Source organism: Meles meles, chromosome 21 (genome assembly GCF_922984935.1).
Source record: "Meles meles chromosome 21, mMelMel3.1 paternal haplotype, whole genome shotgun sequence".
NCBI classification, from domain to species: Eukaryota; Metazoa; Chordata; class Mammalia; order Carnivora; family Mustelidae; genus Meles; species Meles meles.
In genome coordinates, this window is record NC_060086.1 from 435,060 (window position 1) to 505,045 (window position 69,986).

Consider the following 69,986-nt stretch of genomic DNA (forward strand, 5'->3'; position numbering starts at 1 on the left):
AGCTGGGGCCGGGCCAGCCCCGAAAGCCGGGCCCGGGCCCGGGCCTGCTTGCTCAGCCTTCCGTTGCCAGGGGCCTGAGCCTGGGGGCCTCCCCATGGGGAACCCTGAGTCCCGCGCCACGAGTCCCCCGAACGTCCCGGCGACAACGGCACCTTTCGCGGCTTCGTCCTAGCCGCGGAGTCAGAGACCAGTCCGTTTCCCCACAGAGGCCAGCCCCCTCCTGGGGCGCCCCGGCCGCCCGCCACGGCGGAGGCGGACGCCCGGCCACGGCGCCTGCATGCACTCTGCTGGGGAAAACTCCCCGGCGCCGCGGCTGCCGGCCGCGCCCCATCGTCGCGGCTCGTTTTCCGGGTGGCCGCGGCCTGCCCCGAGCGAGAAAGGGCCCTGCTCCACGCGGAACTGGGCACTGACCAGGGCTGCCCAACGCCGGCTAATTCTCACGAGCGTTCTGCCCAAATCGATCCCGATTTGGGCAGAACGCTCGTGAGAATTGGCCGGAAAACGCCCGGCGAACACACTTCGGGCACCACAGGGCCGCAGGGCGGCCCCCCCGGGGCCCTGTCCGGGATCGCGGGTCGTCGCGTTCCGGCACCGCCGGGAGGAGCTCCGGGAGGCGGGACACGGGGCGGCCGACGCCTCCCACTCCTCAGCCTCCGGGGGTCCCCTCCCTGGCGCCGGCAGCTGGGGCCGGGCCAGCCCCGAAAGCCGGGCCCGGGCCCGGGCCTGCTTGCTCAGCCTTCCGTTGCCAGGGGCCTGAGCCTGGGGGCCTCCCCATGGGGAACCCTGAGTCCCGCGCCACGAGTCCCCCGACCGTCCCGGCGACAACGGCACCTTTCGCGGCTTCGTCCTAGCCGCGGAGTCAGAGACCAGTCCGTTTCCCCACAGAGGCCAGCCCCCGCCAGGGGCGCCCCGGCCGCCCGCCACGGCGGAGGCGGACGCCCGGCCACGGCGCCTCCATTCACTCTGCTCGGGGAAAACTCCCCGGCGCCGCGGCTGCCGGCCGCGCCCCATCGTCGCGGCTCGTTTTCCCGGTGGCCGCGACATGCCCCGAGCGAGAAAGGACCCTGCTCCACGAGGAACTGGGCGCTGACCAGGGCTGCCCAACGCCGGCCAATTCTCACGAGCGTTCTGCCCAAATCGATCCCGATTTGGGCAGAACGCTCGTGAGAATTGGCCGGAAAACGGCCGGCGAACACACTTCGGGCACCACAGGGCCGCAGGGCGGCCCCCCCGGGGCCCTGTCCGGGATCGCGGGTCGTCGCGTTCCGGCACCGCCGGGAGGAGCTCCGGGAGGCGGGCCCCGGGGCGGCCGACGCCTCCCGCTCCTCAGCCTCCGGGGGTCCCCTCCCTGGCGCCGGCAGCTGGGGCCGGGCCAGCCCCGAAAGCCGTGCCCGGGCCCGTGCCTGCTTGCTCAGCCTTCCGTTGCCACGGGCCTGAGCCTGGGGGCCTCCCCATGGGGAACCCTGAGTCCCGCGCCACGAGTCCCCCGACCGTCCCGGCGACAACGGCACCTTTCGCGGCTTCGTCCTAGCCGCGGAGTCAGAGACCAGTCCGTTTCCCCACAGAGGCCAGCCCCCGCCAGGGGCGCCCCGGCCGCCCGACACGGCGGAGGAGGACGCCCGGCCACGGCGCCTCCATGCACTCTGCTCGGGGAAAACTCCCCGGCGCCGCGGCTGCCGGCCGCGCCCCAACGTCGCGGCTCGTTTTCCGGGTGGCCGCGGCATGCCCCGAGCGAGAAAGGGCCCTGCTCCACGCGGAACTGGGCGCTGACCAGGGCTGCCCAACGCCGGCCAATTCTCACGAGCGTTCTGCCCAAATCGATCCCGATTTGGGCAGAACGCTCGTGAGAATTGGCCGGAAAACGCCCGGCGAACACACTTCGGGCACCACAGGGCCGCAGGGCGGCCCCCACGGGGCCCTGTCCGGGATCGCGGGTCGTCGCGTTCCGGCACCGCCGGGAGGAGCTCCGGGAGGCGGGACCCGGGGCGTCCGACGCCTCCCACTCCTCAGCCTCCGGGGGTCCCCTCTCTAGCGCCGGCAGCTGTGGCCGGGCCAGCCCCGAAACCCGGGCCCGGGCCCGGGCCTGCTTGCTCAGCCTTCCGTTGCCAGGGGCCTGAGCCTCGGGGCCTCCCCATGGGGAACCCTGAGTCCCGCGCCAAGAGTCCCCCGACCGTCCCGGCGACAACGGCACCTTTCGCGGCTTCGTCCTAGCCGCGGTGTCAGAGACCAGTCCGTTTCCCCACAGAGGCCAGCCCCCTCCAGGGGCGCCCCGGCCGCCCGCCACGGCGGAGGGGTACGCCCGGCCACGGCGCCTCCATGCACTCTGCTCGGGGAAAACTCCCCGGCGCCGCGGCTGCCGGCCGCGCCCCATCGTCGCGGCTCGTTTTCCGGGTGGCCGCGACATGCCCCGAGCGAGAAAGGGCCCTGCTCCACGCGGAACTGGGCGCTGACCAGGGCTGCCCAACGCCGGCCAATTCTCACGAGCGTTCTGCCCAAATCGATCCCGATTTGGGCAGAACGCTCGTGAGAATTGGCCGGAAAACGCCCGGCGAACACACTTCGGGCACCACAGGGCCGCAGGGCGGCCCCCCCGGGGCCCTGTCCGGGATCGCGGGTCGTCGCGTTCCGGCACCGCCGGGAGGAGATCCGGGAGGCGGGCCCCGGGGCGGCCGACGCCTCCCACTCCTCAGGCTCCGGGGGTCCCCTCCCTGGCGCCGGCAGCTGGGGCCGGGCCAGCCCTGAAAGCCGGGCCCGGGCCCGGGCCTGCTTGCTCAGCCTTCCGTTGCAAGGGGCCTGAGCCTGGGGGCCTCCCCATGGGGAACCCTGAGTCCCGCGCCACGAGTCCCCAGACCGTCCCGGCGACAACGGCACCTTTCGCGGCTTCGTCCTAGCCGCGGAGTCAGAGACCAGTCCGTTTCCCCACAGAGGCCAGCCCCCTCCAGGGGCGCCCCGGCCGCCCGCTACGGCGGAGGCGAACGCCCGGCCACGGCGCCTTCATGAACTCTGCTCGCGGAATACTCCCCGGCGCTGTGGCTGCCGGCCGCGCCCCATCGTCGCGGCTCGTTTTCCGGGTGGCCGCGTCATGCCCCGAGCGAGAAAGGGCCCTGCTCCACGCGGAACTGGGCGCTGACCAGGGCTGCCCAACGCCGGCCAATTCTCACGAGCGTTCTGCCCAAATCGATCCCGATTTGGGCAGAAAGCTCGTGAGAATTGGCCGGAAAACGCCTGGCGAACACACTTCGGGCACCACAGGGCCGCAGGGCGGCCCCCCCGGGGCCCTGTCCGGGATCGCGGGTCGTCGCGTTCCGGCACCGCCGGGAGGAGATCCGGGAGGCGGGACCCGGGGCGGCCGACGCCTCCCGCTCCTCAGCCTCCGGGGGTCCCCTCCCTGGCGCCGGCAGCTGGGGCCGGGCCAGCCCCGAAAGCCGGGCCCGGGCCCGGGCCTGCTTGCTCAGCCTTCCGTTGCCAGGGGCCTGAGCCTGGGGGCCTCCCCATGGGGAACCCTGAGTCCCACGCCACGAGTCCCCCGACCGTCCCGGCGACAACGGCACCTTTCGCGGCTTCGTTCTAGCCGCGGAGTGAGAGACCAGTCCGTTTCCCCACAGAGGCCAGCCCCCTCCAGGGGCGCCACGGGCGCCCGCCACGGCGGAGGCGGACGCCCGGCCACGGCGCCTCCATCCACTCTGCTCGGGGAAAACTCCCCGGCGCCGCGTTTGCCGGCCGCGCCCAACCGTCGCGGCTCGTTTTCCAGGTGGCCGCGACATGCCCCGAGCGAGAAAGGGCCCTGCTCCACGAGGAACTGGGCGCTGACCAGGGCTGCCCAACGCCGGCCAATTCTCACGAGCGTTCTGCCCAAATCGATCCCGATTTGGGCAGAACGCTCGTGAGAATTGGCCGGAAAACGCCCGGCGAACACACTTCGGGCACCACAGGGCCGCAGGGCGGCCCCCCCGGGGCCCTGTCCGGGATCGCGGGTCGTCGCGTTCCTGCACCGCCGGGAGGAGCTCCGGGAGGCGGGACCCGGGGCGGCCGACGCCTCCCACTCCTCAGCCTCCGGGGGTCCCCTCCCTGGCGCCGGCAGCAGGGGCCGGGCCAGCCCCGAAAGCCGGGCCCGGGCCCGGGCCTGCTTGCTCAGCCTTCAGTTGCCAGGGGCCTGAGCCTGGGGGCCTCCCCATGGGGAACCCTGAGTCCCGCGCCACGAGTCCCCCGACCGTCCCGGCGACAACGGCACCTTTCGCGGCTTCGTCCTAGCCGCGGAGTCAGAGACCAGTCCGTTTCCCCACAGAGGCCAGCCCCCTCCAGGGGCGCCCCGGCCGCCCGCCACGGCGGAGGGGGACGCCCGGCCACGGCGCCTCCATGCACTCTGCTCGGGGAAAACTCCCCGGCGCCGCGGCTGCCGGCCGCGCCCCATCGTCGCGGCTCGTTTCACGGGTTGCCGCGACATGCCCCGAGCGAGAAAGGGCCCTGCTCCACGCGGAACTGGGCGCTGACCAGGGCTGCCCAACGCCGGCCAATTCTCACGAGCGTTCTGCCCAAATCGATCCCGATTTGGGCAGAACGCTCGTGAGAATTGGCCGGAAAACGCCCGGCGAACACACTTCGGGCACCACAGGGCCGCAGGGCGGCCCCCCCGGGGCCCTGTCCGGGATCGCGGGTCGTCGCGTTCCGGCACCGCCGGGAGGAGATCCGGGAGGCGGGCCCCGGGGCGGCCGACGCCTCCCGCTCCTCAGCCTCCGGGGGTCCCCTCCCTGGCGCCGGCAGCTGGGGCCGGGCCAGCCCCGAAAGCCGGGCCCGGGCCCGGGCCTGCTTGCTCAGCCTTCCGTTGCCAGGGGCCTGAGCCTGGGGGCCTCCCCATGGGGAACCCTGAGTCCCGCGCCACGAGTCCCCCGACCGTCCCGGCGACAACGGCACCTTTCGCGGCTTCGTCCTAGCCGCGGAGTCAGAGACCAGTCCGTTTCCCCACAGAGGCCAGCCCCCTCCAGGGGCGCCCCGGCCGCCCGCCACGGCGGAGGCGGACGCCCGGCCACGGCGCCTGCATGCACTCTGCTCGGGGTAAACTCCCCGGCGCCGCGGCTTCCGGCCGCGCCCCATCGTAGCGACTCGTTTTCCGGGTGGCCGCGGCCTGCCCCGAGCGAGAAAGGGCCCTGCTCCACGCGGAACTGGGCGCTGACCAGGGCTGCCCAACGCCGGCCAATTCTCACGAGCGTTCTGCCCAAATCGATCCCGATTTGGGCAGAACGCTCATGAGAATTGGCCGGAAAACGCCCGGCGAACACACTTCGGGCACCACAGGGCCGCAGGGCGGCCCCCCCGGGGCCCTGTCCGGGATCGCGGGTCGTCGCGTTCCGGCACCGCCGGGAGGAGCTCCGGGAGGCGGGACCCGGGGCGGCCGACGCCTCCCACTCCTCAGACTCCGGGGGTCCCCTCCCTGGCGCCGGCAGCTGGGGCCGGGCCAGCCCCGAAAGCCGGGCCCGGGCCCGGGCCTGCTTGCTCAGCCTTCCGTTGCCAGGGGCCTGAGCCTGGGGGCCTCCCCATGGGGAACCCTGAGTCCCGCGCCACGAGTCCCCCGACCGTCCCGGCGACAACGGCACCTTTCGCGGCTTCGTCCTAGCCGCGGAGTCAGAGACCAGTCCGTTTCCCCACAGAGGCCAGCCCCCTCCAGGGGTGCCCCGGCCGCCCGCCACGGCGGAGGGGGACGCCCGGCCACGGCGCCTCCATGCACTCTGCTCGGGGAAAACTCCCCGGCGCCGCGGCTGCCGGCCGAGCCCCATCGTCGCGGCTCGTTTTACGTGTGGCCGCGACATGCCCCGAGCGAGAAAGGGCCCTGCTCCACGCGGAACTGGGCGCTGACCAGGGCTGCCCAACACCGGCCAATTCTCACGAGCGTTCTGCCCAAATCGATCCCGATTTGGGCAGAACGCTCGTGAGAATTGGCCGGAAAACGCCCGGCGAACACACTTCGGGCACCACAGGGCCGCAGGGCGGCCCCCCCGGGGCCCTGTCGGGGATCGCGGGTCGTCGCGTTCCGGCACCGCCGGGAGGAGATCCGGGAGGCGGGCCCCGGGGCGGCCGACGCCTCCCGCTCCTCAGCCTCCGGGGGTCCCCTCCCTGGCGCCGGCAGCTGGGGCCGGGCCAGCCCCGAAAGCCGGGCCCGGGCCCGGGCCTGCTTGCTCAGCCTTCCGTTGCCAGGGGCCTGAGCCTGGGGGCCTCCCCATGGGGAACCCTGAGTCCCGCGCCACGAGTCCCCCGACCGTCCCGGCGACAACGGCACATTTCGCGGCTTCGTCCTAGCCGCGGAGTCAGAGACCAGTCCGTTTCCCCACAGAGGCCAGCCCCCTCCAGGGGCGCCCCGGCCGCCCGCCACGGCGGAGGGGGACGCCCGGCCACGGCGCCTCCATGCACTCTGCTCGGGGAAAACTCCCCGGCGCCGCGGCTGCCGGCCGCGCCCCATCGTCGCGGCTCGTTTTCCGGGTGGCCGCGACATGCCCCGAGCGAGAAAGGGCCCTGCTCCACGCGGAACTGGGCGCTGACCAGGGCTGCCCAACGCCGGCCAATTCTCACGAGCGTTCTGCCCAAATCGATCCCGATTTGGGCAGAACGCTCGTGAGAATTGGCCGGAAAACGCCCGGCGAACACACTTCGGGCACCACAGGGCCGCAGGGCGGCCCCCCCGGGGCCCTGTCCGGGATCGCGGGTCGTCGCGTTCCGGCACCGCCGGGAGGAGCTCCGGGAGGCGGGCCCCGGGGCGGCCGAAGTCTCCCGCTCCTCAGCCTCCGGGGGTCCCCTCCCTGGCGCCGGCAGCTGGGGCCGGGCCAGCCCCGAAAGCCGGGCCCGGGCCCGGGCCTGCTTGCTCAGCCTTCCGTTGCCAGGGGCCTGAGCCTGGGGGCCTCCTCATGGGGAACCCTGAGTCCCGCGCCACGAGTCCCCCGACCGTCCCGGCGACAACGGCACCTTTCGCGGCTTCGTCCTAGCCGCGGAGTCAGAGACCAGTCCGTTTCCCCACAGAGGCCAGCCCCCTCCAGGGGCGCCCCGGCCGCCCGCCACGGCGGAGGCGGACGCCCGGCCACGGCGCCTCCATGCACTCTGCTCGGGGAAAACTCCCCGGCGCCGCGGCTCGTTTTTGGGTGGCCGCGACATGCCCCGAGCGAGAAAGGGCCCTGCTCCACGCGGCACTGGGCGCTGACCAGGGCTGCCCAACGTCGGCCAATTCTCACGAGCGTTCTGCCCAAATCGGGATCGATTTGGGCAGAACGCTCGTGAGAATTGGCCGGAAAACGCCCGGCGAACACACTTCGGGCACCACAGGGCCGCAGGGCCGCCCCCCCCGGGGCCCTGTCCGGGACCGCGTGTCGTCGCGTTCCGGCACCGCCAGGAGGAGCTCCGGGAGGCGTGCCGCGGGAAGGCCGACGCCTCCCGCTCCTCAGCCTCCGGGGGTCCCCTCCCTGGCGCCGGCAGCTGGGGCCGGGCCAGCCCCGAAAGCCGGGCCCGGGCCCGGGCCTGCTTGCTCAGCCTTCCGTTGCCAGGGGCCTGAGCCTGGGGGCCTCCCCATGGGGAACCCTGAGTCCCGCGCCACTAGTCCCCCGACCGTCCCGGCGAAAACGGCACCTTTCGCGGCTTCGTCCTAGCCGCGGAGTGAGAGACCAGTCCGTTTCCCCACAGAGGACAGCCCCCTCCAGGGGCGCCCCGGCCGCCCGCCACGGCGGAGGCGGACGCGCGGCCACGGCGCCTCCATCCACTCTGCTCGGGGAAATCTCCCCGGCGCCGCGGCTGCCGATCCCGCACCATCGTCACGGCTCGTTTTCCGGGTGGCCGTGACATGCCCCGCGCGAGAAAGGGCCCTGCTCCACGCAGAACTGGGCGCTGACCAGGGCTGCCCAACGCCGGCCAATTCTCACGAGCGTTCTGCCTAAATCGATCGCAGAACGCTCGTGAGAATTGGCCGGAAAACGCCCGGCGAACACACTTCGGGCAACACAGGGCCGCAGGGCGGCCCCCCCCGGGGCCCTGTCCGGGATCGCGTGTCGTCGCGTTCCAGCACCGCCAGGAGGAGCTCCGGGAAGCGTGCCGCGGGGAGGCGGAAGCCTCCCGCTCCTCAGCCTCCGGGGGTCCCCTCCCTGGCGCCGGCAGCTGGGGCCGGGCCAGCCCCGAAAGCCGGGCCCGGGCCCGGGCCTGCTTGCTCAGCCTTCCGTTGCCAGGGGCCTGAGCCTGGCGGCCTCCCCATGGGGAACGCTGAGTCCCCCGCCACGAGTCCCCTGACCGTCCCGGCGACAAGGGCACCTTTCGCGGCTTCGTCCTAGCCGCGGAGTGAGAGACCAGTCCGTTTCCCCACAGAGGCCAGCCCCCTCCAGGGGCGCCCCTGCCGCCCACCACGGCGGAGGCGGACGCCCGGCCACGGCGCCTCCATCCACTCTGCTCGGGGAAAACTCCCCGGTGCCGCGGCTGCCGGCCGCGCCCCATCGTCGCGGCTCGTTTTCCGGGTGGCCGCGACATGCCCCGAGCGAGAAAGGGCCCTGCTCCACGCGGAACTGGGCGCTGACCAGGGCTGCCCAACGCCGGCCAATTCTCACGAGCGTTCTGCCCAAATCGATCCCGATTTGGGCAGAACGCTCGTGAGAATTGGCCGGAAAACGCCCGGCGAACACACTTCGGGCACCACAGGGCCGCAGGCCGCCCCCCCCGGGGCCCTGTCCGGGACCGCGTGTCGTCGCGTTCCGGCACCGCCAGGAGGAGCTCCGGGAGGCGTGCCCCGGGGAGGCGGACGCCTCCCGCTCCTCAGCCTCCGGGGGTTCCCTCCCTGGCGCCGGCAATTGGGGCCGGGCCAGCCCCGAAACCCGGGCCCGGGCCCGGGACTGCTTGCTCAGCCTTCCGTTGCCAGGGGCCTGAGCCTGGGGGCCTCCCCATGGGGAACCCTGAGTCCCGCGCCACGAGTCCCCCGACCGTCCCGGCGACAACGGCACCTTTCGCGGCTTCGTCCTAGCCGCGGAGTGAGAGTCCAGTCCGTTTCCCCATAGAGGCCAGCCCCCTCCAGGGGCGCCCCGGCCGCCCGCCACGGCGGAGGCGGACGCCCGGCCACGGCGCCTCCATCCACTCTGCTCGGGGAAAACTCCCCGGCGCCACAGCTGCCGGCCGCGTCCCAACGTCGCGGCTCATTTTCCGGGTGGCCGCGACACGCCCCGAGCGAGAAAGGGCCCTGCTCCACGCGGAACTGGGCGCTGACCAGGGCTGCCCAACGCCGGCCAATTCTCACGAGCGTTCTGCCCAAATCGATCCCAATTTGGGCAGAACGCTCGTGAGAATTGGCCGGAAAACGCCTGGCGAACCCACTTCGGCACCACAGGGCAGCAGGGCGGCCCCCCCCGGGGCCATGTCCGGGATCGCGTGTCGTCGCGTTCCGGCACCGCTAGGAGGAGCTCCGGGAGTCGTGCCGCGGGGAGGCCGACGCCTCCCGCTCCTCAGCCTCCGGGGTTCCCCGCCCTGGCGCCGGCAGCTGGGGCCGGGCCAGCCCCGAAAGCCGGGCCCGGGCCCGGTCCTGCTTGCTCAGCCTTCCGTTGCCAGGGGCCTGATCCTGGGGGCCTCCCCATGAGGAACCCTGAGTCCCGCGCCACGAGTCCCCCGACCGTCCCGGCGACAACGGCACCTTTCGCGGCTTCGTCCTAGCCGCGGAGTCAGAGACCAGTCCGTTTCCCCACAGAGGCCAGCCCCTCCAGGTGCGCCCCGGCCGCCCGCCACGGCGGAGGCGGACGCCCGGCCACGGCGACTCCATCCACCTTGCTCGAGGAAAACTCCCCGGGACCGCGGCTGCCGGCCGCGCCCCATCGTCGAGGCTCGTTTTCGGGGTGGCCGCGACATGCGCCAAGCGAGAAAGGGCCCTGCTCCACGCGGAACTGGGCGCTGACCAGGGCTGCCCAACACCGGCCAATTCTCACGAGCGTTCTGCCAAAATCGATCCCGATTTGGGCAGAACGCTCGTGAGAATTGGCCAGAAAACGCCCGGCGAACACACTTCGGGCACCACAGGGCCGCAGGGCGGCCCCCCCCCGGGACCCTGTCCGGGATCGCGTGTCGTCGCGTTCCGGCACCGCTAGGAGGAGCTCCGGGAGTCGTGCCGCGGGGAGGCTGTCGCCTCCCGCTCCTCAGCCTCCGGGGTTCCCCGCCCTGCGCCGGCAGCTGGGGCCGGGCCAGCCCCTAAAGCCGGGCCCGGCCCGGGCCTGCTTGCTCAGCCTTCCGTTGCCAGGGGCCTGAGCCTGGGGGCCTCCCCATGGGGAACCCTGAGTCCCGCGCCACTAGTCCCCCGACCGTCCCGGCGACAACGGCACCTTTCGCGGCTTCGTCCTAGCCGCGGTGTGAGAGACCAGTCCATTTCCCCACAGAGGACAGCCCCCTCCAGGGGCGCCCCGGCCGCCCGCCACGGCGGAGGCGGACGCGCGGCCACGGCGCCTCCATCCACTCTGCTCGGGGAAAACTCCCCGGCGCCGCGGCTGCCGATCGCGCCCCATCGTCACGGCTCGTTTTCCGGGTGGCCGTGACATGCCCCGTGCGAGAAAGGGCCCTGCTCCACGCAGAACTGGGCGCTGACCAGGGCTGCCCAACCCCGGCCAATTCTCACGAGCGTTCTGCCCAAATCGATCGCAGAACGCTCGTGAGAATTGGCCGGAAAAGGCCCGGCGAACACACTTCGGGCACCACAGGGCCGCAGGGCCGCCCCCCCCGGGGCCCTGTCCGGGATCGCGTGTCGTCGAGTTCCGGCAGCGCCAGGAGGAGCTCCGGGAGGCGTGTCGCGGGGAGGCCGACGCCTCCCGCTCCTCAGCCTCCGGGGGTCCCCTCCCTGGCGCCGGCAGCTGGGGCCGGGCCAGCCCCGAAAGCCGGGCCCGGGCCCGGGCCTGCTTGCTCAGCCTTCCGTTGCCAGGGGCCTGAGCCTGGGGGCCTCCTCATGGGGAACCCTGAGTCCCCCGCCACGAGTCCCCCGACCGTCCCGGCGACAACGGCACCTTTCGCGGCTTCGTCCTAGCCGCGGAGTGAGAGACCATTCCGTTTCCCCACAGAGGCCAGCCCCCTCCAGGGGCGCCCCGGCCGCCTGCCACGGCGGAGGCGGACGCCCGGCCACGGCGCCTCCATCCACTCTGCTCGGGGAAAACTCCCCGGCGCCGCGGCTGCCGGCCGCGCCCCATCGTCGCGGCTCGTTTTCCGGGTGGCCGCGACATGCCCCGAGCGAGAAAGGGCCCTGCTCCACGCGGAACTGGGCGCTGACCAGGGCTGCCCAACGCCGGCCAATTCTCACGAGCGTTCTGCCCAAATCGATCCCGATTTGGGCAGAACGCTCGTGAGAATTGGCCGGAAAACGCCCGGCGAACACACTTCCGGCACCACAGGGCCGCAGGGACGCCCCCCCCCGGGGCCCTGTCCGGGACCGCGTGTCGTCGCGTTCCGGCACCGCCAGGAGGAGCTCCGGGAGGCATGCCGCGGGGAGGCCGACGCCTCCTGCTCCTCAGCCTCCGGGGGTTCCTTCCCTGGCGCCGGCAGCTGGGGCCGGGCCAGCCCCGAAAGCCGGGCCCGGGCCCGGGCCTGCTTGCTCAGGTTTCCGTTGCCAGGGGCCTGAGCCTGGGGCCTCCCCACGGGGAACCCTGAGTCCCGCGCCATGAGTCCCCCGACCGTCCCGGCCACAACGGCACCTTTCGCGGCTTCGTCCTAGCCGCGGAGTGAGAGACCAGTCCGTTTCCCCACAGAGGCCAGCCCCCTCCAGGGGCGCCCCGGCCGCCCGCCACGGCGGAGGCGGACTCCCGGCCACGGCGCCTCTATCCACTCTGCTCGGGGAAAACTCCCCGGCGCCGCGGCTGCCGGCCGCGCCCCATCGTCGCGGCTACTTTTCCGGGTGGCCGCGACATGCCCCGAGCGAGAAAGGGCCCTGCTCCACGCGAAACTGGGCGCTGACCAGGGCTGCCCAACGCCGGCCAATTCTCACGAGCGTTCTGCCCAAATCGATCCCGATTTGGGCAGAACGCTCGTGAGAGTTGGCCGGAAAACGCCCGGCGAACACACTTCGGGCACCACAGGGCCGCAGGGCCGCCCCCCCCGGGACCCTGTCCGGGACCGCGTGTCGTCGCGTTCCGGCACCGCCAGGAGGAGCACCGGGAGGCGTGCCGCGGGGAGGCCGACGCCTCCCGCTCCTCAGCCTCCGGGGGTTCCCTCCCTGGCGCCGGCAGCTGGGGCCGGGCCAGCCCCGAAAGCCGGGCCCGGGCCCGGGACTGCTTGCTCAGCCTTCCGTTGCCAGGGGCCTGAGCCTGGGGGCCTCCCCATGGGGAACCCTGAGTCCCGCGCCACGAGTCCCCCGACCGACCCGGCGACAACGGCACCATTCGCGGCTTCGTCCTAGCCGCGGAGTCAGAGACCAGTCCGTTTCCCCATAGAGGCCAGCCCCCTCCAGGGGCGCCCCGGCTGCCCGCCACGGCGGAGGCGGACGCCCGGCCACGGCGCCTCCATCCACTCTGCTCGGGGAAAACTCCCCGGCGCCGCGGCTCGTTTTCCGGGTGGCCGCGACATGCCCCGAGCGAGAAAGGGCCCTGCTCCACGCGGAACTGGGCGCTGACCAGGGCTGCCCAACGCCGGCCAATTCTCACGAGCATTCTGCCCAAATCGATCCCGATTTGGGCAGAACGCTCGTGAGAATTGGCCGGAAAAGGCCCGGCGAACACACTTCGGGCACCACAGGGCCGCAGGGCCGCCCCCCCCGGGGCCCTGTCCGGGATCGCGTGTCGTCGCGTTCCAGCAGCGCCAGGAGGAGCTCCGGGAGGCGTGCCGCGGGGAGGCCGACGCCTCCCGCTCCTCAGCTTCCGGGGGTTCCCTCCCTGGCGCCGGCAGCTGGGGCCGGGCCAGCCCCGAAAGCCGGGCCCGGGCCCGGTCCTGCTTGCTCAGCCTTCCGTTGCCAGGGGCCTGAGCCTGGGGGCCTCCCCATGGGGAACCCTGAGTCCCGCGCCACGAGTCCCCCGACCGTCCCGGCGACAACGGCACCTTTCGCGGCTTCGTCCTAGCCGCGGAGTGAGAGACCAGTCCGTTTCCCCATAGAGGCCAGCCCCCTCCAGGGGCGCCCCGGCCGCCCGCCACGGCGGAGGCGGACGCCCGGCCACGGCGCCTCCATTCACTCTGCTGGGGGAAAACTCCCCGGTGCCGCGGCTCGTTTTCCGGGTGGCCGCGACATGCCCCGAGCGAGAAAGGGCCCTGCTCCACGCGGCACTGGGCGCTGACCAGGGCTGCCCAACGTCGGCCAATTCTCACGAGCGTTCTGCCCAAATCGGGATCGATTTGGGCAGAACGCTCGTGAGAATTGGCCGGAAAACGCCCGGCGAACACACTTCGGGCACCACAGGGCCGCAGGGCCGCCCCCCCCGGGGCCCTGTCCGGGACCGCGTGTCGTCGCGTTCCGGCACCGCCAGGAGGAGCTCCGGGAGGCGTGCCGCGGGAAGGCCGACGCCTCCCGCTCCTCAGCCTCCGGGGGTCCCCTCCCTGGCGCCGGCAGCTGGGGCCGGGCCAGCCCCGAAAGCCGGGCCCGGGCCCGGGCCTGCTTGCTCAGCCTTCCGTTGCCAGGGGCCTGAGCCTCGGGGCCTCCCCATGGGGAACCCTGAGTCCCGCGCCACTAGTCCCCCGACCGTCCCGGCGACAACGGCACCTTTCGCGGCTTCGTCCTAGCCGTGGAGTGAGAGACCAATCCGTTTCCCCACAGAGGACAGCCCCCTCCAGGGGCGCCCCGGCCGCCCGCCACGGCGGAGGCGGACGCCCGGCCACGGCGCCTCCATCCACTCTGCTCGGGGAAAACTCCCCGGCGACGCGGCTCGTTTTCCGGGTGGCCGCGACATGCCCCGAGCGAGAAAGGGCCCTGCTCCACGTGGAACTGGGCGCTGACCAGGGCTGCCCAACGCCGGCCAATTCTCACGAGCGTTCTGCCCAAATCGATCCCGATTTGGGCAGAACGCTCGTGAGATTTGGCCGGAAAACGCCCGGCGAACACACTTCGGGCACCACAGGGCCGCAGGGCGGCCCCCCCCGGGGCCCTGTCCGGGACCGCGTGTCGTCGCGTTCCGGCAGCGCCAGGAGGAGCTCCGGGAGGCGTGCCGCGGGGAGGCCGACGCCACCCGCTCCTCAGCCTCCGGGGGTTCCCTCCCTGGCGCCGGCAGCTGGGGCCGGGCCAGCCCCGAAAGCCGGGCCCGGGCCCGGGACTGCTTGCTCAGCCTTCCGTTGCCAGGGGCCTGAGCCTCGGGGCCTCCCCATGGGGAACCCTGAGTCCCGCGCCACGAGTCCCCCGACCGTCCCGGCGACAACGGCACCTTTCGCGGCTTCGTCCTAGCCGCGGAGTGAGAGACCAGTCCGTTTCCCCATAGAGGCCAGCCCCCTCCAGGGGCGCCCCGGCCGCCCGCCACGGCGGAGGCGGACGCCCGGCCACGGCACCTCCATCCACTCTGCTCGGGGAAAACTCCCCGGCCCCGCGGCTGCCGGCCGCGCCCCATCGTCGCGGCTCGTTTTCCGGGTGGCTGCGACATGCCCCGAGCGAGAAAGGGCCCTGTTCCACGCGGCACTGGGCGCTGACCAGGGCTGCCCAACGTCAGCCAATTCTCACGAGCGTTCTGCCCAAATCGATCCCGATTTGGGCAGAACGCTCGTGAGAATTGGCCGTAAAAAGCCCGGCGAACACACTTCGGGCACCACAGGGCCGCAGGGCCGCCCCCACCGGGGCCCTCTCCGGGATCGCGTGTCGTCGCGTTCCCGCACCGCCAGGAGGAGCTCCGGGAGGCGTGCCGCGGGGAGGCAGACGCCTCCCGCTCCTCAGCCTCCGGGGGTCCCCTCCCTGGCGCCGGCAGCTGGGGCCGGGCCAGCCCCGAAAGCCGGGCCCGGGCCCGGGCCTGCTTGCTCAGCCTTCCGTTGCCAGGGGCCTGAGCCTGGGGGCCTCCCCATGGGGAACCCTGAGTCCCGCGCCACGAGTCCCCCGACCGTCCCGGCGACAACGGCACCTTTCGCGGCTTCGTTCTAGCCGCGGAGTGAAAGACCAGTCCGTTTCCCCACAGAGGCCAGCCCCCTCCAGGGGCGCCCCGGGAGCCCGCCACGGCGGAGGCGGACACCCGGCCACGGCGCCTCCATCCACTCTGCTCGGGGAAAACTCCCCGGCGCCGCGGCTGCCGGCCGCGCCCCAAAGTCGCGGCTCGTTTTCCGGGTGGCCGCGACATGCCCCGAGCGAGAAAGGGCCCTGCTCCACGCGGAACTGGGCGCTGACCAGGGCTGCCCAATGCCGGCCAATTCTCACGAGCTTTCTGCCCAAATCGATCCCGATTTGGGCAGAACGCTCGTGAGAATTGGCCGGAAAAGGCCCGGCGAACACACTTCGGGCACCACAGGGCCGCAGGGCCGCCCCCCCCGGGGCCCTATCCGGGATCGCGTGTCGTCGCGTTCCGGCACCGCCAGGAGGAGCCCCGGGAGGCGTGCCGCGGGGAGGCCGACGCCTCCCGCTCCTCAGCCTCCGGGGGTCCCATCCCTGGCGCCGGCAGCTGGGGCCGGGCCAGCCCCGAAATCCGGGCCCGGGCCCGGGCCTGCTTGCTCAGCCTTCCATTGCCACGGCCTGAGCCTGGGGGCCACCACATGGGGAACCCTGAGTCCCGCGCCACGAGTCCCCCTACCGTCCCGGCGACAACGGCACCTTTCGCGGCTTCGTCCTAGCCGCGGAGTGAGAGACCAGTCCGTTTCCCCACAGAGGCCAGCCCCCTCCAGGGGCGCCCCGGCCGCCCGCCACGGCGGAGGCGGACGCGCGGCCACGGCGCCTCCATCCACTCTGCTCGGGGAAAACTCCCCGGCGCCGCGGCTGCCGATCGCGCCCCATCGTCACGGCTCGTTTTCCGGGTGGCCGTGACATGCCCCGCGCGAGAAAGGGCCCTGCTCCACGCAGAACTGGGCGCTGACCAGGGCTGCCCAACCCCGGCCAATTCTCACGAGCGTTCTGCCCAAATCGATCGCAGAACGCTCGTGAGAATTGGCCGGAAAAGGCCCGGCGAACACACTTCGGGCACCACAGGGCCGCAGGGCCGCCCCCCCCGGGGCCCTGTCCGGGACCGCGTGTCGTCGCGTTCCGGCAGCGCCAGGAGGAGCTCCGGGAGGCGTGCCGCGGGGAGGCCGACGCCTCCCGCTCCTCAGCCTCCGGGGGTCCCCTCCCTGGCGCCGGCAGCTGGGGCCGGGCAGGCCCCGAAAGCCGGGCCCGGGCCCGGGCCTGCTTGCTCAGCCTTCCGTTGCCAGGGGCCTGAGCCTGGGGGCCTCCCCATGGGGAACCCTGAGTCCCCCGCCACGAGTCCCCCGACCGTCCCGGCGACAACAGCACCTTTCGCGGCTTCGTCCTAGCCGCGGAGTGAGAGACCAGTCCGATTCCCACAGAGGCCAGCCCCCTCCAGGGGCGCCCCGGCCGCCCGCCACGGCGGAGGCGGACGCCCGGCCACGGCGCCTCCATCCACTCTGCTCGGGGAAAACTCCCCGGCGCCGCGGCTGCCGGCCGCGCCCCATCGTCGCGGCTCGTTTTCCGGGTGGCCGCGACATGCCCCGAGCGAGAAAGGGCCCTGCTCCACGCGGAACTGGGCGCTGACCAGGGCTGCCCAACGCCGGCCAATTCTCACGAGCGTTCTGCCCAAATCGATCCCGATTTGGGCAGAACGCTCGTGAGATTTGGCCGGAAAACGCCCGGCCAACACACTTCGGGCACCACAGGGCCGCAGGGACGCCCCCCCCGGGGCCCTGTCCGGGACCGCGTGTCGTCGCGTTCCGGCACCGCCAGGAGGAGCTCCGGGAGGCGTGCCGCGGGGAGGCCGACGCCTCCCGCTCCTCAGCCTCCGGGGGTTCCCTCCCTGGCGCCGGCAGCTGGGGCCGGGCCAGCCCCGAAAGCCGGGCCCGGGCCCGGGCCTGCTTGCTCAGGTTTCCGTTGCCAGGGGCCTGAGCCTGGGGCCTCCCCACGGGGAACCCTGAGTCCCGCGCCATGAGTCCCCCGACCGTCCCCGCCACAACGGCACCTTTCGCGGCTTCGTCCTAGCTGCGGAGTGAGAGACCAGTCCGTTTCCCCACAGAGGCCAGCCCCCTCCAGGGGCGCCCCGGCCGCCCGCCACGGCGCAGGCGGACTCCCGGCCACGGCGCCTCTATCCACTCTGCTCGGGGAAAACTCCCCGGCGCCGTGGCTGCCGGCCGCGCCCCATCGTCGCGGCTACTTTTCCGGGTGGCCGCGACATGCCCCGAGCGAGAAAGGGCCCTGCTCCACGCGAAACTGGGCGCTGACCAGGGCTGCCCAACGCCGGCCAATTCTCACGAGCGTTCTGCCCAAATCGATCCCGATTTGGGCAGAACGCTCGTGAGAGTTGGCCGGAAAACGCCCGGCGAACACACTTCGGGCACCACAGGGCCGCAGGGCCGCCCCCCCCGGGGCCCTGTCCGGGACCGCGTGTCGTCGCGTTCCGGCACCGCCAGGAGGAGCTCCGGGAGGCGTGCCGCGGGGAGGCCGACGCCTCCCACTCCTCAGCCTCCGGGGGTCCCCTCCCTGGCGCCGGCAGCTGGGGCCGGGCCAGCCCCGAAAGCCGGGCCCGGGCCCGGGACTGCTTGCTCAGCCTTCCGTTGCCAGGGGCCTGAGCCTGGGGGCCTCCCCATGGGGAACCCTGAGTCCCGCGCCACTAGTCCCCCGACCGACCCGGCGACAACGGCACCATTCGCGGCTTCGTCCTAGCCGCGGAGTCAGAGACCAGTCCGTTTCCCCATAGAGGCCAGCCCCCTCCAGGGGCGCCCCGGCCGCCCGCCACGGCGGAGGCGGACGCCCGGCCACGGCGCCTCCATCCACTCTGCTCGGGGGAAAACTCCCCGGCGCCGCGGCTCGTTTTCCGGGTGGCCGCGACATGCCCCGAGCGAGAAAGGGCCCTGCTCCACGCGGAACTGGGCGCTGACCAGGGCTGCCCAACGCCGGCCAATTCTCACGAGCATTCTGCCCAAATCGATCCCGATTTGGGCAGAACGCTCGTGAGAATTGGCCGGAAAACGCCCGGCGAACACACTTCGGGCACCACAGGGCCGCAGGGCCGCCCCCCCCCGGGGCCCTGTCCGGGATCGCGTGTCGTCGCGTTCCAGCAGCGCCAGGAGGAGCCCCGGGAGGCGTGCCGCGGGGAGGCCGACGCCTCCCGCTCCTCAGCCTCCGGGGGTTCCCTCCCTGGCGCCGGCAGCTGGGGCCGGGCCAGCCCCGAAAGCCGGGCCCGGGCCCGGGCCTGCTTGCTCAGCCTTCCGTTGCCAGGGGCCTGAGCCTGGGGGCCTCCCCATGGGGAACCCTGAGTCCCGCGCCACGAGTCCCCCGACCGTCCCGGCGACAACGGCACCTTTCGCGGCTTCGTCCTAGCCGCGGAGTGAGAGACCAGTCCGTTTCCCACAGAGGCCAGCCCCCTCCAGGGGCGCCCCGGCCGCCCGCCACGGCGGAGACGGACGCCCGGCCACGGCGCCTCCATCCACTCTGCTCGGGGAAAACTCCCCGGCGCCGCGGCTGCCGGCCGCGCCCCATCGTCGCGGCTCGTTTTCCGGGTGGCCGCGACATGCCCCGAGCGAGAAAGGGCCCTGCTCCACGCGGAACTGGGCGCTGACCAGGGCTGCCCAACGCCGGCCAATTCTCACGAGCATTCTGCCCAAATCGATCCCGATTTGGGCAGAACGCTCGTGAGAATTGGCCGGAAAAAGCCCGGCGAACACACTTCGGGCACCACAGGGCCGCAGGGCCGCCCCCCCCGGGGCCCTGTCCGGGATCGCGTGTCGTCGCGTTCCGGCACCGCCAGGAGGAGCCCCGGGAGGCGTGCCGCGGGGAGGCCGACGCCTCCCGCTCCTCAGCCTCCGGGGGTCCCCTCCCTGGCGCCGGCAGCTGGGGCCGGGCAGGCCCCGAAAGCCGGGCCCGGGCCCGGGCCTGCTTGCTCAGCCTTCCGTTGCCAGGGGCCTGAGCCTGGGGGCCTCCCCATGGGGAACCCTGAGTCCCCCGCCACGAGTCCCCCGACCGTCCCGGCGACAACAGCACCTTTCGCGGCTTCGTCCTAGCCGCGGAGTGAGAGACCAGTCCGTTTCCCACAGAGGCCAGCCCCCTCCAGGGGCGCCCCGGCCGCCCGCCACGGCGGAGACGGACGCCCGGCCACGGCGCCTCCATCCACTCTGCTCGGGGAAAACTCCCCGGCGCCGCGGCTGCCGGCCGCGCCCCATCGTCGCGGCTCGTTTTCCGGGTGGCCGCGACATGCCCCGAGCGAGAAAGGGCCCTGCTCCACGCGGAACTGGGCGCTGACCAGGGCTGCCCAACGCCGGCCAATTCTCACGAGCATTCTGCCCAAATCGATCCCGATTTGGGCAGAACGCTCGTGAGAATTGGCCGGAAAAAGCCCGGCGAACACACTTCGGGCACCACAGGGCCGCAGGGCCGCCCCCCCCGGGGCCCTGTCCGGGATCGCTTGTCGTCGCGTTCCGGCACCGCCAGGAGGAGCTCCGGGAGGCGTGCCGCGGGGAGGCAGACGCCTCCCGCTCCTCAGCCTCCGGGGGTCCCCTCCCTGGCGCCGGCAGCTGGGGCCGGGCCAGCCCCGAAAGCCGGGCCCGGGCCCGGGCCTGCTTGCTCAGCCTTCCGTTGCCAGGGGCCTGAGCCTGGGGGCCTCCCCATGGGGAACCCTGAGTCCCGTGCCACGAGTCCCCCCGACCGTCCCGGCGACAACGGCACCTTTCGCGGCTTCGTTCTAGCCGCGGAGTGAAAGACCAGTCCGTTTCCCCACAGAGGCCAGCCCCCTCCAGGGGCGCCCCGGGCGCCCGCCACGGCGGAGGCGGACACCCGGCCACGGCGCCTCCATCCACTCTGCTCGGGGAAAACTCCCCGGCGCCGCGGCTGCCGGCCGCGCCCCAAAGTCGCGGCTCGTTTTCCGGGTGGCCGCGACATGCCCCGAGCGAGAAAGGGCCCTGCTCCACGCGGAACTGGGCGCTGACCAGGGCTGCCCAACGCCGGCCAATTCTCACGAGCTTTCTGCCCAAATCGATCCCGATTTGGGCAGAACGCTCGTGAGAATTGGCCGGAAAAGGCCCGGCGAACACACTTCGGGCACCACAGGGCCGCAGGGCCGCCCCCCCCCGGGGCCCTGTCCGGGATCGCGTGTCGTCGCGTTCCGGCACCGCCAGGAGGAGCCCCGGGAGGCGTGCCGCGGGGAGGCCGACGCCTCCCGCTCCTCAGCCTCCGGGGGTCCCCTCCCTGGCGCCGGCAGCTGGGGCCGGGCAGGCCCCGAAAGCCGGGCCCGGGCCCGGGCCTGCTTGCTCAGCCTTCCGTTGCCAGGGGCCTGAGCCTGGGGGCCTCCCCATGGGGAACCCTGAGTCCCCCGCCACGAGTCCCCCCGACCGTCCCGGCGACAACAGCACCTTTCGCGGCTTCGTCCTAGCCGCGGAGTGAGAGACCAGTCCGTTTCCCACAGAGGCCAGCCCCCTCCAGGGGCGCCCCGGCCGCCCGCCACGGCGGAGGCGGACGCCCGGCCACGGCGCCTCCATCCACTCTGCTCGGGGAAAACTCCCCGGCGCCGCGGCTGCCGGCCGCGCCCCATCGTCGCGGCTCGTTTTCCGGGTGGCCGCGACATGCCCCGAGCGAGAAAGGGCCCTGCTCCACGCGGAACTGGGCGCTGACCAGGGCTGCCCAACGCCGGCCAATTCTCACGAGCATTCTGCCCAAATCGATCCCGATTTGGGCAGAACGCTCGTGAGAATTGGCCGGAAAAAGCCCGGCGAACACACTTCGGGCACCACAGGGCCGCAGGGCCGCCCCCCCCCGGGGCCCTGTCCGGGATCGCTTGTCGTCGCGTTCCGGCACCGCCAGGAGGAGCTCCGGGAGGCGTGCCGCGGGGAGGCAGACGCCTCCCGCTCCTCAGCCTCCGGGGGTCCCCTCCCTGGCGCCGGCAGCTGGGGCCGGGCCAGCCCCGAAAGCCGGGCCCGGGCCCGGGCCTGCTTGCTCAGCCTTCCGTTGCCAGGGGCCTGAGCCTGGGGGCCTCCCCATGGGGAACCCTGAGTCCCACGCCACGAGTCCCCCGACCGTCCCGGCGACAACGGCACCTTTCGCGGCTTCGTTCTAGCCGCGGAGTGAGAGACCAGTCCGTTTCCCCACAGAGGCCAGCCCGCTCCATGGGCGCCACGGGCGCCCGCCACGGCGGAGGCGGACGCCCGGCCACGGCGCCTCCATCCACTCTGCTCGGGGAAAACTCCCCGGCGCCGCGGCTGCCGGCCGCGCCCCAAAGTCGCGGCTCGTTTTCCGGGTGGCCGCGACATGCCCCGAGCGAGAAAGGGCCCTGCTCCACGCGGAACTGGGCGCTGACCAGGGCTGCCCAACGCCGGCCAATTCTCACGAGCTTTCTGCCCAAATCGATCCCAATTTGGGCAGAACGCTCGTGAGAATTGGCCGGAAAAGGCCCGGCGAACACACTTCGGGCACCACAGGGCCGCAGGGCCGCCCCCCCCGGGGCCCTCTCCGGGATCGCGTGTCGTCGCGTTCCGGCAGCGCCAGGAGGAGCTCCGGGAGGCGTGCCGCGGGGAGGCCGACGCCTCCCGCTCCTCAGCCTCCGGGGGTCCCCTCCCTGGCGCCGGCAGCTGGGGCCCAGCCAGCCCCGAAATCCGTGCCCGTGCCCGGGCCTGCTTGCTCAGCCTTCCGTTGCCAGGGGCCTGAGCCTGGGGGCCTCCCCATGGGGAACCCTGAGTCCCGCGCCACGAGTCCCCCGACCGTCCCGGCGACAACGGCACCTTTCGCGGCTTCGTCCTAGCCGCGGAGTGAGAGACCAGTCCGTTTCCCCACAGAGGCCAGCCCCCTCCAGGGGCGCCCCGGCCGCCCGCCACGGCGGAGGCGGACGCCCGGCCACGGCGCCTCCATCCACTCTGCTCGGGGAAAACTCCCCGGCGCCGCGGCTGCCGGCCGCGCCCCATCGTCGCGGCTCGTTTTCCGGGTGGCCGCGACATGCCCCGAGCGAGAAAGGGCCCTGCTCCAGGCGGAACTGGGCGCTGACCAGGGCTGCCCAACGCTGGCCAATTCTCTCGAGCGTTCTGCCCAAATCGATCCCGATTTGGGCAGAACGCTCGTGAGAATTGGCCGGAAAACGCCCGGCGAACACACTTCGGGCACCACAGGGCAGCAGGGCGGCCCCCCCCGGGGCCCTGTCCGGGATCGCGTGTCGTCGCGTTCCGGCACCGCCAGGAGGAGCTCCGGGTGGCGTGCCGCGGGGCGGCCGAAGCCTCCCGCTCCTCAGCCTCCGGGGGTCCCCTCCCTGGCGCCGGCAGCTGGGGCCGGGCCAGCCCCGAAACCAGGGGCCCGGCCCCGGGCCTGCTTGCTCAGCCATCCGTTGCCAGGGGCCTGAGCCTGGGGGCCTCCCCATGGGGAACACTGAGTCCCGCGCCACGAGTCCCCCGACCGTCCCGGCGACAACGGCACCTTTCGCGGCTTAGTCCTAGCCGCGGAGTGAGAGACCAGTCCGTTTCCCCACAGAGGCCAGCCCCCTCCAGGGGCGCCCCGGCCGCCCGCCACTGCGGAGGCGGACGCCCGGCCACGGCGCCTCCATCCACTCTGCTCGGGGAAAACTCCCCGGCGCCGCGGCTGCCGGCCGCGCCCCATCGTCGCGGCTCGTTTTCCGGGTGGCTGCGACATGCCCCGAGCGAGAAAGGGCCCTGCTCCACGCGGAACTGGGCGCTGACCAGGGCTGCCCAACGCCGGCCAATTCTCACGAGCGTTCTGCCCAAATCGATCCCGATTTGGGCAGAACGCTCGTGAGAATTGGCCGGAAACGGCCCGGCGAACACACTTCGGGCACCACAGGGCCGCAGGGCGGCCCCCCCCGGGACCCTGTCCGGGATCGCGTGTAGTCGCGTTCCGGCACCGCCAGGAGGAGCTCCGGGAGGCGTGCCGCGGGGCGGCCGACGCCTCCCGCTCCTCAGCCTCCGGGGGTCCCCTCCCTGGCGCCGGCAGCTGGGGCCGGGCCAGCCCCGAAAGCCGGGCCCGGGCCCGGGCCTGCTTGCTCAGCCTCCGTTGCCAGGGGCCTGAGCCTGGGGGCCTCCCCATGGGGAACCCTGAGTCCCGCGCCACGAGTCCCCCGACCGTCCCGGCGACAACGGCACCTTTCGCGGCTTCGTCCTACCGCGGAGTGAGAGACCAGTCCGTTTCCCCACAGAGGCCAGCCCCCTCCAGGGGCGCCCCGGCCGCCCGCCACGGCGGAGGCGGACGACCGGCCACGGCGCCTCCATGCACTCTGCTCGGGGAAAAATCCCCGGCGCCGCAGCTGCCGGCCGCGCCCCATCGTCGCGGCTCCTTTTCCGGGTGGCCGCGACATGCCCCGAGCGAGAAAGGGCCCTGCTCCACGCGGAACTGGGCGCTGACCAGGGCTGCCCACCGCCGGCCAATTCTCACGAGCGTTCTGCCCAAATCGATCCCGATTTGGGCAAAACGCTCGTGAGAATTGGCCGGGAAAACGCCCGGCGAACACACTTCGGGCACCACAGGGCCGCAGGGCGGCCCCCCCGGGGCCCTGTCCGGGATCGCGGGTCGTCGCGTTCCGGCACCGCCGGGAGGAGCTCAGGGAGGCGTGCCCCAGGGAGCCCGACGCATCCCGCTCCTCAGCCTCCGGGGGTTCCCACCCTGGCGCCGGCCGCCGGGGCCGGGCCAGCCCCGAAAGCCGGGCCCGGGCCCGGGCCTGTTTGCTCAGCCTTCCGTTACCAGGGGCCTGAGCGTGGGGGCATCCGCATGGGGAACCCTGAGTCCCGCGCCACGATCACCACGACCCTCCCGGCGACAACGGCACCTTTCGCGGCTTCGTCCCAGCCATGGAGTGAGAGATCACTCCGTTCCCCCACAGAGGCCAGCCCCCTCCACGGGCGCCCCGGCCGCCCACCACAGTGGAGGCGGATGCCCGGCCACGGCGCCTCCATGCAATCTGCTCGGGGAAAACTCCCCGGCGCCGCGGCTGCCGGCCGCGCCCCATCGTCGCGGCTCGTTTTCCGGGTGGCCGCGACATGCCCCGAGCGAGAAAGGGCCCTGCTCCACGCGGAACTGGGCGCTGACAGGGCTGCCCAACGCCGGCCAATTCTCACGAGCGTTCTGCCCAAATCGATCCCGATTTGGGCAGAACGCTCGTAAAAATTGGCCGGAAAAACGCCCGGCGAACACACTTCGGGCACCACAGGGCCGCAGTGCGGCCCCCCCGGGGCCCTGTCCGGGATCGCGGGTCGTCGCGTTCCGGCACCGCCGGGAGGAACTCCGGGAGGCGGGCCCCGGGGAGGCCGACGCCTCCCGCTCCTCAGCCTCCGGGTTTCCCCTCCCTGGCGCCGGCAGCTGGGGCCGGGCCAGCCCCGAAAGTCGGGCCCGGGCCCGGGCCTGCTTGCTCAGCCTTCCATTGCCAGGGGCCTGAGCCTGGGGGCCTCCCCATGGGGAACCCTGAGTCCCGCGCCACGAGTCCCCCGACCGTCCCGGCGACAACGGCACATTTCGCGGCTTCGTCCTAGCCGCGGAGTCAGAGACCAGTCCGTTTCCCCACAGAGGCCAGCCCCCTCCAGGGGCGCCCCGGGCGCCCGCCACGGCGGAGGCGGACGCCCGGCCACGGCGCTTCCATGCACTCTGCTCGGGAAAAACTCCCCGGCGCCGCGGCTGCCGGCCGCGCCCCATCGTCGTTGCTCGTTTTCCGGGTGGCCGCGGCATACCCCGAGCGAGAAAGGGCCCTGCTCCACGCGGAACTGGGCGCTGAGCAGGGCTGCCCAACGCCGGCCAATTCTCACGAGCGTTCTGCCCAAATCGATCCCGATTTGGGCAGAACGCTCGTGAGAATTGGCCGGAAAATGCCCGGCGAACACACTTCGGGCACCACAGGGCCGCAGGGCGGCCCGCCCGGGGCCCTGTCCGGGATCGCGGGTCGTCGCGTTCCGGCACCGCCGGGAGGAGCTCCGGGAGGCGGGCCCCGGGGAGGCCGACGCCTCCCGCTCCTCAGCCTCCGGGGGTCCCCTCCCTGGCGCCGGCAGCTGGGGCCGGGCCAGCCCCGAAAGCCGGGCCCGGGCCCGGGCCTGCTTGCTCAGCCTTCCGTTGCCAGGGGCCTGAGCCTGGGGGCCTCCCCATGGGGAACCCTGAGGCCCGCGCCACGAGTCCCCCGACCGTCCCGGCGACAACGGCACCTTTCGCTGCTTCGTCCTAGCCGCGGAGTCAGAGACCAGTCCGTTTCCCCACAGAGGCCAGCCCCCTCCAGGTGCGCCCCGGCCGCCCGCCACGGCGGAGGCGGACGCCCGGCCACGGCGCCTCCATGCACTCTGCTTGGGGAAAACTCCCCGGCGCCGCGGCTGCCGGCCGCGCCCCATGGTCGCGGCTCGTTTTCCGGGTGGCCGCGGCATGCCCCGAGCGAGAAAGGGCCCTGCTCCACGCGGAACTGGGCGCTGACCAGGGCTGCCCAACGCCGGCCAATTCTCACGAGCGTTCTGCTCAAATCGATCCCGATTTGGGCAGAACGCTCGTGAGAATTGGCCGGAAAACGCTCGGCGAACACACTTCGGGCACCACAGGGCCGCAGGGCGGCCCCCCCGGGGCCCTGTCCGGGATCGCGGGTCGTCGCGTTCCGGCACCGCCGGGAGGAGCTCCGGGAGGCGGGCCCCGGTGAGGCCGACGCCTCCCGCTCCTCAGCCTCCGGGGGTCCCCTCCCTGGCAGCGGCAGCTGGGGCCGGGCCATCCCCGAAAGCCGGGCCCGGGCCCGGGCCTGCTTGCTCAGCCTTCCGTTGCCAGGGGCCTGAACCTGGGGGCCTCCCCATGGGGAACCCTGAGTCCCGCGCCACGAGTCCCCCGACCGTCCCGGCGACAACGGCACCTTTCGCGGCTTCGTCCTAGCCGCGGAGTCAGAGACCAGTCCGTTTCCCCACAGAGGCCAGCCCCCTCCAGGGGCGCCCCGGCCGACGGCTACGGCGGAGGCGGACGCCCGGCCACGGCGCCTCCATGCACTCTGCTCGGGGAAAACTCCCCGGCGCCGCGGCTGCCGGCCGCGCCCCATCGTCGCGGCTCGTTTTCCGGGTGGCCGCGACATGCCCCGAGCGAGAAAGGGCCCTGCTCCACGCGGAACTGGGCGCTGACCAGGGCTGCCCAACGCCGGCCAATTCTCACGAGCGTTCTGCCCAAATCGATCCCGATTTGGGCAGAACGCTCGTGAGAATTGGCCGGAAAAAGCCCGGCGAACACACTTCGGGCACCACAGAGCCGCAGGGCGGCCCCCCCGGGGCCCTGTCCGGGATCGCGTGTCGTCGCGTTCCGGCACCGCCGGGAGGATCTCCGGGAGGCGTGCCCCAGGGAGCCCGACGCCTCCCGCTCCTCAGCCTCCGGGTGTTCCCACCCTGGCGCCGGCCGCCGGGGCCGGGCCAGCCCCGAAAGCCGGGCCCGGGCCCGGGCCTGTTTGCTCAGCCTTCCGTTACCAGGGGCCTGAGCGTGGGGGCCTCCGCATGGGGAACCCTGAGTCCCGCGCCACGAGCACCCCGACCCTCCCGGCGACAACGGCACCTTTCGCGGCTTCGTCCCAGCCATGGAGTGAGAGATCACTCCGTTCCCCCACAGAGGCCAGCCCCCTCCACGGGCGCCCCGGCCACCCGCCACGGCGGAGGCGGACGCCCGGCCACGGCGCCTCCATGCACTCTGCTCGGGGAAAACTCCCCAGCGCCGCAGCTGCCGGCCGCGCCCCATCGTCGCGGCTCGTTTTCCGGGTGGCCGCGCGTGCCCCGAGCGAGAACGGGCCCTGCTCCACGCGGAACTGGGCGCTGACCAGGGCTGCCCAACGCCGGCCAATTCTCACGAGCGTTCTGCCCAAATCGATCCCGATTTGGGCAGAACGCTCGTGAGAATTGGCCGGAAAATGCCCGGCGAACACACTTCGGGCACCACAGGGCCGCAGGGCGGCCCCCCCGGGGCCCTGTCCGGGATCGCGGGTCGTCGCGTTCCGGCACCGCCGGGAGGAGCTCCGGGAGGCGGGCCCCGGGGAGGCCAACGCCTCCCGCTCCTCAGCCTCCGGGGGTCCCCTCCCCGGCGCCGGCAGCTGGGGCCGGGCCAGCCCCGAAAGCCGGGCCCGGGCCCGGGCCTGCTTGCTCAGCCTTCCGTTGCCAGGGGCCTGAGCCTGGGGGCCTCCCCATGGGGAACCCTGAGTCCCGCGCCACTAGTCCCCCGACCGTCCCGGCGACAACGGCACCTTTCGCGGCTTCGTCCTAGCCGCGGAGTCAGAGACCAGTCCGTTTCCCCACAGAGGCCAGCCCCCTCCAGGGGCGCCCCGGCCGCCCGCCACGGCGGAGGCGGACGCCCGGCCACGGCGCCTCCATGCACTCTGCTCGGGGAAAACTCCCCGGCGCCGCGGCTGCCGGCCGCGCCCCATCGTCGCGGCTCGTTTTCCGGGTGGCCGCGACATGCCCCGAGCGAGAAAGGGCACGGCTCCTCGCGGAACTGGGCGCTGACCAGGGCTGCCCAACGCCGGCCAATTCTCACGAGCGTTCTGCCCAAATCGATTTGGGCAGAACGCTCGTGAGAATTGCCGGGAAAACGCCCGGCAAACACACTTCGGGCACCACAGGGCCGCAGGGCGGCACCCCCGGGGCCCGGTCCGGGATCGCGGGTCGTCGCGTTCCGGCACCGCCGGGAGGAGCTCCGGGAGGCGTGCCCCGGGGAGGCCGACGCCTCCCGCTCCTCAGACTCCGGGGGTCTCCTCCCTGGCGCCGGCAGCTGGGGCCGGGCCAGCCCCGAAAGCCGGGCCCGGGCCAGGGACTGCTTGCTCAGCCTTCCGTTGCCAGGGGCCTGAGCCTGGGGGTCTCCCCATGGGGAACCCTGAGTCCCGCGCCACGAGTCCCCCGACCGTCCCGGCGACAACGGCACCTTTCGCGGCTTCGTCCTAGCCGCGGAGTCTGAGACAGTCCGTTTCCCACAGAGGCCAGCCCCCTCCAGGGGCGCCCCGGCCGCCAACCACGGGGGAGGCGGACGCCCGGCCACGGCGCCTCCATGCACTCTGCTCGGGGAAAACTCCCCGGCGCCGCGGCTGCCGGCCGCGCCCCATCGTCGCGGCTCGTTTTCCGGTTGTCCGCGACATGCCCCGAGCGAGAAAGGGCCCTGCTCCACGTGGAACTGGGCGCTGACCAGGGCTGCCCAACGCCGGCCAATTCTCACGAGCGTTCTTCCCAAATCGATCCCGATTTGGGCAGAACGCTCGTGAGAATTGGCCGGAAAACGCCCGGCGAACACACTTCGGGCACCACAGGGCCGCAGTGCGGCCCCCCCGGGGCCCTGTCCGGGATCGCGGGTCGTCGCGTTCCGGCACCGCCGGGAGGAGATCCGGGAGGCGGGCCCCGGGGCGGACGACGCCTCCCGCTCCTCAGCCTCCGGGGGTCCCCTCCCTGGCGCCGGCAGCTGGGGCCGGGCCAGCCCCGAAAGCCGGGCCCGGGCCCGGGCCTGCTTGCTCAGCCTTCCGTTGCCAGGGGCCTGAGCCTGGGGGCCTCCCCATGGGGAACCCTGAGTCCCGCGCCACGAGTCCCCCGACCGTCCCGGCGACAACGGCACCTTTCGCGGCTTCGTCCTAGCCGCGGAGTGAGAGACCAGTCCGTTTCCCCACAGAGGCCAGCCCCCTCCAGGGGCGCCCCGGCCGCCCGCCACGGCGGAGGTGGACGCCCGACCACGGCGCCTCCATCCACTCTGCTCGGGGAAATCTCCCCGGCGCCGCGGCTGCCGGCCGCGCCCCATCGTCGCGTCTCGCTTTCCGGGTGGCCGCGACATGCCCCGAGCGAGAAAGGGCCCTGCTCCACGCGGAACTGGGCGCTGACCAGGGCTGCCCAACGCCGGCCAATTCTCACGAGCGTTCTGCCCAAATCGATCCCGATTTGGGCAGAACGCTCGTGAGAATTGGCCGGAAAAGGCCCGGCGAACACACTTCGGGCACCACAGGGCCGCAGGGCGGCCCCCCCCGGGGCCCTGTCCGGGATCGCGTGTCGTCGCGTTCCGGCACCGCCAGGAGGAGCTCCGGGAGGTGTGCCACGGGGCGGCCGACGCCTCCCGCTTCTCAGCCTCCGGGGGACCCTCCCTGGCGCTGGCAGGTGGGGCCGGGCCAGCCCCGAAAGACGGGCCCGGGCCCGGGCCTGCTTGCTCAGCCTTCCGTTGCCAGGGGCCTGAGCCTGGGGGCCTCCCCATGGGGAACCCTGAGTCCAGCGCCACGAGTCCCCCGACCGTCCCGGCGACAACGGCACCTTTCGCGGCTTCGTCCTAGCCGCGGAGTGAGAGACCAGTCCGTTTCCCCACAGAGGCCAGCCCCCTCCAGGGACGCCCCGGCCGCCCGCCACGGCGGAGGCGGACGCCCGGCCACGGCGCCTCCATCCACTCTGCTCGGGGAAAACTCCCCGGCGCCGCGGCTGCCGGCCGCGCCCCATCGTCGCGGCTCGTTTTCCGGGTGGCCGCGACATGCCCCAAGCGAGAAAGGGCCCTGCTCCACGCGGAACTGGGCGCTGACCAGGGCTGCCCAACGCCGGCCAATTCTCACGAGCGTTCTGCCCAAATCGATCCCGATTTGGGCAGAACGCTCGTGAGAATTGGCCGGAAAACGCCCGGCGAACACACTTCGGGCACCACAGGGCCGCAGGGCGGCCCCCCCCGGGGCCCTGTCTGGGATCGCGTGTCGTCGCGTTCCGGCACCGCCAGGAGGAGCTCCGGGAGGCGTGCCGCGGGGCGGCCGACGCCTCCCGCTCCTCAGCCTCCGGGTGTCCCCTACCTGGCGCCGGCAGCTGGGGCCGGGCCACCCCGAAAGCCGGGCCCGGGCCCGGGCCTGCTTGCTCAACCTTCCGTTGCCAGGGGCCTGAGCCTGGGGGCCTCCCCATGGGGAACCCTGAGTCCCGCGCCACGAGTCCCCCGACCGTCCCGGCGACAAAGGCACCTTTCGCGGCTTCGTCCTAGTCGCGGAGTGAGAGACCAGTCCGTTTCCCCACAGAGGCCAGCCCCCTCCAGGGGCGCCCCGGCCGCCCGCCACGGCGGAGGCGGACGCCCGGCCACGGCGCCTCCATCCACTCTGCTCGGGGAAATCTCCCCGGCGCCGCGGCTGCCGGCCGCGCCCCATCGTCGCGGCTCGCTTTCCGGGTGGCCGCGACATGCCCCGAGCGAGAAAGGGCCCTGCTCCACGCGGAACTGGGCGCTGACCAGGGCTGCCCAACGCCGGCCAATTCTCACGAGCGTTCTGCCCAAATCGATCCCGATTTGGGCAGAACGCTCGTGAGAATTGGCCGGAAAAAGCCCGGCGAACACACTTCGGGCACCACAGGGCCGCAGGGCGGCCCCCCCCGGGGCCCTGTCAGGGATCGCGTGTCGTCGCGTTCCGGCACCGCCAGGAGGAGCTCCGGGAGGCGTGCCGCGGGGTGGCCGACGCCTCCCGCTCCTCAGCCTCCGGGGATCCCCTCCCTGGCGCCGGCAGCTGGGGCCGGGCCAGCCCCGAAAGCCGGGCCCAGGCCCGGGCCTGCTTGCTCAGCCTTCCGTTGCCAGGGGCCTGAGCCTGGGGGCCTCCCCATGGGGAACCCTGAGTCCCGCGCCACGAGTCCCCCGACCGTCCCGGCGACAACGGCACCTTTCGCGGCTTCGTCCTAGCCGCGGAGTGAGAGACCAGTCCATTTCCCCACAGAGGCCAGCCCCCTCCAGGGGCGCCCCGGCAGCCCGCCACGGCGGAGGCGGACGCCCGGCCACGGCGCCTCCATCCACTCTGCTCGGGGAAAACTCCCCTGCGCCGCGGCTGCCGGCCGCGCCCCATCGTCGCAGCTCATTTTCCGGGTGGCCGCGTCATGCCCCGAGCGAGAAAGGGCCCTGATCCACGCGGAACTGGGCGATGACCAGGGCTGCCCAACGCCGGCCAATTCTCACGAGCGCTCGTGAGAATTGGCCGGAAAAGGCCCGGCGAACACACTTCGGGCACCACAGGGCCGCAGGGCGGCCCCCCCCGGGGCCCTGTCCGGGATCGCGTGTCGTCGCGTTCCGGCACCGCCAGGAGGACCTCCGGGAGGCGTGCCGCAGGGCGGCTGACGCCTCCCGCTCCTCAGCCTCCGGGGGTCCCCTCCCTGGCGCCGGCAGCTGGGGCCGGGCCAGCCCCGGAAGCCGGGCCCGGGCCCGGGCCTGCTTGCTCAGCCTTCCGTTGCCAGGGGCCTGAGCCTGGGGGCCTCCCCATGGGGAAACCTGAGTCCCGCGCCACGAGTCCCCCGACCGTCCCGGCCACAACGGCACCTTTCGCGGCTTCGTCCTAGCCGCGGAGTGAGAGACCAGTCCGTTTCCCCACAGAGGCCAGCCCCCTCCAGGGGCGCCCCGGCCGCCCGCCACGACAGAGGCCGACGCCCGGCCACTGCGCCTCCATCCACTCTGCTCGGGGAAAACTCCCCGGCGCCGCGGCTGCCGGCCGCGCCCCATCGTCGCGGCTCGTTTTCCGGGTGGCCGCGACATGTCCCGAGCGAGAAAGGGCCCTGCTCCACGCGGAACTGGGCGCTGACCAGGGCTACCCAACGCCGGCCAATTCTCACGAGCGTTCTGCCCAAATCGATCCCGATTTGGGCAGAACGCTCGTGAGAATTGGCCGGAAAAGGCCCGGCGAACACACTTCGGGCACCACAGGGCCGCAGGGCGGCCACCCCGGGGCCCTGTCCGGGATCGCGTGTCGTCGCGTTCCGGCACCGCCAGGAGGAGCTCCGGGAGGTGTGCCACGGGGCGGCCGACGCCTCCCGCTTCTCAGCCTCCGGGGGTCCCCTACCTGGCACTGGCAGGTGGGGCCGGGCCAGCCCCGAAAGCCGGGCCCGGGCCCGGGCCTGCTTGCTCAGCCTTCCGTTGCCAGGGGCCTGAGCCTGGGGGCCTCCCCATGGCGAACCCTGAGTCCCGCGCCACGAGTCCCCCGACCGTCCCGGCGACAACGGCACCTTTCGCGGCTTCGTCCTAGCCGCGGAGTGAGAGACCAGTCCATTTCCCCACAGAGGCCAGCCCCCTCCAGGGGCGCCCCGGCCGCCCGCCACGGCGGAGGCGGACGCCCGGCCACGGCGCCTCCATGCACTCTGCTCGGGGAAAACTCTCCGGCGCCGCGGCTGCCGGCCGCGCCCCATCGTCGCGGCTCGTTTTCCGGGAGGCCGCGACATGCCCCGAGCGAGAAAGGGCCCTGCTCCACGCGGAACTGGGCGCTGACCAGGGCTGCCGAACGCCGGCCAATTCTCACGAGCGTTCTGCCCAAATCGATCCCGATTTGGGCAGAACGCTCGTGAGAATTGGCCGGAAAAAGCCCGGCGAACACACTTCGGGCACCACAGGGCCGCAGGGCGGCCCCCCCCGGGGCCCTGTCCGGGATCGCGTGTCGTCGCGTTCCGGCACCGCCAGGAGGAGCTCCGGGAGGCGTGCCGCGGGGCGGCCGACGCCTGCCGCTCCTCAGCCTCCGGGGGTCCCCTCCCTGGCGCCGGCAGCTGGGGCCGGGCCAGCCCCGAAAGCCGGGCCCGGGCCCGGGCCTGCTTGCTCAGCCTTCCGTTGCCAGGGGCATGAGCCTGGGGGCCTCCACATGGGGAACCCTGAGTCCCGCGCCACGAGTCCCCCGACCGTCCCGGCGACAACGGCACCTTTCGCGGCTTCGTCCTAGCCGCGGAGTGAGAGACCAGTCCGTTTCCCCACAGAGGCCAGCCCCCTCCAGGGGCGCCCCGGCCGCCCGCCACGGCGGAGGCGGACGCCCGGCCACGGCGCCTCCATCCACTCTGCTCGGGGAAAACTCACCGGCGCCGCGGCTGCCGGCCGCGCCCCATAGTCGCGGCTCGTTTTCCGGGTGGCCGCGACATGCCCCGAGCGAGAAAGGGCCCTGCTCCACGCGGAACAGGGCGCTGACCAGGGCTGCCCAACGCCGGCCAATTCTCACGAGCGTTCTGCCCAAATCGATCCCGATTTGGGCAGAACGCTCGTGAGAATTGGCCGGAAAACGCCCGGCGAACACACTTCGGGCACCACAGGGCCGCAGGGCGGCCCCCCCCCGGGGCCCTGTCCGGGATCGCGTGTCGTCGCGTTCCGGCACCGCCAGGAGGAGCTCCGGGAGGCGTGCCGCGGGGCGGCCGACGCCTCCCTCTCCTCAGCCTCCGGGGGTCCCCTCCCTGGCGCCGGCAGCTGGGGCCGGGCCAGCCCCGAAAGCCGGGCCCGGGCCCGGGCCTGCTTGCTCAGCCTTCCGTTGCCAGGGGCCTGAGCCTGGGGGCCTCCCCATGGCGAACCCTGAGTCCCGCGCCACGAGTCCCCCGACCGTCCCGGCGACAACGGCACCTTTCGCGGCTTCGTCCTAGCCGCGGAGTGAGAGACCAGTCCATTTCCCCACAGAGGCCAGCCCCCTCCAGGGGCGCCCCGGCCGCCCGCCACGGCGGAGGCGGACGCCCGGCCACGGCGCCTCCATCCACTCTGCTCGGGGAAAACTCCCCGGCGCCGCGGCTGCCGGCCGCGCCCCATAGTTGCGGCTCGTTTTCCGGTCGGCCGCGACATGCCCCGAGCGAGAAAGGGCCCTGCTCCACGCGGAACAGGGCGCTGACCAGGGCTGCCCAACGCCGGCCAATTCTCACGAGCGTTCTGCCCAAATCGATCCCGATTTGGGCAGAACGCTCGTGAGAATTGGCCGGAAAACGCCCGGCGAACCCACTTCGGGCACCACAGGGCCGCAGGGCGGCCCCCCCCGGGGCCCTGTCCGGGATTGCTTGTCGTCGCGTTCCGGCACCGCCAGGAGGAGCTCCGGGAGGCGTGCCGCGGGGCGGCCGACGCCTCCCGCTCCTCAGCCTCCGGCGTTCCCCTCCCTGGCGCCGGGAGCTGGGGCCGGGCCAGCCCCGAAAGCCGGGCCCGGGCCCGGGCCTGCTTGCTCAGCCTTCCGTTGCCAGGGGCCTGAGCCTGGGGGCCTCCCCATGGGGAACCCTGAGTCCCGCGCCACGAGTCCCCCGACCGTCCCGGCGAAAACGGCACCTTTCGCGGCTTCGTCCTAGCCGGGGATTGAGAGACCAGTCCGTTTCCCCACAGAGGGCAGCCCCCTCCAGGGGCGCCCCGGCCGCCCGCCACGGCGGAGTCGGACGCCCGGCCACGGCACCTCCATCCACTCTGCTCGGGGAAAACTCCCCGGCGCCTCGGCTGCCGGCCGCGCCCCATCGTCGCGGCTCGTTTTCCGGGTGGCCGCGACATGCCCCGAGCGAGAAAGGGCCCTGCTCCACGCGGAACTGGGCGCTGACCAGGGCTGCCCAACGCCGGCCATTTCTTACGAGCGTTCTGCCCAAATCGATCCCGATTTGGGCAGAACGCTCGTGAGAATTGGCCGGAAAACGCCCGGCGAACCCACTTCGGGCACCACAGGGCCGCAGGGCGGCCCCCCCCGGGGCCCTGTCCGGGATTGCTTGTCGTCGCGTTCCGGCACCGCCAGGAGGAGCTCCGGGAGGCGTGCCGCGGGGCGGCCGACGCCTCCCGCTCCTCAGCCTCCGGGGTTCCCCTCCCTGGCGCCGGGAGCTGGGGCCGGGCCAGCCCCGAAACCCGGGCCCGGCCCCGGGCCTGCTTGCTCAGCCTTCCGTTGCCAGGGGCCTGAGCCTGGGGGCCTCCCCATGGGGAACACTGAGTCCCGCGCCACGAGTCCCCCGACCGTCCGGCGACAACGGCACCTTTCGCGGCTTCGTCCTAGCCGCGGAGCGAGAGACCAGTCCGTTTCCCCACAGAGGCCAGCCCCCTCCAGGGGCGCCCCGGCCGCCCGCCACGGCGGAGGCGGACGCCCGGCCACGGCGCCTCCATCCACTCTGCTCGGGGAAAACTCCCCGGCGCCGGGGCCGCCGGCCGCGCCCCATCGTCACGGCTCGTTTTCCGCGTGGCCGCGCCATGCCCCGAGCGAGGAAAGCGCCCTGCTCCACGCGGCACTGGGCGCTGACCAGGGCTGCCCAACGCCGGCCAATTCTCACGAGATTTCTGCCCAAATCGATCCCGATTTGGGCAGAACGCTCGTGAGAATTGGCCGGAAAACGCCCGGCGAACACACTTCGGGCACCACAGGGCCGCAGTGCGGCCCCCCTGGGGCCCTGTCCGGGATCGCGGGTCGTCGCGTTCCGGCACCGCCGGGAGGAGATCCGGGAGGCGGGCCCCGGGGCGGACGACGCCTCCCGCTCCTCAGCCTCCGGGGGTCCCCTCCCTGGCGCCGGCAGCTGGGGCCGGGCCAGCCCCGAAAGCCGGGCCCGGGCCCGGGCCTGCTTGCTCAGCCTTCCGTTGCCAGGGGCCTGAGCCTGGGGGCCTCCCCATGGGGAACCCTGAGTCCCGCGCCACGAGTCCCCCGACCGTCCCGGCGACAACGGCACCTTTCGCGGCTTCGTCCTAGCCGCGGAGTGAGAGACCAGTCCGTTTCCCCACAGAGGCCAGCCCCCTCCAGGGGCGCCCCGGCCGCCCGCCACGGCGGAGGCGGACGCCCGGCCACGGCGCCTCCATCCACTCTGCTCGGGGAAAACTCCCCGGCGCCGCGGCTGCCGGCCGCGCCCCATAGTCGCGGCTCGTTTTCCGGGTGGCCGCGACATGCCCCGAGCGAGAAAGGGCCCTGCTCCACGCGGAACAGGGCGCTGACCAGGGCTGCCCAACGCCGGCCAATTCTCACGAGCGTTCTGCCCAAATCGATCCCGATTTGGGCAGAACGCTCGTGAGAATTGGCCGGAAAACGCCCGGCGAACACACTTCGGGCACCACAGTGCCGCAGGGCGGCCCCCCCCGGGGCCCTGTCCGGGATCGCGTGTCGTCGCGTTCCGGCACCGCCAGGAGGAGCTCCGGGAGGCGTGCCGCGGGGCGGCCGACGCCTCCCTCTCCTCAGCCTCCGGGGGTCCCCTCCCTGGCGCCGGCAGCTGGGGCCGGGCCAGCCCCGAAAGCCGGGCCCGGGCCCGGGCCTGCTTGCTCAGCCTTCCGTTGCCAGAGGCATGAGCCTGGGGGCCTCCCCATGGGGAACCCTGAGTCCCGCGCCACGAGTCCCCCGACCGTCCCGGCGACAACGGCACCTTTCGCGGCTTCGTCCTAGCCGCGGAGTGAGAGACCAGTCCGTTTCCCCACAGAGGCCAGCCCCCTCCAGGGGCGCCCCGGCAGCCCGCCACGGCGGAGGCGGACGCCCGGCCACGGCGCCTCCATCCACTCTGCTCGGGGAAAACTCCCCTGCGCCGCGGCTGCCGGCCGCGCCCCATCGTCGCGGCTCGTTTTCCGGGTGGCCGCGACATGCCCCGAGCGAGAAAGGGCCCTGCTCCACGCGGAACTGGGCGCTGACCAGGGCTGCCCAACGCCGGCCAATTCTCACGAGCGTTCTGCCCAAATCGATCCCGATTTGGGCAGAACGCTCGTGAGAATTGGCCGGAAAACGCCCGGCGAACACACTTCGGGCACCACAGGGCCGCAGGGCGGCCCCCCCCGGGGCCCTGTCCGGGATCGCGTGTCGTCGCGTTCCGGCACCGCCAGGAGGAGCTCCGGGAGGCGTGCCGCGGGGCGGCCGACGCCTGCCGCTCCTCAGCCTCCGGGGGTCCCCTCCCTGGCGCCGGCAGCTGGGGCCGGGCCAGCCCCGAAAGCCGGGCCCGGGCCCGGGCCTGCTTGCTCAGCCTTCCGTTGCCAGGGGCATGAGCCTGGGGGCCTCCCCATGGGGAACCCTGAGTCCCGCGCCACGAGTCCCCCGACCGTCCCGGCGACAACGGCACCTTTTCGCGGCTTCGTCCTAGCCGCGGAGTGAGAGACCAGTCCGTTTCCCCACAGAGGCCAGCCCCCTCCAGGGGCGCCCCGGCCGCCCGCGACGGCGGAGGCGGACGCCCGGCCACGGCGCCTCCATCCACTCTGCTCGGGGAAAACTCCCCGGCGCCGCGGCTGCCGGCCGCGCCCCATAGTCGCGGCTCGTTTTCCGGGTGGCCGCGACATGCCCCGAGCGAGAAAGGGCCCTGCTCCACGCGGAACAGGGCGCTGACCAGGGCTGCCCAACGCCGGCCAATTCTCACGAGCGTTCTGCCCAAATCGATCCCGATTTGGGCAGAACGCTCGTGAGAATTGGCCGGAAAACGCCCGGCGAACACACTTCGGGCACCACAGTGCCGCAGGGCGGCCCCCCCCGGGGCCCTGTCCGGGATCGCGTGTCGTCGCGTTCCGGCACCGCCAGGAGGAGCTCCGGGAGGCGTGCCGCGGGGCGGCCGACGCCTCCCTCTCCTCAGCCTCCGGGGGTCCCCTCCCTGGCGCCGGCAGCTGGGGCCGGGCCAGCCCCGAAAGCCGGGCCCGGGCCCGGGCCTGCTTGCTCAGCCTTCCGTTGCCAGAGGCATGAGCCTGGGGGCCTCCCCATGGGGAACCCTGAGTCCCGCGCCACGAGTCCCCCGACCGTCCCGGCGACAACGGCACCTTTCGCGGCTTCGTCCTAGCCGCGGAGTGAGAGACCAGTCCGTTTCCCCACAGAGGCCAGCCCACTCCAGGGGCGCCCCGGCAGCCCGCCACGGCGGAGGCGGACGCCCGGCCACGGCGCCTCCATCCACTCTGCTCGGGGAAAACTCCCCGGCGCCGCGGCTGCCGGCCGCGCCCCATCGTCGCGGCTCGTTTTCCGGGTGGCCGCGACATGCCCCGAGCGAGAAAGGGCCCTGCTCCACGCGGAACTGGGCGCTGACCAGGGCTGCCCAACGCCGGCCAATTCTCACGAGCGTTCTGCCCAAATCGATCCCGATTTGGGCAGAACGCTCGTGAGAATTGGCCGGAAAACGCCCGGCGAACACACTTCGGGGACCACAGGGCTGCAGGGCGGCCCCCCCCCGGGGCCCTGTCCGGGATCGCGTGTCGTCGCGTTTCGGCACCGCCAGGAGGAGCTCCGGGAGGCGTGCCGCGGGGCGGCCGACGCCTCCCGCTCCTCAGCCTCCGGGGGTCCCCTCCCTGGCGCCGGCAGCTGGGGCCGGGCCAGCCCCGAAAGCCGGGCCCGGGCCCGGGCCTGCTTGCTCAGCCTTCCGTTGCCAGGGGCCTGAGCCTGGGGGCCTCCCCATGGGGAACCCTGAGTCCCGCGCCACGAGTCCCCCGACCGTCCCGGCGACAACGGCACCTTTCGCGGCTTCGTCCTAGCCGCGGAGTGAGAGACCAGTCCGTTTCCCCACAGAGGCCAGCCCCCTCCAGGGGCGCCCCGGCCGCCCGCCACGGCGGAGGCGGACGCCCGGCCACGGCGCCTCCATCCACTCTGCTCGGGGGAAAACTCCCCGGGGCCGCGGCTGCCGGCCGCGCCCCATAGTTGCGGCTCGTTTTCCGGTCGGCCCGCGACATGCCCCGAGCGAGAAAGGGCCCTGCTCCACGCGGAACAGGGCGCTGACCAGGGCTGCCCAACGCCGGCCAATTCTCACGAGCGTTCTGCCCAAATCGATCCCGATTTGGGCAGAACGCTCGTGAGAATTGGCCGGAAAACGCCCGGTGAACACACTTCGGGCACCACAGGGCCGCAGGGCGGCCCCCCCCCGGGGCCCTGTCCGGGATCGCGTGTCGTCGCGTTCCTGCACCGCCAGGAGGAGCTCCGGGAGGCGTACCGTGGGGCGGCCGACGCCTCCCGCTCCTCAGCCTCCGATGGGTCCCCTCCCTGGCGCCGGCAGCTGGGGCCGGGCCAGCCCCGAAAGCCGGGCCCGGGCCCGGGCCTGCTTGCTCAGCCTTCCGTTGCCAGGGGCCTGAGCCTGGGGGCCTCCCCATGGGGAACCCTGAGTCCCGCGCCACGAGTCCCCCGACCGTCCCGGCGAAAACGGCACCTTTCGCGGCTTCGTCCTAGCCGGGGATTGAGAGACCAGTCCGTTTCCCAACAGAGGGCAGCCCCCTCCAGGGGCGCCCCGGCCGCCCGCCACGGCGGAGTCGGACGCCCGGCCACGGCGCCTCCATCCACTCTGCTCGGGGAAAACTCCCCGGCGCCGCGGCTGCCGGCCGCGCCCCATCGTCGCGGCTCGTTTTCCGGGTGGCCGCGACATGCCCCGAGCGAGAAAGGGCCCTGCTCCACGCGGAACTAGGCGCTGACCAGGACTGCCCAACGCCGGCCAATTCTCACGAGCGTTCTGCCCAAATCAATCCCGATTTGGGCAGAACGCTCGTGAGAATTGGCCGGAAAACGCCCGGCGAACACACTTCGGGCACCACAGGACCGCAGGGCCGCCCCCCCCGGGGCCCTGTCCGGGATCGCGTGTCGTCGCGATCCGGCACCGCCAGGAGAAGCTCCGGGAGGCGTGCCGCGGGGCGGCCGACGCCTCCCGCTCCTCAGCCTCCGGGGGTCCCCTCCCTGGCGCCGGCAGCTGTGGCCGGGCCAGCCCCGAAACCCGGGCCCGGGCCCGGGCCTGCTTGCTCAGCCTTCCGTTGCCAGGGGCCTGAGCCTGGGGGCCTCCCCATGGGGAACCCTGAGTCCCGCGCCACGAGTCCCCCGACCGTCCCGGCGACAACGGCACCTTTCGCGGCTTCATCCTAGCCGCGGAGTGAGAGACCTGTCCGTTTCCCCACAGAGGCCAGCCCACTCCAGGGGCGCCCCGGCCGCCCGCCACGGCGGAGGCGGACGCCCGGCCACGGCGCCTCCATCCACTCTGCTCGAGGAAAACTCCCCGGCGCCGCGGCTGCCGGCCGCGCCCCATCGTCCTGGCTCGTTTTCCGGGTGGCCGCGACATGCCCCGAGCGAGAAAGGGCCCTGCTCCACGCGGAACTGGGCGCTGACCAGGGCTGCCCAACGCCGGCCATTTCTTACGAGCGTTCTGCCCAAATCGATCCCGATTTGGGCAGAACGCTCGTGAGAATTGGCCGGAAAACGCCCGGCGAACCCACTTCGGGCACCACAGGGCCGCAGGGCGGCCCCCCCCGGGGCCCTGTCCGGGATTGCTTGTCGTCGCGTTCCGGCACCGCCAGGAGGAGCTCCGGGAGGCGTGCCGCAGGGCGGCCGACGCCTCCCGCTCCTCAGCCTCCGGCGTTCCCCTCCCTGGCGCCGGGAGCTGGGGCCGGGCCAGCCCCGAAAGCCGGGCCCGGGCCCGGGCCTGCTTGCTCAGCCTTCCGTTGCCAGGGGCCTGAGCCTGGGGGCCTCCCCATGGGGAACCCTGAGTCCCGCGCCTCGAGTCCCCCGACCGTCCCGGCGACAACGGCACCTTTCGCGGCTTCGTCCTAGCCGCGGAGTGAGAGACCAGTCCGTTTCCCCACAGAGGCCAGCCCCCTCCAGGGGCGCCCCGGCCGCCCGCCACGGCGGAGGCGGACGCCCGGCCACGGCGCCTCCATCCACTCTGCTCGGGGAAAACTCCCCGGCGCCGCGGCTGCCGGCCGCGCCCCATAGTTGCGGCTCGTTTTCCGGTCGGCCGCGACATGCCCCGAGCGAGAAAGGGCCCTGCTCCACGCGGAACAGGGCGCTGACCAGGGCTGCCCAACGCCGGCCAATTCTCACGAGCGTTCTGCCCAAATCGATCCCGATTTGGGCAGAACGCTCGTGAGAATTGGCCGGAAAACGCCCGGCGAACACACTTCGGGCACCACAGGGCCGCAGGGCGGCCCCCCCCCGGGGCCCTGTCCGGGATCGCGTGTCGTCGCGTTCCTGCACCGCCAGGAGGAGCTCCGGGAGGCGTGCCGTGGGGCGGCCGACGCCTCCCGCTCCTCAGCCTCCGATGGGTCCCCTCCCTGGCGCCGGCAGCTGGGGCCGGGCCAGCCCCGAAAGCCGGGCCCGGGCCCGGGCCTGCTTGCTCAGCCTTCCGTTGCCAGGGGCCTGAGCCTGGGGGCCTCCCCATGGGGAACCCTGAGTCCCGCGCCACGAGTCCCCCGACCGTCCCGGCGAAAACGGCACCTTTCGCGGCTTCGTCCTAGCCGGGGATTGAGAGACCAGTCCGTTTCCCCACAGAGGGCAGCCCCCTCCAGGGGCGCCCCGGCCGCCCGCCACGGCGGAGTCGGACGCCCGGCCACGGCGCCTCCATCCACTCTGCTCGGGGAAAACTCCCCGGCGCCGCGGCTACCGGCCGCGCCCCATCGTCGCGGCTCGTTTTCCGGGTGGCCGCGACATGCCCCGAGCGAGAAAGGGCCCTGCTCCACGCGGAACTAGGCGCTGACCAGGACTGCCCAACGCCGGCCAATTCTCACGAGCGTTCTGCCCAAATCAATCCCGATTTGGGCAGAACGCTCGTGAGAATTGGCCGGAAAACGCCCGGCGAACACACTTCGGGCACCACAGGACCGCAGGGCCGCCCCCCCCGGGGCCCTGTCCGGGATCGCGTGTCGTCGCGATCCGGCACCGCCAGGAGAAGCTCCGGGAGGCGTGCCGCGGGGCGGCCGACGCCTCCCGCTCCTCAGCCTCCGGGGGTCCCCTCCCTGGCGCCGGCAGCTGGGGCCGGGCCAGCCCCGAAAGCCGGGCCCGGGCCCGGGCCTGCTTGCTCAGCCTTCCGTTGCCAGGGGCCTGAGCCTGGGGGCCTCCCCATGGGGAACCCTGAGTCCCGCGCCACGAGTCCCCCGACCGTCCCGGCGACAACGGCACCTTTCGCGGCTTCATCCTAGCCGCGGAGTGAGAGACCTGTCCGTTTCCCCACAGAGGCCAGCCCACTCCAGGGGCGCCCCGGCCGCCCGCCACGGCGGAGGCGGACGCCCGGCCACGGCGCCTCCATCCACTCTGTTCGAGGAAAACTCCCCGGCGCCGCGGCTGCCGGCCGCGCCCCATCGTCCTGGCTCGTTTTCCGGGTGGCCGCGACATGCCCCGAGCGAGAAAGGGCCCTGCTCCACGCGGAACTGGGCGCTGACCAGGGCTGCCCAACGCCGGCCATTTCTTACGAGCGTTCTGCCCAAATCGATCCCGATTTGGGCAGAACGCTCGTGAGAATTGGCCGGAAAACGCCCGGCGAACCCACTTCGGGCACCACAGGGCCGCAGGGCGGCCCCCCCCGGGGCCCTGTCCGGGATTGCTTGTCGTCGCGTTCCGGCACCGCCAGGAGGAGCTCCGGGAGGCGTGCCGCGGGGCGGCCGACGCCTCCCGCTCCTCAGCCTCCGGGGTTCCCCTCCCTGGCGCCGGGAGCTGGGGCCGGGCCAGCCCCGAAACCCGGGCCCGGCCCCGGGCCTGCTTGCTCAGCCTTCCGTTGCCAGGGGCCTGAGCCTGGGGGCCTCCCCATGGGGAACACTGAGTCCCGCGCCACGAGTCCCCCGACCGTCCGGCGACAACGGCACCTTTCGCGGCTTCGTCCTAGCCGCGGAGCGAGAGACCAGTCCGTTTCCCCACAGAGGCCAGCCCCCTCCAGGGGCGCCCCGGCCGCCCGCCACGGCGGAGGCGGACGCCCGGCCACGGCGCCTCCATCCACTCTGCTCGGGGAAAACTCCCCGGCGCCGGGGCCGCCGGCCGCGCCCCATCGTCGCGGCTCGTTTTCCGCGTGGCCGCGCCATGCCCCGAGCGAGAAAGCGCCCTGCTCCACGCGGCACTGGGCGCTGACCAGGGCTGCCCAACGCCGGCCAATTCTCACGAGATTGCTGCCCAAATCGATCCCGATTTGGGCAGAACGCTCGTGAGAATTGGCCGGAAAACGCCCGGCGAACACACTTCGGGCACCACAGGGCCGCAGGGCCGCCCCTCCGGGGCTTTGTGCGGGATCGCGTGTCGTCGCGTTCCGGCACCGCCAGGAGGAGCTCCGGGAGGCGGGCCCAAGGGAGGCCGACGCCTCCCGCTCCTCAGCCTCCAGGGGTCCCCTCCCTGGCGCCGGCCGCTGGGGCCGGGCCAGCCCCGAAAGCCGGGCCCGGGCCCGGGCCTGCTTGCTCAGCCTTCCGTTGCCAGGGGCCTGAGCCTGGGGGCCTCCGCATGGGGAACCCTGAGTCCCGCGCCACGATTCCCCCCGACCGTCCCGGCGTCAATGGCACCTTTCGCGGCTTCGTCCCAGCCGTGGAGTGAGAGATCACTCCGTTCCCCCACAGAGGCCAGCCCCCTCCACGGGCGCCCCGGCCGCCCGCCACGGCGGAGGCGGACGCCCGGCCACGGCGCCTCCATCCACTCTGCTCGGGGAAACTCCCCGGCGCCAGGGCCGCCGACCAAGCCCCAGAGTCGCGGCTCGTTTTCCGGGTGGCCGCGACATGCCCCGAGCGAGAAAGGGCCCTGCTCCACGCGGAACTGGGCGCTGACCAGGGCTGCCCAACGCCGGCCAATTCTCACGAGCGTTCTGCCCAAATCGATGCTGATTTGGGCAGAACGCTCGTGAGAATTGGCCGGAAAACGCCCGGCGAACACACTTCGGGCACCACAGGGCCGCGGGGCCGCCCCCCCGGGGCCCTGTCCGGGATCGCGTGTCGTCGCGTTCCGGCACCGCCAGGAGGAGCTCCGGGAGGCGGGCCCCGGGGAGGCCGACGCCTCCCGCTACTCACCCTCCGGGGGTCCCCTCCCTGGCGCCGGCAGCTGGGGCCGGGCCAGCCCCGAAGGCCGGGCCCGGGCCCGGGCCTGCTTGCTCAACCTTCCGTTCCCAGGGGCCTGAGCCTGGGGGCCTCCCCATGGGGAACCCTGAGTCCCGCGCCACGAGTCCCCCGACCGTCCCGGCGACAACGGCACCTTTCGCGGCTTCGTCCTAGCCGCGGAGTGAGAGACCAGTCCGTTTCCCCACAGAGGCCAGCCCCCTCCAGGGGCGCCCCGGCCGCCCGCCACGGCGGAGGCGGACGCCCGGCCACGGTGCCTCCATCCACACTGCTCGGGGAAAACTCCCCGGCGCCGCGGCTGCCGGCCGCGCCCCATCGTCGCGGCTCATTTTCCGGGTGGCCGCGACATGCTCCGAGCGAGAAAGGGCCCTGCTCCACGCGGAACTGGGCGCTGACCAAGGCTGCCCAACGCCGGCCAATTCTCACGAGCGTTCTGCCCAAATCGATCCCGATTTGGGCAGAACGCTCGTGAGAATTGGCCGGAAAACGCCCGGCGAACACACTTCGGGCACCACAGGGCCGCAGGGCGGCCCCCCCGGGGCCCTGTCCGGGATCGCGTGTCGTCGCGTTCCGGCACCGCCAGGAGGAGCTCCGGGAGGAGTGCCGTGGGGCGGCCGACGCCTCCCGTTCCTCAGCCTCCGATGGGTCCCCTCCCTGGCGCCGGCACCTGGGGCCGGGCCAGCCCCGAAAGCCGGGCCCGGGCCCGGGCCTGCTTGCTCAGCCTTCCGTTGCCAGGGGCCTGAGCCTGGGGGCCTCCCCATGGGGAACCCTGTGTCCCACGCCACGAGTCCCCCGACCGTCCCGGCGACAACGGCACCTTTCGCGGCTTCGTCCTAGCCGCGGAGTGAGAGACCAGTCCGTTTCCCCACAGAGGCCAGCCCCCTCCAGGGGCGCCCCGGCCGCCCGCCTCGGCGGAGGCTGACGCCCGGCCACGGCGCCTCCATCCACTCTGCTCGGGGAAAACTCCCCGGCGCCGCGGCTGCCGGCCGCGCCCCATCGTCGCGGCTCGTTTTCCGGGTGGCCGCGACATGCCCCGAGCGAGAAAGGGCCCTGCTCCACGCGGAACTGGGCGCTGACCAGGGCTGCCCAACGCCGGCCAATTCTCACGAGCGTTCTGCCCAAATCGATCCCGATTTGGGCAGAACGCTCGTGAGAATTGGCCGGAAAAGGCCTGGCGAACACACTTCGGGCACCACAGGGCCGCGGGGCGGCCCCCCCCGGGGCCCTGTCCGGGATCGCGTGTCGTCGCTTTCCGGCACCGCCAGGAGGAGCTCCGGGAGGTGTGCCGCGGGGCGGCCGAAGCCTCCCGCTCCTCAGCCTCCGGGGGTCCCCTCCCTGGCGCCGGCAGCTGGGGCCGGGCCAGCCCCGAAAGCCGGGCCCGGGCCCGGGCCTGCTTGCTCAGCCTTCCGTTGCCAGGGGCCTGAGCCTGGGGGCCTCCCCATGGGGAACCCTGAGTCCCGCGCCACGAGTCCCCCGACCGTCCCGGCGACAACGGCACCTTTCGCGGCTTCGTCCTAGCCGCGGAGTGAGAGACCAGTCCGTTTCCCCACAGAGGCCAGCCCCCTCCAGGGGCGCCCCGGCCGCCCGCCACGGCGGAGGCGGACGCCCGGCCACGGCGCCTCCATCCACTCTGCTCGGGGAAAACTCCCCAGCGCCGCGGCTGCCGGCCGCGCCCCATCGTCGCGGCTCGTTTTCCGGGTGGCCGCGACATGCCCCGAGCGAGAAAGGGCCCTGCTCCACGCGGAACTGGGCGCTGACCAGGGCTGCCCAACGCCGGCCAATTCTCACGAGCGTTCTGCCCAAATCGATCCCGATTTGGGCAGAACGCTCGTGACAATTGGCCGGAAAACGCCCGGCGAACACACTTCGGGCACCACAGGGCTGCAGGGCGGCCCCCCCCGGGGCCCTGTCCGGGATCGCGTGTCGTCGCGTTCCGGCACCGCCAGGAGGAGCTCCGGGAGGCGTGCCGGGGGGCGGCCGACGCCTCCCGCTCCTCAGCCTCCGATGGGTCCCCTCCCTGGCGCCGGCACCTGGGGCCGGGCCAGCCCCGAAAGCCGGGCCCGGGCCCGGGCCTGCTTGCTCAGCCTTCCGTTGCCAGGGGCCTGAGCCTGGGGGCCTCCCCATGGGGAACCCTGTGTCCCGCGCCACGAGTCCCCCGACCGTCCCGGCGACAACGGCACCTTTCGCGGCTTCGTCCTAGCCGCGGAGTGAGAGACCAGTCCGTTTCCCCACAGAGGCCAGCCCCCTCCAGGGGCGCCCCGGCCGCCCGCCACGGCGGAGGCGGACGCCCGGCCACGGCGCCTCCATCCACTCTGCTCGGGGAAAACTCCCCGGCGCCGCGGCTGCCGGCCGCGCCCCATCGTCGCGGCTCGTTTTCCGGGTGGCCGCGACATGCCCCGAGCGAGAAAGGGCCCTGCTCCACGCGGAACTGGGCGCTGACCAGGGCTGCCCAACGCCGGCCAATTCTCACGAGCGTTCTGCCCAAATCGATCCCGATTTGGGCAGAACGCTCGTGAGAATTGGCCGGAAAAGGCCTGGCGAACACACTTCGGGCACCACAGGGCCGCGGGGCGGCCCCCCCCGGGGCCCTGTCCGGGATCGCGTGTCGTCGCTTTCCGGCACCGCCAGGAGGAGCTCCGGGAGGTGTGCCGCGGGGCGGCCGAAGCCTCCCGCTCCTCAGCCTCCGGGGGTCCCCTCCCTGGCGCCGGCAGCTGGGGCCGGGCCAGCCCCGAAAGCCGGGCCCGGGCCCGGGCCTGCTTGCTCAGCCTTCCGTTGCCAGGGGCCTGAGCCTGGGGGCCTCCCCATGGGGAACCCTGAGTCCCGCGCCACGAGTCCCCCGACCGTCCCGGCGACAACGGCACCTTTCGCGGCTTCGTCCTAGCCGCGGAGTGAGAGACCAGTCCGTTTCCCCACAGAGGCCAGCCCCCTCCAGGGGCGCCCCGGCCGCCCGCCACGGCGGAGGCGGACGCCCGGCCACGGCGCCTCCATCCACTCTGCTCGGGGAAAACTCCCCGGCGCCGCGGCTGCCGGCCGCGCCCCATCGTCGCGGCTCGTTTTCCGGGTGGCCGCGACATGCCCCGAGCGAGAAAGGGCCCTGCTCCACGCGGAACTGGGCGCTGACCAGGGCTGCCCAACGCCGGCCAATTCTCACGAGCGTTCTGCCCAAATCGATCCCGATTTGGGCAGAACGCTCGTGAGAATTGGCCGGAAAACGCCCGGCGAACACACTTCGGGCACCACAGGGCTGCAGGGCGGCCCCCCCCGGGGCCCTGTCCGGGATCGCGTGTCGTCGCGTTCCGGCACCGCCAGGAGGAGCTCCGGGAGGCGTGCCGGGGGGCGGCCGACGCCTCCCGCTCCTCAGCCTCCGATGGGTCCCCTCCCTGGCGCCGGCACCTGGGGCCGGGCCAGCCCCGAAAGCCGGGCCCGGGCCCGGGCCTGCTTGCTCAGCCTTCCGTTGCCAGGGGCCTGAGCCTGGGGGCCTCCCCATGGGGAACCCTGTGTCCCGCGCCACGAGTCCCCCGACCGTCCCGGCGACAACGGCACCTTTCGCGGCTTCGTCCTAGCCGCGGAGTGAGAGACCAGTCCGTTTCCCCACAGAGGCCAGCCCCCTCCAGGGGCGCCCCGGCCGCCCGCCACGGCGGAGGCGGACGCCCGGCCACGGCGCCTCCATCCACTCTGCTCGGGGAAAACTCCCCGGCGCCGCGGCTGCCGGCCGCGCCCCATCGTCGCGGCTCGTTTTCCGGGTGGCCGCGACATGCCCCGAGCGAGAAAGGGCCCTGCTCCACGCGGAACTGGGCGCTGACCAGGGCTGCCCAACGCCGGCCAATTCTCACGAGCGTTCTGCCCAAATCGATCCCGATTTGGGCAGAACGCTCGTGAGAATTGGCCGGAAAAGGCCTGGCGAACACACTTCGGGCACCACAGGGCCGCGGGGCGGCCCCCCCCGGGGCCCTGTCCGGGATCGCGTGTCGTCGCTTTCCGGCACCGCCAGGAGGAGCTCCGGGAGGTGTGCCGCGGGGCGGCCGAAGCCTCCCGCTCCTCAGCCTCCGGGGGTCCCCTCCCTGGCGCCGGCAGCTGGGGCCGGGCCAGCCCCGAAAGCCGGGCCCGGGCCCGGGCCTGCTTGCTCAGCCTTCCGTTGCCAGGGGCCTGAGCCTGGGGGCCTCCCCATGGGGAACCCTGAGTCCCGCGCCACGAGTCCCCCGACCGTCCCGGCGACAACGGCACCTTTCGCGGCTTCGTCCTAGCCGCGGAGTGAGAGACCAGTCCGTTTCCCCACAGAGGCCAGCCCCCTCCAGGGGCGCCCCGGCCGCCCGCCACGGCGGAGGCGGACGCCCGGCCACGGCGCCTCCATCCACTCTGCTCGGGGAAAACTCCCCGGCGCCGCGGCTGCCGGCCGCGCCCCATCGTCGCGGCTCGTTTTCCGGGTGGCCGCGACATGCCCCGAGCGAGAAAGGGCCCTGCTCCACGCGGAACTGGGCGCTGACCAGGGCTGCCCAACGCCGGCCAATTCTCACGAGCGTTCTGCCCAAATCGATCCCGATTTGGGCAGAACGCTCGTGAGAATTGGCCGGAAAACGCCCGGCGAACACACTTCGGGCACCACAGGGCTGCAGGGCGGCCCCCCCCGGGGCCCTGTCCGGGATCGCGTGTCGTCGCGTTCCGGCACCGCCAGGAGGAGCTCCGGGAGGCGTGCCGGGGGGCGGCCGACGCCTCCCGCTCCTCAGCCTCCGATGGGTCCCCTCCCTGGCGCCGGCACCTGGGGCCGGGCCAGCCCCGAAAGCCGGGCCCGGGCCCGGGCCTGCTTGCTCAGCCTTCCGTTGCCAGGGGCCTGAGCCTGGGGGCCTCCCCATGGGGAACCCTGTGTCCCGCGCCACGAGTCCCCCGACCGTCCCGGCGACAACGGCACCTTTCGCGGCTTCGTCCTAGCCGCGGAGTGAGAGACCAGTCCGTTTCCCCACAGAGGCCAGCCCCCTCCAGGGGCGCCCCGGCCGCCCGCCACGGCGGAGGCGGACGCCCGGCCACGGCGCCTCCATCCACTCTGCTCGGGGAAAACTCCCCGGCGCCGCGGCTGCCGGCCGCGCCCCATCGTCGCGGCTCGTTTTCCGGGTGGCCGCGACATGCCCCGAGCGAGAAAGGGCCCTGCTCCACGCGGAACTGGGCGCTGACCAGGGCTGCCCAACGCCGGCCAATTCTCACGAGCGTTCTGCCCAAATCGATCCCGATTTGGGCAGAACGCTCGTGAGAATTGGCCGGAAAACGCCCGGCGAACACACTTCAGGCACCACAGGGCCGCAGGGCGGCCCCCCCCGGGGCCCTGTCCGGGATCGCGTGTCGTCGCGTTCCGGCACCGCCAGGAGGAGCTCCGGGAGGCGTGCCGCGGGGCGGCCGACGCCTCCCGCTCCTCAGCCTCCGGGGGTCCCCTCCCTGGCGCCGGCAGCTGGGGCCGGGCCAGCCCCGAAAGCCGGGCCCGGGCCCGGGCCTGCTTGCTCAGCCTTCCGTTGCCAGGGGCATGAGCCTGGGGGCCTCCCCATGGGGAACCCTGAGTCCCGCGCCACGAGTCCCCCGACCGTCCCGGCGACAACGGCACCTTTCGCGGCTTCGTCCTAGCCGCAGAGTCAGAGACCAGTCCGTTTCCCCACAGAGGCCAGCCCCCTCCAGGGGCGCCCCGGCAGCCCGCCACGGCGGAGGCGGATGCCCGGCCACGGCGCCTCCATCCACTCTGCTCGGTGAAAACTCCCCGGCGCCGCGGCTGCCGGCCGCGCCCCATCGTCGCGGCTCGTTTTCCGGGTGGCCGCGACATGCCCCGAGCGAGAAAGGGCCCTGCTCCACGCGGAACTGGGCGCTGACCAGGGCTGCCCAACGCCGGCCAATTCTCACGAGCGTTCTGCCCAAATCGATCCCGATTTGGGCAGAACGCTCGTGAGAATTGGCCGGAAAACGCCCGGCGAACACACTTCGGGCACCACAGGGCCGCAGGGTGGCCCCCCCCGGGGCCCTGTCCGGGATCGCGTGTCGTCGCGTTCCGGCACCACCAGGAGGAGCTCCGGGAGGCGTGCCGCGGGGAGGCCGACGCCTCCCGCTCCTCAGCCTCCGGGGTTCCCCTCCCTGGCGCCGGCAGCTGGGGCCGGGCCAGCCCCGAAAGCCGGGCCCGGGCCCGGGCCTGCTTGCTCAGCCTTCCGTTGCCAGGGGCCTGAGCCTGGGGGCCTCCCCATGGGGAACCCTGAGTCCCGCGCCACGAGTCCACCGACCGTCCCGGCGACAACGGCACCTTTCGCGGCTTCGTCCTAGCCGCGGAGTGAGAGACCAGTCCGTTTCCCCACAGAGGCCAGCCCCCTCCAGGGGCGCCCCGGCCGCCCGGCACGGCGGAGGCGGACGCCCGGCCACGGCGCCTCCATCCACTCTGCTCGGGGAAAACTCCCCGGCGCCGCGGCTGCCGGCCGAGCCCCATCGTCGCGGCTCGTTTTCCGGGTGGCCGCGACATGCCCCGAGCGAGAAAGGGCCCTGCTCCACGCGGAACTGGGCGCTGACCAGGGCTGCCCAACGCCGGCCAATTCTCACGAGCGTTCTGCCCAAATCGATCCCGATTTGGGCAGAACGCTCGTGAGAATTGGCCGGAAAACGCCCGGCGAACACACTTCGGGCACCACAGGGCCGCAGGGCGGCCCCCCCCCCGGGGCCCTGTCCGGGACCGCGTGTCGTCGCGTTCCGGCACCGCCAGGAGGAGCTCCGGGAGGCGTGCCGAGGGGAGGCCGACGCCTCCCGCTCCTCAGCCTCCGGGGGTCCCCTCCCTGGCGCCGGCAGCTGGGGCCGGGCCAGCCCCGAAAGCCGGGCCCGGGCCCGGGCCTGCTTGCTCAGCCTTCCGTTGCCAGGGGCCTGAGCCTGGGGGCCTCCCCATGGGGAACCCTGAGTCCCGCGCCACGAGTCCCACGACCGTCCCGGCCACAACGGCACCATTCGCGGCTTCGTCCTAGCCGCGGAGTGAGAGACCAGTCCGTTTCCCCACAGAGGCCAGCCCCCTCCAGGGGCGCCCCGGCCGCCCGCCACGGCGGAGGCGGACGCCCGGCCACGGCGCCTCCATCCACTCTGCTCGGGGAAAACTCCCCGGCCCCGGGGCCGCCGGCCGCGCCCCATCGTCTCGGCTCATTTTCCGGTTGGCCGCGACATGCCCCGAGCGAGAAAGGGCCCTGCTCCACGCGGAACTGGGCGCTGACCAGGGCTGTCCAACGCCGGCCAATTCTCACGAGCGTTCTGCCCCATTTGGGCAGAACGCTCATGAGAATTGGCCGCAAAACGCCCTGCGAACTACTTCGGGCACCACAGGGCCGCAGGGCCACCCCCCCCCGGGGCCCTGTCCGGATCGCGTGTCGTCTCGTTCCGGCACCGCCAGGAGGAGCTCCGTTAGTCTGGCGTGGGCAAGTCGACGCCTCCTGCTCCTCAGACTCTGGTGGTCCCCTCCCTTCGCTGGCAGCTGGGGCCGGTCCTGCCCCGAAAGCCGGGCCCGGTCCAGGCCTGCTTGCTCACGCTTCCGTTGCCACGGGCCTGAGCCTGGGGGCCTCCCCATGGGGAACCCTGAGTCCCGCGCCACGAGTCCCCGACCGTCCTGGCGCCATCGGCCCCTTTCGTGGCTGTGACACAGCTGTGGAGCGACAGATCCATTTGTTCCCCCAGAGAGGCCAAGCCCTTCCCGGGCGCCCCGGACTCCCTCCAAGACGGAGACGAATGCCCGACCACAGCCCCTCCATCCACTCTGCTCGGAGCAAGCTCCCTGGCGCTGAGGCCCCCGGCCGGGCCCCGTCGTCTCGGCGCGTTTTCGGGTGGCTGGGACATACCCCGAGCGAGAAAGGGTCCTGGGCCACGCGGAACAAGGCGGTCCCCATGGTTGTCCAATGCCAGCAAATTTTCATGAGCGCTCTGCCCACATCGATCCCGATAAGATACGGACCCTCAACTCTATTGTGATATAATCATCGAGAAATCAGGGAAAAATATTCGATGTAACAAAAGACATTCTCCTCAATCAATGGTGCTGGGAATACTGGACAGCGATATGTAGAAGAATGAAACTCGACCATTCACTTACACCATACACAATGATAAACTCGAACTCGATAAAGGAGCTCAACGTGAGACAGGATTTTCTCAGAATCCTAGAGGAGTACATAGGCAGTAACCTCTTCGATATCAGCCACAGCAACTTCTTTCAAGATATGTCTCCAAAGGCCAACAAAAGCGAAAATGAACTTTTGGCACTTCATCAAGATCAAAAGCTTCTGCACAGCAAAGGGAACAGTCCACCAATCAAAAGGCAACCGACGGAATGGGAGAAGATATTTGTAAATGACAGTTCAGACAAAAGGTTGATATCCAGGATCTAGAAAGAACTTCTCAAACTCAACACACACAAAACAGATAATCATATCCAAAAATGGGCAGAAGATATGAGCAGACACTCCTCCAACGAAGACATACAAATGGCTATCAGACACATGACAAAATGTTCATCATCACTAGCCATCAGGGAGATTCAAATGAAAACGACATTGAGATACCACCTGACACCAGTTAGAAAGGCCACAATTAGCAAGACAGGAAACAACGTGTGTTGGAGAGGATGTGGAGAAAGGGGAACCCTCTTACACTGTTGGTGGGAATGCAAGTTGGTGCAGCCACTTTGGAGAACAGTGTGGAGATTCCTCCAGAAATTAAAAAGAGAGCTTCCCTATGACCCTGCAATTGCATTGCTGGGTATTTACCCCAAAGATACAGATGGAGTGAAAAGAAGGGCCATCTGTACCCCAATGTTTATAGCAGCAAAGGCCTCGGTCGCCAAACTGTGGAAAGAACCAAGATGCCCTTCCATGGACGAATGGATAAGGAAGATGTGGTCCATATACAAGATGGAGTATTATGCCTCCATCAGAAAGGATGAATACCAACTTTTGTAGCAATATGGACGGGAGTGGAAGAGATTATGCTGAGTGAAATAAGTCAAGCAGAGAGAGTCAATTCTCATATGGTTTCACTTATTTGTGGAGCATAACAAAGAACAAGGAGGACATGGGGAGATGGAGAGGAGAAGGAAGTGGTGGGAAATGGGAAGGTGAGGTGAACCATGAGAGACTACGGACTCTGAAAAAGAACCTGAGGGTCTTGAATGGGTGGGGAGTGGGAGGTTGGGAGAACAAGGTGGTGGGTATTAGGGAGGGCACGTGTTGCTTGGAGCACTGGGTGTGGTGCAAAAATAAGGAATACTGTTACGCTGAATAGAAATAATATAGATAGATAGATAGATATTGAAAGTGAAAAAAAAAAAGGAATGTGCTGAACCTACAGAGCAGAAGAAACCAGAATGCCTCCCTGACGCCACCCCCAATACCGGCGCCCCTGAGGAGCAGGAATGAGGAGTCTCACGGTCCTGCAGACTCACGTCCTCAACTCAGGCATCGGGATTGGTCATCACTGTGCCGGCAGATCCGGGCCGCCATGCCCCTGTGACCTTAACCTAACCCTCGGTTGGGTGTTCAGGCTTCAGTCCCCAGAGGACTGGCTCCCTAGCCCTCCAGACTGGGGACCCCATATTCCCAACGTAGGACTCTGGCTGCCACCCATGATGAAACTTGACCACATGGACCTTTGCAGAACGCTCCTTGCCGGAGAAACCTCCATGACCCCTAAAGCCAACCACATCTTCTGAGCACCCCCACACCACAATTCCTTAGCCTTACAGGCCGCCAGAACAATGCCCTCAGCCCAGCCCTCCAGAGAGCCTGAGTCCGTGCTGGCACATCAGGCCTGCCATTCTCCCAGGACCAAACCCTAAGCCTAGGTTGGGTGTTCAGGTTCTAGAACCCTGACACCCAATTCCACCCATGGGTGGGAGCATCAAACTGATGGCATGACTCAGCTTCTCAACCAGCAGGAGATTCCATTTGGTGCTCTCCAACACCCTCAGAGCCCTAGAAACCGGCCAAGCTGCCCTGAGGCCATTCCCGCCATCTTTGCACCTCCAGGCCAAAAACCCAGGGCCTGAGAAGCCTCCGGAACCCTGCCCTCAACTCAGTCCTTGAGTGAGCCAATATCTGTGCTGGCAGATCCCACATGCCTTCTCCCTAAGACATAACCTTAACGCTAAGCCTAACCCTAATACTAACTCTAGCCCAGGTTGTGTGTTCAGGCATCCCTCCTCCATAGCCTGGTCCCCCAAACGGCCAGATGGGGGACCCCTGAGCTGCACCCCATAATTGCGCCTGATCCCAGGAGGAAACCCTGCCCTTTAGAAATGTGTTGAACCCGCAGAGCGGGAGAAACCTGCATGCCTCCCAGAGGCCACTGCCACTTCTGGCACACCCAAGGACCAGGAACCAGGACTCTCACAGTGCTACAGACTCGCGCCCTCAACTCAGGCATTGGGAAGCATCACCACAGCGCCATCAGATCGGGGCTGCCATACCCTTACAACCCTACCCTAACCCTAGGTTGGGTGTCAGGCTTCTGTCCCCTGAGGACTGGACCCCTAGCCCTCCAGACTGGGGACCCTGGATTCCCAATGCAGGACTCTGGCTGCCACCCACGATGAAACTGGACCATATGATCCTGTGCAGTATGCTCCTGGCCACAGAATCCCCCATGCCCCCTAAAGCCACCCACGCCTTCCAAGAAATGCCACACCACAAACCCAGAGCCTGACGGGCCACCAGAGCAATGCCCTCAACTCAGCCCTCCGGAGAACCTGAGCCGCACTGGCAGGCCTGCCATTCTCCCAGGACGAAACCCTAACACTAGGTTGGGTGTTCAGGCATTGGACCCAGAGGCCTGACACCCAATTCCTCCCATGGGTTGAGCATCAGACTGTCGGCAGGACTCAGTTCTCAGCCAGGAGGAGACCTTTTCATTTGGTGTTCTCTCACACCCTCAGAGCAGTAGCAACCAGCCATTCTCCCTTGAGGCCATTCCCACCAGCTTTGCTCCTCCAGGCCAAGAACCCAGGGCCTGAGGAGCCTCCTGAGTCCTGCCCTCAACTCAGCCCTTGGGTGAGCCCGTATCTGTGCTAGCAGATCCGACATGCCCTGTCCCTAAGCCTAACACTAACCATAATACTAAACCTAGCCCAGGTTGTGTGTTCAGGCGTCCATACTCTGACTCCTGGTCCCCAAGGCCCCAGATGGGGGACCCGTGAGCGATACCCCATCATTGAACCTGACACCAGGAGGAAACCATGCTGTTTAGAATTGTGCTGAACCCACAGAGCGGGATAAATTGGAATGTCTCCCTGAGGCCACCCCACTTCCAGCGCCCCCAAGGACCAAGAACCAGGAGTCTCATGGTCCTGCAGACACACGCTCTGAACTCAAGCATTGGGATGGGCCACCACAGCGCCAGCAGATTGGGGCTGCAATGCCCCTACAACCTAACCCTCACAGCAGGACTCACCCTCTCAGCCAGAAGGTGACCTTTCATTTCGTGCAACCTAATGCCCTGAGAATTGTAGAAACTGGCATGCTCCCCTGAGGCGATTTCCAACATCTTTGCCCGTACAGCCCAAAACCCCAGTGCCCGAGGAGCCTCCTGAGTCCCACCCTCAACTCAGCCCTTGGGGGAGCTGATATCTGTGCTTGCATATCCGACATGCCTTGTCCCTAAGACATAACCTTAACTCTAATCCTAATACTAACCCTAGCCCAGGTTCGTGCTCAGGCATCATCCTCCCACAACTGGTCCTCAAAACCCCAGATAGGGGACCCCTGAGTTGCACCCCATAATTGCACATGATCCCAGCATGAACCGTGCCGTTTAGAAATGGGCTGAAGCCACAGAGCAGGAGAAGCCTGCAAGTCTCCCTGAGGCCAAAGCACTTCTGGACCCTCCCAAGGACCGGGAACCAGAGTCTCAAGGTCCTGCAGACATAGCCTCAACTCAGGCATCAGGATGGGTCACCACAGCACCGGCAGATCGGGGTTACCATGCCCCAAAGACTTAACCATAATGCTAGGATGGGTGTTTATGCTTCGATCCACAGAGGCCTGGCTCCCTAGCCGTCCAGACTGGGGACCCTGTATTTGCAATGCTGGACTCCGGCTGCCACCCACAAGGAAAATGGCCCACATGGCCCTGTGCAGTACGCTCCTGGCCGGAGAAACCTCCACGCCCCCTAAAGACACCCACACCTTCCGAGGACCCACACACCACCGCCCAGTGCCTGATGGGCCACCAGAGCAATACCCTCAACTCAGCCCTCCGGAGAGCCTGAGTCCGCACTGGCACCTCAGGCCTGCCATGCTCCCAGGACCAAACCCTAATACCCTAGCTCAGGTGGTCAGGCTCTGGACCCCAGAGGCCTGATACCCAATTCCATCCCAGTGGATAGGATCATCAGACTGATGGCAGGACTCAGCCTCTCAGCCAGGAGAATAAATGAAATAAACCATTTCATTTAGTGCTATCTAACACTCTCAGAGACCTAGAAACCAGCATGCTCCCCTGAGGCCATTCCCACCATCTTTACCTTCTAGGAAAAATACCCAGGGCCTAAGGAGCCTCCTGAGTCCCGCCTTCAACTCAGCGCTTGGGTGAGCCCATATAAGTGTTACCAGATCCAACATGCCTTGTCCCTAAGACATAACCCTAACCCTAATCTTTTTATTTTTTTTAAGATTTTATTCATTTCTTTGACAGAGACAGATCAGAAGAAGGCACAGAGAGGACGAAGCACGCTCCCCGCTGAGCAGAGGGCCTGATGTGGGGCTCCATCCCAGGACCCTGAGATCATGACCTGAGCGGAAGGCAGAGGCTTTAACCAACTGAGCCACCCAGGCGCCCCACCTTAACACTAATCTTAACACTAACCCTAACCACAAAACCTAACCCTAACCTCTAAACCTAACATAACAACCTCGGAGCAGTAGAAACCATCATGCTCCCCAGAGGCGATTCCCACCTTCTTTGCCCCTCCAGTCCAAAAATCCAGGGCCTGAGGAGACTCCTGAGTCCCGCCCTCAACACAGCCCTTGGGTGAGTCCATATCTGTGTTGGCAGATCTGACATGCCTTGTCCCTAAGACATACGCCTAACCCTAAGCCTAACCCTAAACCTTACCTCTAACCCTATCCCCTAACTCCTAACCCTAACCCTAACCCTAACCCCTAACAACTAACCCTAACACTCTCCGAACCTCTATCCCTAACCCTAACCCTCCAGACTGGGGATTCCAAAGTCACAACACAGGACTCTGCCTGCCCTCCAGAAAGAAAGGTGCATGAGCACCTAAACACACCCGCCATTGGAAATGCCCCAGACATAATGCCAGATTCTGCCACAACGCCAGATGCATGTCATCCACTCAGCCCTGAGGGAGCCCGCCTCAACACAGCATATCAGCAGCATATCAGAACTGCCATGCCCCTAGGCCTTAACCCTAACCCTAGGTTGGGTGTACAGTCTTCCGTACCCAGAGGCCTAGCCCCCAAACCCGCCAGATTGTGGATGCATGAGACTCACTCTGGCAGTCTGGAGGCTGCCTATGCTGTTACAGTGCCATTTGGAGCTACTTAGACCCCAGAGCAAAAGATAACTTCATGCCCCCCAAGGCAAGCCCCAGCATCTGAGCCCCTCCTGAACACAAACCCAGATTCACACTAGCCACCTATCACCGACCCTCAACTCAGGCCACCGGGGAGTCTGCCTCAGCACTGGCAGATTGGGCCTGTCGCGCCCCAAGACCTCAACCTTAGTTTGAGTTTCCAGGCTTCCATCCCAAGATGCCTAGCCTCCAGGCCCCCTGGATTAAGGACCCCTGAGTGACATTGCAGGACTCCAACAGCCACGCAGGATGAAACCTTGCAGTTTGGAGCTGCTGAATACTCAGAGGGTGAGAAACCTTCAAGCCCCCGTAAAGCTATCCGCACAATTTGCGGCACCCCAGGCCAGAAAGCTGTTTTCTATGAAGCTACTGGACACATGCCCTCAACTCAGCCCTGAGGGGAGCCCATCTCAGCGCCGGCAGATTGGGCCTGCCATGACCCTAGACCCTAACCCTAACCCTAGGTGGGGTATACAGCCTTCCGTGCCCAGAGGCCTGTACCCCAAGCCCATCAGACTGGGGATGACTGAGACTCCCGCCAGCACTCCTCCAGCCTCCTAGGGCAAAATGGTGCCATTTGGAACTGTGCAGGAACCTCAGAGCAGGAGAAAGCTGCATGCCCCCCGCGGACACCACTAGCTTCTTTGCCCCCACAAACACAAACACAGACCTCAAGTCCTGCCTGATTCCCACCCTCTATTCGGCCTATCCAGGAGACCACCTCAATTGCAGCAGATCGGGCCTGCCATGTCCCTAAGCCTTAACCCTAACCCTAGTTTGGATGTTCAGGCTTCCATCCCAAGAGGCCTGGCCCCCACGCCCCCCAGATTAAGGACTTCTGAGCAACACCACAGGACAAAGCCTGTCACACAAGTGGAAACCTTGTGGTTTGGAGCTGCAATGAACCCTCAGATGGGGAGAAACTTTCATGCCACCCTAAAGCCACCCCAATAATCAACAGCCACTCTGGCCATAGAGCTGGATTCCATGCCGCCACCAAATGCATACCCTCAACTGAGCCCATAGGGGATCCCGCCTCAGCACTGGCAGATCGGGCCTGCCATTGCCCCTAGGCCCTAACCCTAACACAAGTTTGGGTGTTCAGTCTTCCATGCTGAGGGTCCAGGCAACAAAATCCCCTGGATTAAGGAATCTTGACATACACCTCAGGACTCCGCTTGCCACACAGTAGGAACCTGTGCCTTGGAGTTGTGCTGAACCCTCAGAGGGGGAGAAACTTGCCCCTCTAAAGGCACTCCCATCATCTGCACCCGTCCCCCCGGCCATAAACCAGATTCTGCTGAGCTGCTGGACGCATGCCATAAATTCAGACCCTAGGGCGCCCCACCTCAACATAAGCAGATCGGGCCACCATGCCCCTAGGCCCTTACCAGAACCCCTCTTTAGGTTTTCAGGCTTCCATCCCAGGGGGCCTGCCTCCCATGTCCCCCCAGATTAAGGTCTACTGAGCGCCACCACGGGACTCCACCTGGCACTCATGAGGAAAACTTGTGGTTTAGAGCTGCACTGAACACTCAGACGGGGAGAAACCTGCAAACCCCCGTAATGCCACCCCACCATGAGTCACCCCCATGGCCATAAAACCAGATTCTCCTGCGATGCCAGATCTATGCCCTCAACTCGACCCTTAGGGGAGCCCGCATCAGCACCGGCACATTGGACCTGCCATGCCCTTCGGCCCTAACCATAAACCTAGGTGGGGTGTACAGGCTTTCATGAACAGAGGCCTGTCCCCCAAGCCCGCCAGATTGGGCACCTCCGAGATTCATGCCAGTAGAGATTAAGGATTCCTCAGTGACACCCCAGGACTGCGTCTGCCACACAGGAGGAAACCATGCCATTTGGAGCTCTGCAGAACCCTCAGGGTAGGAGAAACCTGCATGCAACCCTGAGGTCACGCCCAGCTTCTGTGGCATCCCTGGACACAAACTCTGAGTCTGACATGCCACCTGATACCCACCCTGAAGTCAGCCCACCAGGGAGCCCACCTCAGCAGTAGCAGATTCAGCATGCCATGCCCCTACGCCCTTACCGTAGCTCTAGTTTCTGATTTCGGGCTACCATCCCAAGAGGCCTGGCCCCCAAACTCCCCAGATTCAGGACCCCCCTGTAACAAGGCAGAAACCTGAATGCCATGCAGGGGGAAGCCATGACATTTGGAGCTCCAAAGTTTCCTCAGAGAGGGAGAAACCAGCATGCCCCTCTAAAGCCACCCCCACGATCAGCTGTCCCTCTGGCCAGAAACCCTGACTCTTCTGCATTGCAGGATGCATTTCCTCAACTCAATTCTGAGGGTATCTCACCTCTGTGTAGGCTGATCAGGCCTGTCCTGCCCAGCCCATTACCCTTAACCCTATGTTGCATTTTCAGGCTTCCTTCCCCAGGGGCCTATCCACCAAGCCCTCTAGATTGGTAAACTTGGAGCCACACTGTAGGAGTCCCCCTGCCACCCAGCAGGAAACTTGTCCCTTTGGAGCTGTGCAGAACCCTCAGAGCCAGAGAAACCTGCATGACCCCATTAGGACTCCCCCACATTCTGCAGCCCCCTGGCCACAAACCCAGAGCCTGATTCACCACCTGACCCCCATTCTCAACTCAGCTCCTTGGGGAACTCACCTCAACACCAGAAGTTCGGGCCTGCCACGCCACTAGCTCAGCTCTGCTCATGGACACCACCAGCTCTAGGCAGACCTAGAACTCCCCTGTCTGCGGCAAAGCTCTGGGATCCCCCCTCCTTCTTCCCAATTTACACTGGCCCAGGCATTCATGAGAAAGGGGAAGGCTACCTCTTGAATGCTTAATACCTCCTTTCCTCTTCAGCCCTATTTCTCTCCACTTACCTTTGCACCTGGGCAAACTGAAAGTAACATATCAATGGAACATGTACATGCTCTGAGATCTAAATCTTTCATGGCAACTTTCTGAGGACTCCTTATGCAATAGGAAACTAGTGTATCCTGCCACAGAGTGTTTCATAATGAACAGCTACAGAACAGGAGAGCAAAAGTCATTCCAGTTTTACCTCAGTCTTCATGAAGTAGAACATGGTCTTCTTTTCTTCATTGACTTCAATTCCAATTCGTTTCCATGCAATGTTCATTCCTCTCCTTCAGGGGTAGGATTTTGTGATTCCTCACCTGCATAGAACACCCAGAGCTCATCACAACAAGTACTCTCCCTAATAGCTGTCACCCACTTAACCCTTCGCCCCACACCCCTGCCCCCTAGCAAACCTCGATTTTGCTCTAGGTTAGAGTCTGTTTCCTCATTGGCCTTTCTCCCCTCACTATGTCCATCTGTTTTCTTTCTGAAATTCCATAGAGGTCAAGATATAGGCTATTGGTCTTTTCTTACTGATTTTACTTAGCTAAATCCACTGTAGATCCATCCACATCCTTGCAGATGGTAAGATTTCATCCTTTTTGAACCTGGATCCTATTCCATTAAGAAGATGTGGGAGAATGAATACACATACACACACACACACACATATGATATATACGAGTGATATATATATATATATATATATATCACTCATCAGTGAATGGACATTTGGTCTCCCTCCATTGTTTTACAATGGTTGAAAATGCTGCTGTAAATATCACGGTGCTTATACCCCACTGAATGTGCATTTTTGTGCCCTTTAGGGAAATAACTAGGAGGGCAATTGCTGGATCCTACTGTTGTTCAGTTCTTAGCTTTTGGAGGACAGACTGTATTCTTTCCAAGAGTGGCTGCAACAACACGCAGGCCCACCAACAATGTAGGAGGGTCCCGGTTTTGGGTTTTGTGTTGTTTTTTTTTTTTAGATTTTATTTATTTATTTGACAGAGGTCACAAGTAGGCAGAGAGGCAGGCAGAGAGAGAGGACGAAGCAGACTCCCCGCTGAGCAGAGAGCCCAATGCGGGGCTCGATCTCAGGACCCTGAGACCATGACCTGAGCCGAAGGCAGTGGCTTAACCCACTGAGCCACACAGGTGCCCCCGAGGGTTCCACTTTAAACAGAACATTCCCTGCCAGCAATTTCCTAAGGAGGAAATGTAAAACCTGTGGGAAAACCTTACTCACTGAGCATCAGGAAAGCAGCCACAGAAATTCAGCACAGGGTTCCTGACACCAAGTCCCTTGAAGCCAACAGAGTGCCTTTATCCAGGGAAATTCCCAAAGACTCTCCTTCTGACTTCACTACCCATGAAACTGCAGAGAAAATACAGCATGTCCAACCATATATAGCCGTTTGAGTGAACCTAGGAAGACAAGCATCCCTTTTAAATCGTCCAAGACTCCTTGGAATCATTTTGAATTTTCCCTCTGCCCTCATTGGAACTCTTTGGATTCAAAGACGAATCCATTAGGATACATCACCTTGGACAAAGAAGAAGCCATCATCCAAGTCTCTATCTGACCACAAACAGCCACCTCACTCTAGATGCCAGCCGTTCCACCAGAGTCTAGGCCCAGTGGAGTAAACACTGTTCGATGAAGGAATACTTTCTATGTTCAAAAGGCACACCAAGTCAATCTCACCTTCCCTTTCGAATCCAAGGGATTTCCTAGGAAAGAGATGTTCCAAATACCTTTGTAAGCCAGAAATAAACAGAGAAAATGAGATCCCTGCCAGGTGCTCCCTGCAGAGAAACTCAGGAGCTCTGGCACCCGCACGAGATTGCTTACAGCTGGTTCAGTGTGCCATTTGTGAGCTCCACTGGAGACAAGAGAAAAGCCCAGGAAATTTGGGGTGAAAGGGAATTTTTACCTGCCATCCTGGCATGGATGTGACATTGTGACCCACAGGCCTGCTGTTTTCTCTGAACACCGACATCCTGGGACAAGCTGCATGACTGACTCAGACGCTGACTTCCAAACTTCAGGTCTCATGGAGCCAGAGTGAAGAAGGGTTGTCAGGTGCAGATAAGCAGGCGTCTCCCACCTAAAGCCTGCACACCTGCTCTGATTCCTGGGAGAAGGAGAGACACAGGCTTGTTTCTTAACTGGTCATTCACTTCCCTCTCAAGCTGGTCAATGCCCTTGTCCTTTCTGGAGAAACAAACATACTTTTCCAAACAAACACTCAGCTCCTCGGTTCCAAATGCACCATGAGTCGGGTTTGGTTCCCCTGGCTCCAGAGCCCAACTGGGAGGACCCTCCTGAACCATCCTGACAGCACATTACCAGCAAACCTGGGGAAAGAGGGCACAATGCTGAGTGGGGGACAGGCTCCATCAATTCTTACCACCACCCTTGAGCCTGGAGAAACAGAGACTATACAGCTCACCACTCCGTCCTGTAAAAATAAGCTGTAGTGCCTCACGTTTCAGGGTCTCTCACCGGGCACCTCCGCCCTGCCTTCAGAGCCAGCAAGCTGCACTGACTCCTCTTCAGGTGTGTTTCCCATGGCAGCTCGCCGCTGCCTCCAGTGGTGGCAAGCAGCATCGCCATGCCTTCCAGGGTATCTCACACCACTGCTCAAGACTCCCTCCAGTGGAGTGAACTGGCACTGCCGGGCCTTCCATAGACTCATTTTTTTTTTATTTGTTTATTTACAGCATAACAGTGTTCATTGTTTTGGCATCACACCCAGTGCTCCATGCAGTACGTGCCCTCCCTATTAACCACCACCTGATTCCTCAAACTCCCACCCCACCCTGCCCCTCCAAAACCCTCTGGTTGTTTTTCAGAGTCCATAGTCTCTCATGGTTCATCTCCCCTTCCAGTTTCTCTCAACTCCCTCTCCTCTCCATCTCCCTATGTCCTCCGTGTTATTTGCTATGCTCCACAAATAAGTGAGACCATATGATACATGACTCTCTCTCTGCTTGACTTATTTCGCTCAGCATAATTTCTTCCAGTCCCGTCCATGTTGCTACAAAAGTTGGGTATTCATCCTTTCTGATGGAGGCATAATACTCCATTGCGTATATGGACCACATCTTCCTTATCCATTCATCCGTTGAAGGGCATCTTGGTTCTTTCCACAGTTTGGTGAGCATAGCCATTGCTACAATAAGCATTGGGGTACAGATGGCCCTTCTTTTCACTCCATCTGTATCTTTGGGGTAAATACCCAGCAGTGCAATTGCAGGGTCATAGGGAAGCTCTATTCTTAATTTCTGGAGGAATCTCCACACTGTTCTCCAAAGTGGCTGCACCAACTTGCATTCCCACCAACAGTGTAAGAGGGTTCCCCTTTCTCCACATCCTCTCCAACACACGTTGTTTCCTGTCTTGCTCATTTTGGCCATTCTAACTGGTGTCAGGTGGTATCTCAATGTGGTTTTCATTTGAATCTCCCTGATGGCTAGTGATGATGAACATTTTTTCATGTGTCTGATAGCCATTTGTATGTCTTCGTTGGAGAAGTGTCTGTTCATATCTTCTGCCCATTTTTGGATATGATTCTCTGTTTTGTGTGTGTTGAGTTTGAGAAGTTCTTTCTAGATCCTGGATATCAACCTTTTGTCTGTACTGTCATTTGCAAATATCTTCTCCCATTCCGTGGGTTGCCTTTTTGTTTGGTGGACTGTTTCCTTTGCTGTGCAGAAGCTTTTGATCTTGATGAAGTGCCAAAAGTTTATTTTCGCTTTTGTTTCCTTGGCCTTTGGAGACATATCTTGAAAGAAGTTGCTGTGGCTGATATCGAAGAGGTTACTGCCTATGTTCTCCTCTAGGATTCTGATGGATTCCTGTCTCATGATGAGGTCTTTTATCCATTTCGAGTGTAAGAGAATGGTTGAGTTTCATTATTCTACATATAGCTGTCCAGTTTTCCCAGCACCATTGATTGAAGAGACTGTCTTTTTTTCCATTGAATATTTTTTCCTGTTTTGTCGAACATTATTTCACCGTGGAGTTGAGGGTCCATATCTGGGCTCTCCACTCTGTTCCACTGGTCTATGTGTCTGCTTTTATGCCAGGGCCACGCTGTCTTGGTGATCGCAGCTTTGTAGTAAAGCTTAAAATCGGGTAACGTGATGCCGCCAGTTTTGTTTTTGTTTTTCAACATTGCCTTAGCAATTCGGGGTCTCTTCTGATTCCATACAAATTTTAGGATTATTTGCTCCAGCTCTTTGAAAACTACCGGTGGAATTTTGATCGGAATGGCATTAAAAGCATAGATTGCTCTAGGCAGTATAAACATTTTAACAATGTTTATTCTTCCAATCCAAGAGCATGGAATTGTCTTCCATCTTTTTGGGTCTTCTTCAATTTCTTTCATGAGTGTTCTGTAGTTCCTCGAGTACAGATCCTTTACCTCTTTGGTTAGGTTTATTCCCAGGTATCTTATGGTTCTTGGTGCTATAGTAAATGGAATCGATTCTCTAATTTCCCTTTCTGTATTTTCACTGTTAGTGTATAAGAAAGCCACTGATTTCTGTACATTGACTTTGTATCCTGCCACGTTACTGAATTGCTGTATGAGTCTAGTAGTTTGGGGGTGGAGTCTTTGGGGTTTTCCATATACAAAATCATGTCATCTGCGAAGAGAGAGAGTTTGACTTCTTCCTTGCCAATTTGGATACCTTTTATTTCTCTTTGTTGTCTGATTGCCGTTGCTAGGACTTCTAATACTATGTTGAACAAGAGTGGTGAGAGTGGGCATCCAAGCCCATTAGAATAACGTCAGACCTTTTCACAGAGACCTGGCAAGCCAGGAAGGGCTGGCAAAATATATTCAGAGTACTAAATGAGAAGAACATGCAACCAAGAATACTCTATCCGGCAAGACTGACATTTAAAATGGATGGAGAGATAAAGAGTTTCCAAGACCGGCAAGGCTTAAAAGACTATGCAACCACCAAGCCGACACTGCAGGAAATATTAAGGGGGGGTCCTATAAAAGAGAAAAAATCCTAAGAATATCATTGAACAGAAATATAGAAACAATCTACAGACAGAAAGACTTCAAAGGCAACATGACATGAATCAAAACCTATCTCTCAATAATCACTCTCAATGTGAATGGCCTAAATGCGCCCATAAAACGACACAGGGTTGCAGATTGGATAAAACGACAGGACCCATCCATATGTTGTCTACAAGAGACCCATTTTGAACCTAAGGATACACCCAGACTGAAAGTGAACAGATGGAGAAGCATCTTTCATGCCAATGGGCCTCAAAAGAAGGCCGGGGTAGCGATTCTCATATCAGATAAATTAGATTTTAAACTAAAGACTGTAGTCAGAGATACAGAAGGACACTCCATAATTCTTAAAGGGACTATCCGCCAAGATGATCTAACCATTGTGAATATCTATGCCCCCAATATGGGAGTACCCAATTCCATAAGAAAACTATTAATCAAGATAAAGAGTCATATTGATATGAATACAATAATAGTAGGAGATCTTCATACGCCTCTCTCAAAAATAGACAGATCATCGAAGCAGAAAATTAAAAAAGAAATAAGAGCATTGAATGAAACATTGGACCAGATGGACCTCATAGACATATACAGAACATTCCACCCTAAAACAACAGAATACTCATTCTTCTCAAGTGCACATGGAACCTTCTCCAGAATAGACCACATACTGCGTCACAAGGATTGAGGATGCCTGATACTCATGCTGGGAATCTGCCTGCCACGCAGGGCACCGCTGTGCTGTTTGGAGCTGCGCTGAACCCTCAGAGCTGGAGAAACTTCCATGCACCCCTGAAGTCACCCCCGGGTTATGCGAACGTCTGGACACACACCTAGAGGCTAAGGCCCCGTCTGACACCCGAGCTCAACTCAGCGCACCAGGGCACCTGCCTCTGCACTGGCATATCAGGTCTACCATGGCCCTAGGCCTTAACCCTATCCCTAATTTTGGTTTTCAGGTATCATCCCCAAGAGTCCTGACCCCAAGACCCCAAGATTAAAGAATCCTGAGTGACACCTCAGGACTCTGTCCACCATGCAGGAGGAAACCATGCTGTTTGGAGCTGTGTCGAATCCTCAGAGCGGGAGAAACCTGCACGGTTCACCCGAGGCTATCCCCCACCCTCTGCGCACTATTGGGCCACAAATGTGGAGGCTGGCACTCAGCCTGCCTACCACCCAGGAGGAAACCGTGCCATTTGAAACTGAGTAGAACACTCAGAGTGGGAGAAACTGCATGCCTCCCTGAGCACAACCCCCTCCTTCAGCGGTCCCCTGACCACAAACCTGGACCCTCTCATGCCACCGGACCACTGCCCTCAATTCATCCCCCTGGGATCCCTTCTCAGTGCCAGCAAATTGGGCCTGCCATGCCCCTGACCCTAACCTTAAGCCTAGGTTGCATTTTCAGTCTTCATACCCAGAGGCTGGTCCCCCAATTCCTCCATATTTGGACCCCTGAGCCACAACCCAGTGCTCTGTCTGCCACCTGGGAGGAAACCGTTCTGTTTGGAGCTGCACAGAACCATCGGAATGGGAGAAATCTTCATGCTCCCTAAAGCCACCTCCACCTTCGGCCACCCCCCAGGCACAAACCCAGATCGTAATGCACCACCTGACCATGGCCCTCAACTCAGTACCCCAGACATCTAGCCTCGGCACCAGCAGATCAGGCCAGCCATGCCCCTGTGCTCTTTTCCAAGCCCTAGGTTGTGTTTTCAGTCTTCTGTCCTCTGATGATTGACACCAAAGCTCTGCTGATGGGTTACACCTGAACTATACCAGAATATTTCTTGGCCCCCTGAGGCTATCCCACTTTCAGCACCCCCCGTTCACACCTGGATCTTAACACTCACACTGACCCACGTCCTCAACTCTGCTCCCCAGGTCACTCCTCTCAGGGTGGCCTATTGAGACTGACATGACCCTCAGCCCTAACCAAAACTTAGGTACATTTTCTGTCTTGTGTCCCAAGAATACAGGTACCAAAGCCCCACATATGTGGGACCCCTGAGAAATGCCAGAGGACTCTGTCTTCAACCCAGAAGGAAACAGTAGAATTGGAACTCTGCCAAGGACTGAGAGCAGGAGAAATCTGCCTTTCCCCCCATGGCCACCAACCCGGAGCCTGACTCAGACTGACCCATGTTCTCTACTCAGTCCCCGTGAGAGCTCTGCACAGCACCAGCAAATCAGGCCTGTCATGTTGCTGGGACCTAGCCCCAACCCTAGGTTGGGGTTTCATGCTCTGTCCCCAGAGGACTGGCACCCAAGTCCCACGGATGGGGACCCCTGAGCAAGATTTGAGATCTCTGCCTGCCACCCAGAAGGAAACCATACCATTTGGGACTCTGCAAAGGATTCTGAGCAGGAGAAATCTGCCACGCACCACTGAGTTCACCCAGAGTCAGCAGCTGGACACAAACCTGAACCTGACACTTACTCTATCCATCCCTCTGTACTCAGCCTTCTGGATAGCTTGCCACACCACCATCAGATTGGGCCTGCCATGCTCCTAACCCCTAACTGAAGCTTAGTTTGTGTTCTGAGCATTCAATTCCTAGGGGTCTGGCTCCCTACCCCACGGACTGGGGTCACCTTAGCCATACCACAGGACTCATCCTAACACACAGGAGGAAAGCGTGCCATGTAGACCTCTAGAAAGTATTCAAAGCAGGATAAAATGCCTGCCCATCTGAGCCTATACCAGCAAACCCCCAATTTCAGTGGCCTCTAGGTCACAAACCCTGTGCCTGACCAGAACCAGAACACTCATCCTTCATTCCAGCCTCTAGGAACCACACACACTGTCAGCTGTTTGGGCCTGCAATGTCCTTTGGCCCTAACTCTATCCCTAGCTTGGGTTCTCATGTCTCCATCCCCTAAGGGTGGGCTCCAAAGCCCTAGGATTTGGGGATGCCTGAGCAATACCACAGGACTCAGCCTCACACCCAGATGGAAATGTTTCCATAATGGACTCCAGTAAGTATATAGGTCAGTATAGATATGAAGGCCCATCTGTGTCCATCCCAGTGAATTCCCACATTCAAGGGCTCATGGATTGAAACCCTGAGCCGGACACTCACCCTGACCCATGTCCTCAACTCAGCCCTCCAGGACGCTCACCACACGGTTGGCAATTCAGACCTTCCATTTTCCTAGGTCCTAACCCTAACCCTATTTGGAGTTCTGAGAGGTCCATCTGTAGAGGCCTGGATCCCAAGCCCCGGGTATTGGGAACACTTTAGCAAAACCAGAGGATCAGCCCGCCACACAAAAGGAAACTCCTTTTTTTACTCCAGACTGGATTCAGAGCATGAGACATCTGAATGCAAACCTGAGACAATGTCAGTGAACCTACACTTCCATCCACCCTCTGAAGACAATCCCTGAGCTTGATACACACCCTAAATCTCCATTGTATCTCAGACCTTGTGAAAATCTCCACAGTTCTGGCTGATTGTATCTTCTAGGCTTCTGGGCCTTAATCCAACGGAAGGTCTAGACATGGGTGAAAATATGAACAGATATTTCTCCAATGATGACACGCATGTGACCAACAGATACATACATAAATGTTCTATATCACATGGCTTCTGGGAAATGCAAATCTAAACCACATTGAGGTGTCCTATCACACCAGGCAGAATGTCTAAAGTTAACAGGACATGAAACCACAAGTATTGGTGAGGATGCAGAGAATGGAGAACCCTCCTACACTCCTGGTTGGAATGCAGACTGTTATATCCACTCTGGAAAACAGTACGGGGTTTCCTCAAGAAGTTAAAGGTAAAGTTACCCTAAAACACAGCAATTTCACTACAGGGCTTTTACCACAAAAATAGAGATGTAGGGGAAAGAACTGGCACCTGCACCCCAGTGTTCATCGCAACAATATCCACTCTAGATAAACTATGGAAAGAACCCAGATATCTATGGACAGAGGAATGGATAAAGAAGATGTGGTTCATATATTCAATGGAATATTCCTCAGCCATCAGAAAGGATGAATACTTACCATCACATCAACCTGGATGGGTCTGGAAGATATTATGCTGAGTAAAATATGTCCATGAAAGAAACACAATTATCATAGGGTTTCACTCCTATGTGAAATATCAGAAACAGGGCAGAGAACCGTAGGCAAAGGAAGGGGAAACAGAATGGGAAGTCATCAGAGATGGGGAAAAAACCATGATAGACTCTTAACTATAGCAACCAACTGAGGGTTGCTGGATGGGGGGTGGGGGGGTAACTGGGGTGATGGGCATTAAGGAGGGCACGTGATGCAATACACATCTGATATATTATTTAACACTACATCTGAAAATAATGATGTATGATAAGTTGGCTCATTGAATTCAAATAAAAAATGAAAGAACTCAAATAAACTACCCTAACAATTTGTATGGAATCACAAAAGATACTGAACAACCAGCACAATGTTATGAAGAAAAACAAAGCTGGAGGCGTCACAATTCCATATTTCAAATTATACTACAAAGCTGCGTTCATCCTCACAGTATGGGACTGGCAAAAAAAAAAAAAAATACACACAGTGACCAAGGAAACGGAATAGAAGCTCAGACATCAGCCCACAATCACGTGCCCAATTAATCTTCTGCAAAACAGGAAAAACTATTAAAAGGGAAAAGGACAGTTTCTACAACAAATGGTGTTGGGAAAACTGAACAGCTATGCACAAAACAATGAAATTAGACTGCTTTCTTACACCATATGGACAAATAAACTCAAAACAGTTTCAAGACCTCAATGTGAGACCTTAAATCATAAAAATCCTACAAGAGGGCACAGACAGTAACTTCTCTGACATGAACCATACATTTAATAGACACGCCTCCTAAGGCAAAGGAAACAAAAGCAAAAATAAACTACTAGAGCTCCATCAATATAAAAACTTACCGCACAGCAGAACAGCAATTAAAATGTAATAAATAGAATACAACGTACTTAATAGGAGAAGATGTTTGCAAATATCATGTGCAATAAAGGGGTAGTGTCCAAAATATGTAGAACTGATACAACGCAACAACCAAAAAACAAAAAATCCAATTAAAAAATAGACAGAAGACATGAACAGACATTGCTCCAAAGAAGACATACAGATGGCCAACAGTCACGTGAG